We start from the raw sequence: 71206 nt of genomic DNA, 5'->3' as shown, positions 1-71206 counted from the left end.
AGCCTCCAACTAAAAAAAATAAATGAAAAAAAAAACAAAAAAAAAAAACGAAGAAGATCAGAAACTCTGGGTGGGAGCTCAAGTCATTTAGAGACTTAACTATAACCAGACCCTCCACATCTCAGTGGTCCAGGAAACAAGGGTTATTCATAGATGGCTGGAATAAGTCAGAAGTTATTTAGATAATGCATCGTGAGCAGCAGCCTCTACTAGACAGATTACCCAGCTAAGAGCCATGAAGCCTGAGTCATAATTTTGCCCCAAACACAAACTCACCAAGGGAGTTTGGGCCAATCATGAAATCTCTCTGGGCTTCACCTTTTCCTATGCAACACTGAGATGCTACCTGATCCTGCCCTGTTTACCTAAAGGGGCACTGGTAGGTTAGAACCAGGGTCAACCTGTAAGTAAACGATGAATGCAGGGAAGAAGACAACGTGGTCACCATGAAAAGGGGTGCATGGAGCTCTGAAGAAGTAGCAGTTCAGCTAGATCCAGAGGGAGAAGAAGAGGATGACAGTGTGGGCATCAACCATGATGGGGAAGGAACCTTGACTATGGCACATGCTTTGGAGCCAGCTGTAAGCAAGAACCCTCTAGAGGTAAGATAAGGAAAACCCCAAGAACTAGGGCAGGTGAGAGGAGGGAGGTAGATGTGAAGAATTTCCAGGATAACATTGCTGTGTCTGCAGTGTCCTGATTAAAGGCATTGAGAGGAAGGGAAGGCCAGGGGTGAGAAAAGCTGGAGACCTCTGCAGGGGGAGTATTGGTCCACAGGGAGGACAAGAGCTCGCTGTGCAGTCAGAAACAATCTGGTGGGGACTTTACTTATTAATCTGATTGCAGCTGACCCATGAGATGATTAACAGTAATTCACATCCTGGGGAGTGAGAGGTTTGATGGCAGCTTCAGCTGGGCTGAGAACTGTGATTTGTGGTGGAGACTGTATCAGGATAGAAGGGGCCGGAGTGGCAGTGGGGATGATTCTACTTGGCAGCCTATAGCCAGGGAAGCTGTTCACTCTGCAGAAATGAAACACTGACCCGATTAGCCAGCCACTGGAGATGTAGACAGTTGCAGGACGAGGAGCTGACAGTCTGGAGACCTGGCCTGAGCCTGCAAATGTGACCCAAAGAGCTGGAGGGACAAGTGGGAACTCTCCAGCTTGAGTCAGGCAAGAGTTGAATCTGGGGAAAGAACTCTGCTTCTTTGGAGTTTATTTCCCAGAACATACACAGGGAAGACATTGTAAGGACTCTTGCTTTAGGGGAGACTATAATAATAACGAAGCCTCAGTCATAAGAGTTTGAGCAAGCTCTGGGAGTTGGTGATGGACAGGAAGGCCTGGTGTGCTGCAGTCCATGGGGTCGCAAAGAGCTGGACATGACCAAGCGACTGAACTGAAGTCAGAAGAAGGCTGTCATGGTTCCAGTTTTGGTTTGGAAATTGTTTTGTGTGCAGATGTTGGGGAGACCTAAAGACAGGACATGGATGTTGTACCAGCAATCACTGGTGGAGCAAGAAGCCTTGGTGACTCTGCTGTGTCATTGGCAGGAGGACATTGGGCATGCACTTTGTCTAGAGAGAGAGGCATGCCCAGGCTTGAGTGGCAGAGGGAAAGGAGAAAAGGAAGAACAAAGTGGCTGAGGTGTTTTTGCGAAGGGGAAGACAGACAAGGAGGAAGAGGCTGCATTTCAAGTTACAACGGGAAACAGAATTCAACTGGAAAAGGAGCTGTGGCAGCCACATGGGTCCCAGGAAACAGTCCCTGCCCCGGAGCCAGGAACCTCATCCCCTCGGCTTCTCAAAAGAGGCTGCTGTGCAGGAATCCGCTGAGCAGGAAAGGCCAGGAGAGAGGGGGTGGTGGAGGTAGGGAGGAAGGCTTCCAAGGTCCATTGAAGGGAAGGAGCAAAGAGAATGAGCTCAGCAGACCCAGCATAGATGGAGTGAGAATACAGAGGTCGCCTCAAGCTTGCGATAGGGGAAAGCAAAGAGCTGAAGGGGGAGGGGGGTAGGGCGGAGAGTTCAAAGGCAGCCTCGAAGGACTCATTAAAATGACACAAACACAAATCACAACTTAGCGTAGGAACATGTACAACAAGTGGACTAAGAATGCATAAGGCCAGAGAGGTAGCCTCTGGGGCCCTGGGAGAAGAGAAAAGGGATGTCACTTCAGTATAAGGACAAGGCTGAAGACAAAGAGGATAGTGTATTGTTGGGGAGGCCAAGGGGGCTGGGGGCTCTTCACAAGGGGCAGCGGGGAGGAAAGCCAGAAGGGAAGGCTGAGTTTCTCACGCAGTTTGCATTTTCTAGGAACTGCAAGAGGAGGGTTTCAAGATATAGGATTCTGAAGGTGAATTTGGGAGAGAGCGGGCAGCATTGTGAAGATGAAAAGCAAAATAAATTTCAAAGGAAACATTATTTAAAGCAAACTCCACTTTCCCTCCTCAAAAGATGAAATATAGGAGTGAAAGGATATTTCCACTGTACCTACACTGCAAAGATGGGCTGAAAACAACAGGAGAGGTCCATCATAAGAAAGTTTTTTTGCAAGTGTCAGTCGCTCAGTTGTGTCTGACTCTTTCGTGACCCCATGGACTGTAATCTGCCAGGCTCCTCTGTCCTTCACTATCTCCCGCAGCTTGCTCAAACTCATGTCCATTGAGTCGATGATGCCATCCCGGGCCCCCTCCAGATGTACAGAAGCGGACTTCCTGAGGTGCTACCAGGTGACCCAGAAGATCATCTTTGCTTTAAAATATTTGCTTTAAATAAAAGGGAGAGGCAGATCAATAAAGTATGTTTGGTAAAATATTGGTAATTGTCAGAGCCAAGTGGGGAGTATATGGAAGCTCATTATACTATTCTACTTTTTCATATATGTGTAAGTTTTCATCATGAAAAATAAGCCAGGTTATCTTTGCAGAATTCTGATTTCCTAGATATGGAATTTATGTGACTGAAAGAAATTGGTGTGCTGGAGACAGCTCATCCCTTCTCATGAGAGTCAACTGTTACATTTACAACGTGTGTGAGTTGGTTGTTAAACACATTCATTATTCAAAATTCAACTATATAAAATTGTAGCTAAATATATTAAAAGGAAATGGATATTTTAAACTCCTCATTGCCTATTTGTTCACTAGGTTTTATTATTATGTGTGGTCCTAATATTATTTACCTCTATTGTATCTGCATGATGGAAATTGTATATGTATAGTTGTGTGCCACTGTACATCTCTTTCCAACATCATATTCAGTGACATCTTATTGTTAGTTTGAAATCTGCTGTAGTGAGAGTATGTATACCACGGGAATCAGAAAATACTATAATTCAAGGCTTGGTTGATTGTCAAGACTTAAGAAAGGGATGGTGAAAATATTAATAATGCAAATGAAATGTAAAAATGTGTTGTGTTTGTAACCATGACATTTGTGAACAGTGTAAAAAATGAGGAAATAGTCTTCCAGTATTTGAAAACTATCCTCTTATTCAGCAAAAAGTCACTCATATCACTGATAAACAAGTGAATTTCTACCATCAGTAATGCAGAAGCTGAAAGATGCTTTAGTTTAATGAATATAATTTCTATGAGGGTAAAATACAGCTTGTTTGTAATCATATATCAGAGTTCATGACAGTTACATTTGTCAAATCATGGTTAACTCTGATTGCAGCCATAGATAGTCTATGAATGCAATAGCTTGGCAAAAATGAACAAAAGTATTCTGGGAAAATCAACTGGACATATGGAATTTACAAAAAAAGAGTATTGTATCAGGTTGGCCAAAAAATTCATTTGAGCCTTTCCATAACATCTATGTTATGGAATATATCCAATATATTTTATTATTGTTTGTAAATTGTGTGCTACACATCATTTGTGTCATATGTACAGACATGCACTAGCACACTATTGTTTTAAGGAAAAAAAAGTATTTCCTCTAGCAAACAAACTCAGAGTAAATTTTTAAAGACAGATTTATTTTTAAGGCACACTTCTCTGCATATCTCAATATGAAACTCAATTTCTAGATAATAAAGTCAAACTCTTTATCCTCATTCTGCTTAATGGATGGAGATTCCATGGAAACAGGTAAAGAATAGGGCACCAGTGTCTCAGAGTTAAGGCAAATTTCCCCCTGAGACTCTCCAAATATCTTTAGAGATGACCAATGAAATATTGTGGTCCCTTGGTTGAAAGCAACCAAAGTAGAACCATTATGAAAATTAGAAACATCCAAAAGATGCAGGCATAGAACAGCATGAAAACTAGAGTCTAAAGTCAAGACTTGGATGCCACTACTCCCATGCTTTTCACTAGTCTCCTCAAATTCCCTGTGGACTTAGGGCTTTATCAATTTCAACTTAAGGAGCTGGTAAGTGTACTATAACTTCTCTGAGGACACATTCACTGCTGACCTATAAGAAGAAACTGCTTTCCTTTTAACACTCAAAGTGAAAAATATTTTGTTTTTAACACCCAAATAGTTTTTGGTCCAAAAGCTATTCTGCTACATTAGAGAGTGTTAAGAAAATTTTGATTGCTATGAAATACATACATACTTATATACATATTAATTTCCACATGAAAACATTCAAACATGCATAATGCAATGAATCCCCATATGTTCATCCTTCAGCTTCAGCATTTAACAAGATTTTGCATTTGTACCTCAAGTTATATTATTAATAAAATAAAGGAACAATTAATAGCTATTTAAAGGAATTTCTTACTTAAGTTTTTGTAAATGAAAGGATTCCTCTCCTTCCACATTCCCTCTCTACCTGTCCAAATTCTGTTCCTCTTCAAAATGTAGCTCCAATGACACGTTCTCCAGAAAGTCTTCCCTTAGAGCCTTTCACCGTCCCTCAACACCTATAAACATCCCCAGTCCTCTGAATTCCCATAACCCTTCTTATACCTCTTATACAGCTCTTTGCATTCTCCTGGACTTTGTGTTCTTGTCTCAACCCTTCTCTTAAACTCTCTTGTTCACTTCTGTACCTACTACTACTACCCAGGCTAAGACGTCATTTCTTTCTAGGTATCTTGTTGCCCATAATGATGAGTGTATTAGTTTCCTCAGGCTGCTGTAACAAAGTACCACAAACAGTACCAACTACAGGAATGCATTGTCTCCTAATTCTGGAGGCTGTGTGCTGGGCTGTGCTGTGCTAAGTCACTTCAGTCATGTCTGACTGTTCGTGACCCCATGGACTTTAGCCCACCAGGCTCCTCTGTCCATGGGATTCTCCAGGCAAGAATACTGGAGTGGGTTGCCATGCTCTCCTCCAGGGGATCTTCCTGACCCAGGGATCGAACCTGCGTCTTCTGCATTGGCAGGCAGATTCTTTACCACTAACGCCCCCTGGGAAGCTCCAGTTCTGGAAGCTGGAAGTCTGAAATCAAGATGTCAACAGGGTTGGTTTCTTCTGAGGGCTGTGAGGGAGAATCTGTTCTAGGCCTTGTCTCTTAGCTTCTGTAGCCTCAGACATTTCTTGGCTTATAAGTAACTCCTCTTCCTTTGTCTTCATGCTGTGTTTCCTCTGCGGGTATCTGTGTCTAAATTTCACCTTTTCATAAGTACACCAATCATATTGGTTGGGGTTCATCAGAATCACCTCATCTTAACTTGATTACCTCTGTAAAGACCATATTTGCAGCTAAGCTTGCTGTCTGAGATATTAAGGGTTAGGATTGCAGCATGTCTTTCTGGAGGGGACAGAGCTCAACTCACAACAGTTGGCACCCATAGTTGTTAGTCAGATGCCTTCATAGATATAAGAACTTCTTTTTTTTTGAGTGGATTATCATTCCTAAAGTAGTTGCCAGTGAAAATCCCAAATCAGCCTCCTTAGAACAGCATACCCCTGTGTGCTCCCTTTCTAGAAAAGTGGACAAAGCACAGTGACAAATGGACACATTTATTTTTTCTCTCTTACTTTCTAATTTTGTAATCTCTTAATCCAAGTCTTTCTAGAGAAACTGTATAAGGCATAGCTCTCTTGTTTGTATTACACGGTCTAGAAGAAAACATTTTATCAGTGATCCAAAGATTTTATTTTATCCAATAGAAAAAAGATACATTTCTCATTTCATTTTTGGGGAACCACTCAGTCATTCACTCACCTGTGTAACCAATATTTACTGAGAACTTTTTATGCCAGGTTCTAGGTTGGCGCTGCGAGCACAGTGGTGACCAGCTGCCCCCACAAATGCTGCCCCCACAGGAATGAGTTACCATTGAGGGATATGCAATTTCTTAAGCCCAGTATACCCATCAGAAGTTAGTTCCTTTTCTAGGGCTTCTGTCTCCTCATCTGGGTCTGGCCAGATTTCACAGCCCAATCATCTATTAGCATTTGGTAATTCCAATGGCTTCCAATTTCTAATATCTCTTCTCCCCTCTCTGAAAAACAGCTTTATGAATACTCCTTTCTTTGTGGTACTAGCCATTTTCTCAGCTCCTTTTCCAAGGCTTTTAAGAGTCATCATGCCTATTGTTTCCTTTCAATCAGACTGAAAATTTCCCTTGAGAGTTTTATTTAGGTTGTTTCCAAACTGTCCACCTGTTCTCTAGACCAGTGGTTTTCCAACTTAGTGGGCAGTGAAGCTTAGTGGTGGTCCATGAATCCAAGCAAGGAATTGAAGTAGCACTGACTTAAATGTTGGTAGTAGAGGATTAGAGAAGTAGGTGGTTGAGAGGAGTGGTTCATCAACTTTAACACGTATAAGAATCCCCCAGGATGCTGGTTTAAAGCACATATTTCGAAATTTCACCCTGAGTAGTTATGATTCAGTAGAAAGCCAGTAGCCATTGGACTGCACTTTGAGAAACACTGAACTAGAGTACATGGTGCTTGTGGGAAGGGAAGGCATATTGGGACTCGAGAGGGCAGGGCCAAGTTACCGAGAGCCTTCAATGTCAGGTTGAATTATCTGGACCTTAGACTTTCTACTCTAGGTGATTGATGGAAAGCTGGGGGAGGCTGTGTGGACCGAGAGAGAACCACCATTAGAGAGAACTTGGGTCTGGTGGGAACACTCACCTTGACAAAGAGGGGAGGCGGAACCAGCATAGAGTCTGGGAGCCCAGCAAGGGCACTGGTGGGAGAGTCCCAGGGAGGGAGTGGTGATGAATGAGGGCCTGGACTAGGGACACTCTCCATCCAAATGCATTCCTTCTGGAAGCACTTGGAAAGGAGAGAGTCGCTTCTAAAAACCTGGGCTAGGAAGGAAGAAAAGAAGTTGCTCTTTCCCCGATGGCATGTGGAATTTTGCTGGTGATTTATTGGAATTCTTCCCAAAGCTGGAATTACCCAAGTAACTCACTGAGGCCATTCGAAAGGGATCTGATGTCATAGTTTGCTTTAATAAGTCAACTCTGCAAAGATGTACGTGGAGGTAATTTGTCATAGTCGGGAAAAAACAAAGAAAATTTCCAAAATTTTATTCTTGGAAGCTGAACGCATTAGTGCTGATCCAGACTTTAAAACTCACTTAGATCAGTTCTCTGGCTGACAACTTGGGAAAATGAATTGCTGTTCCACTGAACATTCAACTAAATAGAACATTTAACCCAGTGGTCTTCAGACTATAGGATGCATTCAAACCATTTTAACTGTTAAAAATGTACATTACTGCTTCTCTTCTAAGATCCTGATTCATTCAGATAAGGAGGAGGTCTTGAATGTACACCTGCAAATCAGTTTCTCTAGGTGACTCTACCGCAAGTGGTCAACATCCACACTTCAAGAATCATTGCCATAGAGAACTTTTATCTGTTATCATGCAGTTATCCTGGCTTTGTCTTTTTAAGGCTCTGCATTAAGCACTTTGAGGGGTTCACAAGGAAAGGAGCTGAGTCCCTAATCCCCAAGGGGCTCGCAGTCTCCAAGGCAAGCCACCTAACCACAAAACTGGATTTCGGGGGACAGATTGACAAATAATCCTGAAAGGGGCAGAAAAATAATGCCGGGATGTTTCCAGCAAGGGAGCGGGCTTATTTACTAATCCAGTTGCATTTATGAGACCAGCTGCAGAGGTAGTCTGGAAGTAAAGAAGTAACAAGACTGAATTGTTGAAAGCCATGAAGACTATGCTTTAGGAGTGCCTTTCATAGGCATCCTTTGAAAATCATCAAGCTATATAAGAAAACTCAGTAAATAAGAAAGAACAACAACCCCAGACAACTTGGAGAGTAAATCTGTGTAGTGTTTCCTTCCAGAACATTTTAACACTGGGGAGTGATAATTCTTCTTGGCCTAGCTGTCAGCAATCACCAAGGTCACCCAGCTTCCTCCCGTCACAGCTAAGGCAATCAGAGCCTGAGAGGTGAAAGCCCTTGAGCAGGTCACCTGGTGTTTGGAGTCAGTGCTAGAGCCCTTTACAAATTCCTCTAGGTCATGGAGGAAGGCCCTTTAATGGACCCTGTTCCTACTAGCCCCTGGCTCTCCATCGCCTTCTGGTGGCTCCAGTCAGGATGCTGAATGCCTACTCTGGGCACTCAAAATGGACTTCTTAGCACATTTCCCTGTGTGGTTTCCTAGTGATGATACTGTACTGGCTAGCACTTACTATGTGGCAGGCTTTGCTTTCAACTTTTGCTTTTTATCTATAAAACCCTATTTATATATCTATTTTAGAGATGAGGAGACCAAGATCCAGAGAAGTTAAAGAAATTGCCCCAGTTCACACAGCTATTGAATGTCAGAAGTATGATCAGAACGCGGAGCAGAGCAGTAAAGCTTGTGCCTCTACATACCATGCTGCACACCCTCCTGGAGCTGTTCTGGGACTCAAGTCTGTCTCCTCTACCAGACTGTGAGCTCCATGGGGTCAGGAACCATGTCTGTCTTGGTAACTGCTGTATCCTCAGTACTGAATACAAAGTAGACATTCAGCAAATATTTTTTGGATGAATGAATAAATAGAACTGGGCTGAGCTGACACTGATAACATCATTCAGTGCTGTCTTTAGAACCAGTCCTGTTTCCACCATTAATTCCCATGATCTTTGTTAAGACCTGCCCTTTTCTGGACTTTGGTCTTGCCTTCTACAGAGTGAAGGTGGTATACTCTAAGAGACCTGACATATGTGACAGTTTAGAAGCTTCCACCACCACTAAATCCAAGGCTCCTGGGAGGGTCAGGCCAAATCTATGGCATGACCTTGCCCCTGGCCCTAAGCCCTGTCATTTATGCTCCAAATCTTGGTGGTATGTTCAAAAATATGAGATAATAAGTCGGGGGTGGTGAAAAGGGGAAGAGTTAAACATTTGGAAAGTTGGGGAGGAAATATTCTTGGGCAGTTTGGAGCTGAAATGGAGAGAACCGAGACAAAGTTGGTGTCTGCATGTAATTTGCAAAAGTGAGCCATCCTCAGAGGTGGTTCTAGTCAGAGAATAAATGTATCAAGTAGGCCATCCAGGTGGGCTTCCCAGGTGGCACTAGTGGTAAAGAACCCTCCTGCCAATGCAGGAGACATAAGAGATGCAGGTTCAGTTCCTGGGTCAGGAAGATCCCTTGGAGGAGGAAATGGCAACCCACTCCTGTATTCTTGCCTGGAAAATCCCATGGGCAGAGGAGCCTGGTGAGCTTCAGTCCATGGGGTTGCAAAGAGTCAGACACAACTGAAATGACTTAACATACACTCAGGCCATCTAGGTGGTAGTCAAACACTCTGTTTATTGATGTTTTTTCCAGGGCAGGTTTAACAAGACAGCAGACACACTTGAAAACACAACATTCAGAACTCCAAGACCAAGAATCAATAATTTCAGATCCCAGCAGACAAGCCAAGCTTGCCTTCACAGCTTGTTCTGGAGATAATCCAGTCATCAGATGAATGTAACACTTTCTACAGTCCAGGTGGCCCAGACCAGAGAGTCCTGGGATGCTCTCAGAAGGATGGAGGCCAGCCTTCCTAGGTCTTTAAAGAAGAGGAAGAAGTGATGGTGGAGCACAAATTTAGGAGATAATGGTCTTCTGATATAAACATTCTAGCTTCCCTCCCCACCTGGGCTTCCCTGGTGGCTCAGATAGTAAAGTGTCTTCCTGCAATGTGGGAGACCTGGGTTCGACCTCTGGATTGGGAAGATCCCCTGGAGAAGGAAATGGCAACCCACTCCAGTATTCTTGCCTGAAAAATTCCATGGACAGAGGAGCCTGGTGGGCTACAATTCATGGGGTCGCAAAGAGTCGGACGTGACAGAGCAACTTCCCTTTCACTTTCTTTCTTTCCCCACCTTACAGATAAGGAAACTGAAATTCTGAACAGTGAAGCAACTTGCACAGAATCCTACAGCTCCCAAGTAGTGGAGCCCAGAATCAAAGCTGAGTCTGTGTGACTGGAAACTCCCCCTCCCCCAGCTCCAGCCTGCCCCTCTGCTTAAGCTCTCTTTGGCTAATCCTTAATGACTAATTAGTTGTCCCATCATTAAAAGGAATCAGAGAAAGGCAAAGGAATGGGGATCCCATGACCTGCTGACCTTGTTGTGTCATTAAAAGGAGATAGCTTTGAGTCAAAACATGGTGGCTTTCTTCTATAAGAGTCTCATATTATCCAGCATCCTCTGGCTTCTGAGAGGCTCCCCCTCCACTCTACCTCTTACATGAAAATATATTCTTACTTTTTTCTTACTTACATTTTTCTGTTCTGGGAAAAATGAGGTAATATTTATAAAGATCTTAGAACAATGCCTGACATATATAAGCCATAAAAATGCTTGCTATATAAATCCAATAAACATTATTATCATTAAAAATTTTTTTCAGACAATTCAAAAAATGTAAAGAGGACTGAAAATCACATTTAGTCCCACACTAGAGAAGCCATAATTAACATTTTGATGTCGGTGCAAGCTTTTATCATGTGCAAAGAAAACTTTTTTCATGAAAATAAAAATTATTTGATGCACGTTGCCTTGTAACCTGAGCTTCTCACTTAATGATGTGCTGAGGACCCCATTTAATGTCAGGAAATACAGATTTGCGTCATCCTTTTTAGCACATTCATAATATTCCTTTGCATTGGTACACAAAGAACTTAATTGACTAAATCCCACTAGTAGACATTTTTCTAATATGCTCCATTCTTGTCTGATTCATGCACTTCTCCAGATCGCCCTGCTGAAAGCTTGCACTAATCTGCATTCACATCAACAATACATTTCTACTATTAATAGTTTGATCAAACAATCTTAATTATCTTTTGGTGTCGTTTTCATTTATGTTGTTTGCTCATTTTTCTGTCAAGTTATTTATGTTCTTATAGATTTTTAAGAGTTTTAAAATACTATGACTGTTAGCTTCTTTGTTACATATATTGCAAATTTTTTCACAACTTGCTTTTTCTGTGTGTTGTGCAAAAGAATTCAATTTAAAAGTAATAAAATCTATCAATCTTTTACTTTATGCTTCCTGCCTTTAAACTCATGCTAGAAAAGGTTGCCTTCTGTACTTTAAGAGTATAAAAATATTCCACCTGTATGTTATTTTACATATTTATAGTTTCATTTTTCATCTTTAAACCGCTGACCAACCTATAATTTGCTCTGGTATATTTCCAGAGGATTTAAGTCAGCTCTTCAAATCTTTGGCATTCAATTTCTAACATACTCAATTCTTGAAGGAGTATGAATCAGGATTTCTCTATCTCTGAAGGAAAAATGTAATATAAAACTTGACTAGCATCTTAGCCTGCCTTCTAGAGACCTGCACTACTTTTTCCAGTCTGGCACACAAAGTGTTACTAGTGATTGACCAGCCTGCTCACCACCTTTGTATAGAGTTTCATTAACTTGAAGATTTTATTTTTCTGACTTTGCTCATCATTCCTACTGAGGATACTAAACCTTTTTATTACAAGGAAAATATTCCATGGGGGAAAGACAGGAATAGGACAGGCACAAAGAATATGGCTAAGGAGAATCCATTACAAATTTGATATGGGTAGCTAGCAAGGAGGAAATGAATGACAAGTGACAGAACTTTAAAAAATCTACCTTCAGGGACGAGAAGCCAGAATAAATGGAGAAGACTAACAATTGCCAAAAGCAATGACTTAGAGATGAAAGAAAGTACGAACCCAGGAGCTGGGACCCTGGGACACTGGTGTCAGGTTTTTCATGTGGAATTTAGACAAGTGCCGTCTCTTCTCTAGGTCTTGATTTCTCTACCTGTAAAGTGTGAGTGTGAGAGGGTGGTTGGGGTGGAGTGGGTGAATTAGACTCGATTTGGTCAACATTTATTGAATGGCAGTTAGGAGCTAGACACAACTCTGGAGACTTAGCTCACTCTACTTTTTTCCTGTTCAGCCAAAGTATGGTAAGGAGCATTAAAATTTCCAGCTGGGCCTTCTGGAACTTTCTAGTTTTGGAGAGGATCGTCAGGTCCAAGAAGGTAGCTAGATGTGAGGAGGAATTTGGTGGGATGGAAAGAAGCAGTCAGTTGGGTCAAGTGTTGCCGAGTCATGTGAAACATGCAGCCTATAGGGCTTGAGGATCTGCCAGTCACTCATCACTGGTAGACTTTGTCTCTAGGTCTGTTTTGAAATTCACATAATGACCATCATCTCTCAACCAGGCTAAATGCTTGGTGGTCTGTCCATGCAGGAGGATTTATTCACTTATTCACTCATTCATTCATGAAGTAAACACTGACTGGGGCAGTATGTGCAAGGCACTGGCTTTTGTCCCTGCCCATTGGCTTTTCAAACCCAGGGTGGCTCAGATGGTAAAGAATCTACCTGCAATGTGGGAGACCTGGGTTCGATCCCTGGGTTGGGAAGATCTCCTGGAGAAAGGAATGGCAGGCAACCTGCTCCAGTATTCTTGCCTGGAGAAATCCATGGACAGAGGAGCCTGATGGGCTACAGTCCATGGGGTTGTCAAGAGTTGGACACAACTGAGCGACTTTCACTTCACTTCCATTGGCCTTTCATGGAACTACAACATTAGGGCTCTGGATATTTTCTTGCTTTAAAGGCTATCTTGCCTCTGCCTACCAGAGCTGCTCCTTTTGGACAAAGTATGCATTTTCAGAGTGGCTTCCAGCTATGAATTACATCCTTGCAAATCATGGTGACACTTTTGAGTTTGTATTTCCCTCCTTGTGTCCAAGTAGTGATGCCACTCTTTTCATGTCCCATATTCCGTCAGTATATTGATATTAGAGGCTATATGTTTTGTTCTCTACCCTCTGTCCAATAATTTTCTCCTAAGAATTACTGGGCATCTTTGTAGATGACTCTTTTGAAATGTTTGTGAATGGGAAGGGGACAGCTTGTGTAGCTGCTTAAAAGGAGTATGAGGTTTAGGGGAGGATTTTTTTTAAGATAGGAGAGACTTGAGGATATTTAAATGCTGTTTGGGAGAACCATGTAGATAGAAAGGATAGACAATCCAAGAGTACAAAAATAACTCAGTGAGTGATTCCTTGAGGACTGGGATCTGGGGGACTGGTCCCAGGATGGGATTCGGAAGAAGGGAAACTTCTGCTGGAAGTGGAAGGAAGGAGATGGGTGCACATGGTTACAGGCTTGCTGGCTGGAAATTGACATTCTCATCTGGTGGAGTCAATTTTCTCTGTGAAGCAGTTCATTCTAACATGTAGGTGAAGTAATGGTGGGTGGTTGAAGGCTCGCAAAAGATGGATGTTCAAAGAAATAATTATGAAGAATTGAAAAACAAAGCACTTTAGGAAAATAGCAGACCCAGTTGAGGTGAGTGAATATATAGTAGTAGAAGCACACCTTGGAGATATTGCAGGTTTGACTGAAGACCAGTGCAATAAAGCGAATATCACAATAAAACGATTCACATAACTTTTTTGATTTCCCAGTTCCTATAAAGGTTATGTTTTCACTATAGTGTAGTCTATTAAGTGGACAATAGCATAATGTCTAAAAAATAATGAACATACTTTAATTAAAAATACAGTATTGCTAAAAATGCTAATCATCATCTGAGGTTTCAGAAAGTTGCAATCTTTTTGCTGGTAGGCTAAAGGCTCTTGCCTCAATGTTAATCGCGACTTACTGATCAGGGTGGTGGTTCCTGAAGGCTGGAGTGGATGTGGCCATTTCTTTTTTTTTAATTTATTAATTTATTTTAATTGGAGGCTAATTACTTTATAATACTGTGGCTTTTGCCATACACTGACATGAATTTGCCATGGGTGTACATGTGTCCCCCATCCTGAACCCCCCTCCCACCTCCCTCCCCATCCCATCCCTCTGGGTTGTCCCAGAGCACCAGCTTTGCGTGCCCTGCTTCAGGCATTGAACTTGCACTGTCATCTATTTCACATGTGGTAATATACATGTTTCAATGCTATTCTCTCAAATCATCCCACTCTCGCCTTCTCCCACAGAGTCCAAAAGTCTAATCTTTACATCTGTCTCTTTTGCTGTCTTGCATATAGGGTCTCCATTACCATCTTTCTAAATTCCATATATATGCATTAATTCACTGCATTGGTGTTTCTCTTTCTGGCTTACTTCAGTCTGTATAATAGGCTCCAGGTTCATTCACCTCATTAGAACTGACTCAAATGCAATCTTTTTATAGCTTAGTAATATTCCATTGTGTATGTTTTTATTTATTCATTTATTTTACCAGAGAAATGTTTATTGCAAGGTCCTGCAAGGAGACAAGGTGGCTCAAGCCCTGAAAAGCTTCGAGCTCCCCAAAGAGTTTCAGCAAAGCATTTTTAAAAGCTAGGTGGTGGTGGTGGTGGGGGGGGGTGTTTCATATACAGTTCAGTTCAGTTCAGTCGCTCAGTCATGTCCAACTCCTTGCAACCCCATGGACTGCAGCACGCCAGGCCCCCCTGTCCATCACCAACTCCTGAAGCTTCCTCAAACTCATATCCATCCAGTCGGTGATGCTATCCAACCATCTCATCCTCTGTCATCCCCTTCTCCTGCATTCAATCTTTCCCAGCATCAGGTTCTTTCCCAATGAGTCAGTTCTTCGCATCAGGTGGCCAAAGTACTGGAGTCACAGCTTCAGCATCACTCCTTCCAATGAATATTCAGGACTGATTTCCTTTAGAATGGACTGGTTTGATCTCCTTGCAGTCCAAGGGACTCTCAAGAGTCTTCTCCAATACCACAGTTCAAAAGCTTCAATCTTCAGTGCTCAGCTTTCTTTTTTAAAAAATTTTTTAAAATTGATTTATTTTAATTGGAGGCTAATTACTTTACAATATTGTGGTGGTTTTTGACATACATTCACACGAATCAGCCATGGGTGTACATGTGTTCCCCATCCTGAACCTCCCTCCCACCTCCCTTCCCATCCCATCCCTCAGGATCATCCAAGTACACCAGCCCTGAGCACCCTGTCTCATGCATTGAACCTGGCCTGGTGATCTATTTCATATATGATAATATACATGTTTCAATGCAAAAGCTTCAATTCTTCAGTGCTAAGCTTTCTTTGTCTTCTCTCCAGATCACTAAAACTTTCTCCATATCAACAATAAGGCTGTTTCATTTTCTTATCATTCATGTGTTAAATTTCCTTCAAGAACTTTTCCTTTGCATTCACAACTTGGTTAACTGGTGCAAGAGGCCTAGCTTTCAGCCTGTTGCAGCTTTCAGACATGCTTTCCTCACTAAGCTTCATCATTTCTAGCTTTTGATTGAAATTGAGAGACATGACTCTTCCTTTCTCCTGAACACTTAGAGGCTGCCGTAGGGTTATTAACTGGCTTATTTTCAATATTGTTGTGTCTCAGGGACTAAGGAAGCTGAGGAGAGGGAGAGAGATGAGGGAATGGCTGTTGGGTGGAGCTGTCAGAACACACACATGTATCGATTAACTTCTCTGTCTTATATGGGTACCATTCATAGCACTCCAAAATAATTACAATAGTAACATCAAAGATCACCATAACAAATATAATAGCAATGAAATATTTTAGAAATATTATGAGAGTTACCAAAATGTGATACAGATTCAAGAAATGAGCAAATGCTGTTGGAAAAATGGCACTTAAAGACTTGCTTAGACTCGTGCCGCGGCCGCGGAGACGTGAAGGCCTCCTCGCCGCGTCCCCCCTCCCCCCGCCAGCCCCCCGGGTCCGCGCTCCACCTCGCTGTCCGCTCCCCCGGCCCCCATGGAGAAGACGGAGCTGATCCAGAAGGCCAAGCTGGCCGAGCAGGCCGAGCGCTACGACGACATGGCCACCTGCATGAAGGCCGTGACGGAGCAGGGCGCCGAGCTGTCCAACGAGGAGCGCAACCTGCTCTCGGTGGCCTACAAGAACGTGGTCGGGGGCCGCCGGTCCGCCTGGAGGGTTATCTCCAGCATCGAGCAGAAGACCGACACCTCGGACAAGAAGTTGCAGCTGATCAAGGACTACCGGGAGAAAGTGGAGTCCGAGCTGAGGTCCATCTGCACCACGGTCCTGGAATTGTTGGATAAGTATTTCATAGCCAATGCAACTAATCCAGAGAGTAAGGTCTTCTATCTGAAAATGAAGGGAGATTACTTCCGGTACCTTGCTGAAGTTGCTTGTGGTGATGATCGGAAGCAAACAATAGATAATTCCCAAGGAGCTTACCAAGAGGCTTTCCATATAAGCAAGAAAGAGATGCAACCCACACACCCCATCCGGCTGGGGCTGGCCCTTAACTTTTCTGTGTTCTACTATGAGATCCTCAATAACCCGGAACTGGCCTGCACACTGGCTAAAACGGCTTTTGATGAGGCTATTGCAGAACTTCACACACTGAATGAAGACTCGTACAAAGACAGCACCCTCATCATGCAGCTGCTGAGAGACAACCTCACATTGTGGACATCAGACAGTGCAGGAGAAGAATGTGATGCGGCAGAAGGGGCAGAAAACTAAGTGCATGCAGGGTGTCACCTTTCTCCCCTTTGAAACCTTTTTACTCATCTCCATTCCTTATTCCATTTGGATTTCCTATAGCAAAGAAACCCATTCATGTGTATGGAATCAGCTGTTTATAGTCTTTTCACACTGCAGCTTTGGGAAAACTCCATTCCTTAATTTGTGTTTGTCTTAGCCTTCCTGGTGTGCAGTTACTGCTGTAGAAAAGTATTAATAGCTTCATTTCATACAAACATAAGTAACTTCCAAACACTTATGTAGAAGACTAAAAATGTATCTGGTATTTAAGTAATCTGAACCAGTTCTGCAAGTGACTGTGTTTTGTATTACTGTGAAGATAAGAAAATGTAGCTAATTACAATTTAAAGGGTGTTCTACATAACTTCTTAATTTCTACATTCCCTCCCCTTACTCTTCTTCAGAGATTTCCTTTCAGTAAGCAACTTTTCCATCCTCTTAATGTATTCCTTTTTAGTAGGAATCCAGAAGTATTAGATTGAATGGAAAAGCATTTGACATTGGGGGATGGGGAGGAGTATAAAATGCCTCCTTGGTTCTTTGTGTGGAGGACGTGTGTTCTTGTGACAGGGAGTTTCCTTATTCACTCTTTGCATTTGCCTGCTGGTTGTGAGTTGAGCAGACTTCCCTTCCCATAAAAACGTCGACTTACACCTGAGCACAAAAAAAAAAAAAAAAAAAAAAGACTTGCTTAACACAGGGTTGCCACAAACTTTTAATTAGCAAAAATGCAATATCTGTGAAGTGAAAAAAGTGAAGCACAATAAAATGCAGTATGCCTGTACCCATCTTTATATGATGTGGGTTTTTTCTTTAGTATCATTCAGCAATATTTTTGTGGGCCCTTATAAACATATGTAACAAAATTCTCAGGTTCATGTGATGCATAGGGTTTTGAAAATTTAGGACAACAGGGAGAGAGGAGGGAGTTCCCTGTGTGTCCCGTCAGTACATGTGGGATCCATATAGGGTTCAGGCTTCATGTCTTTCTTTTCATGTCCAGGAACCACCTCTTCATGTTCCTTATTGTCCAGGGCATGGTGCATGGATGGTTCAACATCTCCCACTGAGAAGAAAAGGAAGTATTGCTGTTGTTACTCACATGCCATGGCTCTTCAGGTCCCTGATGTCATCAGTTCAGTGCTGTACACCACTCATGGTGATGCTGCCATGATCCATCGGGCCACCTGTGGACACTGGCTCTGAATTGACTCTCAGACATGGTGACTATGATTCATGGACAATGACCACAAACACAAGCCTTCCCCAGACTATGCAGGAAAGTGTGAACGATAAGTTGTTTACTTTGAATTTCTTTGAATTTTGTCGTGTAAATGGAGAATAGCACATCTTTCAACTATGTCCCCTCTTGAGCTCCCTAGAATGTAATCACTGCATTCCTAGAATGGGAGCTTTCTCTGTGTTGACTACACCCTGCATTCCACATACTGCCACCAGAGGCAAGGGGCCCAGTGCAAAGCATGAAAATGAAGAATGGTCCCATACATGTAGGAAATGTCTGTCCATCTTCTTGCAGAGTTTAATATTAACCTGGGAGAGCAGATATAGCCATATTGATTAGGAATAAGAGAGGATAATTGATTTGAAAGGTCTGCCCAGTGGCACAGAGCACTTGTCTCAAAAGCATTCAGAAAAGAGAGGTAGAGGTGTCCCTAGAAGACAGCTTGACAAATGGCATGAAGCCTGCAGAAGGGATGCAGTGATGCTCTGAGTGCCAGCAGTGGTTGGTGGAGGTGCACAGAATAAATGACACCTGCCGCCACCTTCCGCCACCATTGAGTGCTATAGACAGAATGTGACACCGTGGTCTGAATGTACATACACTGCAGAGGCCGCATCAGTGGTGGCTCATCAGGAGCCCGGAAGCCTGAACTTATCCTATGTCCATCGTGAATGATTATCAGACAAATCAGCATGTCAGCACCATTATGGCTACTCTGTCTTGCTCAATGCTCATTTAGGGGGAGGCATCTTCTCACCAGGCCTCCCTCCTATAACCAAGGCCCAGCCTGAGGACCCTAGGAAAACCCTGTAAGCCTGATACTCTGAACTTCTTGCGGCATTTGGTCTGCCTCATGAGTGGGATATAGGGTCGAAGAATGCTCTTAGAAGAATTAACGAGGATTGAGGCCCATGACAGTTTAGGTTTAGGCTCAGGTTTAGGTTCAGGGTGCTCTGTCTAGATAGGCTTGCTGGCCTTGGCTGATCCCAGACACTGAAGGGAGAATTAGAAAACATCATGAAAGTATTCCAAAGCATGTAGCTTCTTGGGGCATGAAGCCAGAACAAGACTCTGTTTGCCCTGGACTGAGAACAGTATTGAATGATGTGATGGAGTGTGTGTGGGCTAAATTGGGGAAGGGGGAAGTGAAGATGATAAGAGAGAGCCAGTAGATAAGAAAACTGAAGCATCATTGCTTGGAAGTACTAAGATAGTTGAATAACCAACATTCTGGAAATAAATAAATTAGCAAGCTGAAAGCAAGGGAGGTCAGGTAGTAAGCCATATGAATTTGCTTCCAAAGATGGAATAGATATGTGATGATAACTTCCAGAGTCATCACGGCTGTGATGGAGTGAATGCAGGACTGCAGATAAGGAGGTCAGGAAGCTGGGGCCTGGGTGCTGGGTGGATCATCATCATAGATGACAAGGTCAGTCAAGATGACAGTGACATTTAGAAAGGAGAGGAAGACTATGAGAGAGAGGCCAGACTTGCTAGGATATAAGAGGCAGCACCAAGAAGGGCAGCAGGGATTCCACATTCTATAGCTCCAGGTTAATCGTTCTACAGAAAAAATAAACTCTTTCATCCTCTTATTTAACAAGCAGTTATGAAGTGCCTGAGATATAATATATAAACAAAGCACTACCATTTCTTTCCCATCTGATTTAGTACTTGTTAGGTGCTGGTGGCTAATTAAATGTTTGTTGAATGACTAAACAAACATCAGACTAATTATTGGTGCTGGCAATCTAAAAAAATATGAATAAGATGCAAGCCACTCAGAGTTTTGTAGGGGAGAAAGAAAATGACAGTTCATATTTATCAAAACCTTAGCATAAGCAAAGTGTGTTCCCCTACATTATATCAAGGGAGCCTGTTAATCATCCTGTTCTGTAGACAAGGAATATTATCAAAATTCAGAATTATGAAATGTCCAATGCCACAAGAGTTTGTAAGAATCACAGGCAGGATTCCAAGTGTTCTCTCTTTCTTCCACTTGCCTAATTGACATCACTTTGTCACCCGATGAAATATCTATTTTAAATGACACGAACATCACACTTTTGGGAGGGCTGTCTGGATTTGGCTCCTTCTCTTTTCCTCTATAAAGCAATTCCCTTGAATACTTCCCATAGTACCTTCATCCAGCAGGTTTTAAACAAATGAGCGCGTTCCATTTTAGAGTAACCTCAGCATCCTTTGGAAAGTCTAGAAAATACATAGCAAAACTGCTCTGAACTCTCCTGCTTTGAGTTTCATTTTTCTCTTAGAATTTTTTTTCCGTTAAATCACCCCAGTTAACCACACTTGGTGCATTTAGCCAAGTGCTGCCCACCAAACAGGCATTGAAAGCACAGGCTTTAGAGGTTGCGCAGCAACGTATGGTATTAAAAAAAAAAACTGCATGTCCATAGGAAAGTTTGCCTTTCACTGAACCAAGTGTTTCCTCTTGCATTCTCCTGGACCTGCTTTCAAACTCTGTTCTTTGTTGCTTTACAAAAAGATTGTTTCTTCATTAGCCTTTAAATCGTGCTGATAATAGACTCTGGAATTCCTTAAGAGCTATGCGGTGGAAAGGGAAATGAGGCGGGTGGGCCATTGCACTGTTCGCATCTCAGTAAGGCAACCTCTGCCTTGTTCTGTTTCCTAGTAATGAATATCCTATGAAAGCAAATGGTTCATCCATATCTTGTTCCAATATTTCTGTTTGGTTTAGGTACAGAATTCTTCACACTTGTTGCTGTCCTTCCAAATAGATGAATTCTTTTCTTAACCTTCAAAGTTACACTCCAGTGGCACTTCCCAAGTGGATTTACAAAGAATTTTCCGGGGGCGATGGGGGTTTATTTGAATAATGAGTCTTGACACTCTTTAGTGATGTGTTTGTGGCCCATCTGCTGCAGTGGCCTCAGAACTGGGCTACCCTTCTCCATTCTTGGCCCCTCCCCCATCCACCTGGCGCAGGCCACTTGATCTACTTCCCAAGGATAACTTTTAATGGTTCTTCATTGCCGAGAGAATGATATATGTCTCTTAACTTGGCACAGAGGGCTTCCTGAAACTGACTCCAGTGGACTTTCCCACCTGGCCTCACGCCCTATGCTGTCCTGTACAAGACTCCTCTTCTACCATCTGGGGCTAGTCCCTGACCTTCTGAGAGAGTCAAGCCTGAGTTTCCTGGTGTCTGACTCTAAGGCGCCTGGACTTTGACTGAGAAATGATCCAATCCATTGCCAGTGTCTCAGCAATGGACTGATCTCTCTCACCATCCTGACTGATGGTTATTTGAGGGAATCTAGGTGTTTTGCAGAGAAGGAGGCTGAAATAGAGAAAATAATGCAGACACCAATTGAAGAACTGAGAAACAGTGGAATTCATGGAAGGCAGGTGTCTGATCCTAACTCTAGCACTTTGTCCCTGATTCTCTTTCCGGAAGAGTTTATGAAGGTGCCCAACCTCTTTGACCCTTTCCTTAGGGTTGTCTGCTGGGGGACAGATGATGGACCAAAATACTTGGCTTTGCCACCTAGGGCAGATTCAGGTTAGGCAGCCATCAGGTATAGTGGGCTCATCAGTCGGTTCTTCTCTGAAATTTCACTGTGATCTGCTCTTCAGATATGTATCTCTGGCTCCAGATAAGCCTTCACTTCCATTCTACAAACGCTCGGATCCTCAGAGCTTCCTCTCACGTCCAGACCCATGGAAAGGAAGATTCTTCTTGAGCTGATTAACCGAACCTTCCCTAGTGATGGGTAAATGAGCCCTTCACAGTAGTTCTGCTAACTACAGGAGCCAGTAGTGCAGAACAGTAACCCAGCTAAAGTCAAGGGATCAAATGTGTGTGTGTGATTAATTTGCCTTCTGTCAGCCCTTCAGCTGGTGTTTGGGGCCTTGCCATGTAGCCTCTCGAGTAGGCTTCTGAGTGGTCCCCAAGTAGATTATTCCTGGGTTTTGAGTTAATTCCACAGCCTGGGATACTGGGTCCACTTTTGGGGTCTGTGGACAAAATGGAGAAAGCCAAGCCATTACCCACAGCCTCTGCAGCACTCCTGGAAGGAAAATACATCTCCATGTGTGAATTGTGCAGCATGCATTTTCATGACTGATAGATATTTGATTTTGAAAGATGGAGGAGGTTGGAAAATATTTTCCTTTCTACTTATTTGTTTTTTCTTGACCTTGTTCTGAAAAGTTGAGGTTATTGGATCAAAGATTAAGTGAAGTGTTACCTACATAAAACGGGCTCACTTCAGCTAGTTTTTTAGCTTGTTTCATTCCATCTAAAGAATGATTCTTGAAGTCAAATCATTTAAATAACGGATTTTTTTCTTTAAAGTTTTAACTTAAAATATTTGACCCTTTACCATAGGAATTATTTCTCACTCGATTTTAGAAAGGCAGAGTATACAGCATTGACCTATTACTATTCTCTATGACTTAAAGTGTTCAAATCTATTTCTCTACAAGAAGTTTCAAAACAGAAAAGACTCATCTGTAACTTTAGGCATATGTCATGGTACATGCATGTATGAAGTCTCCCTTTTCAAATATAGAAAGATATTCTTCCAATATATTTATATTTAATCTCTTTTATATTTAATAATGAAAACTATATTACAAACTTTAAAATAAGAAAAATAATAACTTTGAACTCTGGACTCCTGGGGTGGGGGGAAACTTGTGGAAATTTCAGACTCATCTAGTTCCAAGTGTTCATTTTATAGAAAAGTGCAACTGAGGCTTTAAGGGGGTGCCTCTTGTCTAAAACAGTACAAGTGGTTGATGGTAAAGTCAGGCCTCACAAAATGTAGGGCAGAGACTCATCTGTTAAAAATGCAAACTGAAATATTTCCAGATGAAATGATATGATGCTTTGGGGTTGGCTTCAAAATAATTCAAGGGAAAAAGAGAGAGGGTCAAGAAGTGAGTTGAGTAGGGAAATAGTTAAGCAAATTGTGATGTATCTATTTCATAAAATATTATGCATTTATTAAAATCATGTTTACAAAAATACTTTAAAGATGTGGAAAATGTAATAAAATTTTTAATAAAAAAAAAAAGAAGTGAGTTGAGGATAGAGGTTAAGCAAGTTTGGCACAGACATTGATCATTGTTGTGGCTGGGTGATCAGTACCTGCATAATCGTTACATTGTTCTCTCTACTTCTGTACTTGTTGGGAATTTCCCACAATAACTAGCTTTTTTTCTTTTGATGACCTGTACTTCCACTCTACCAAGGAGCTCCACACTGGACTCTCTCTCCACAGTACATTCTGTCAGTACTCAAACATGGTGTTAGTTGACTGAGCTGGTGAAGGATCAGTTCAGTTGCTCAGTAGTGTCTGACACTTTGCAACCACATGGACTGCAGCAAGGTGAAGGATATGAAAGAAAAATCTATCTTGGAGGTGACAAACTACTAGCCTCTCAGAGGCTCCTAGGAAGCAGAGATTGTGCTGTTGCACAACCACCCGGGACTATTAATTCCGACATGGCACTTCAGCTTAGAAGTAAAATAAGACCCCCTTTCATCTTTCTCCCACTAGTGGCTGTGGTGAAGAAGTGAAAGTGAAAGCCACTCAGTCGTGTCCGACTCTTTGCAACCCTATGGACTATAAAGTCCATGGAATTCTCCAGGCCAGAATACTGGAGTGGGTAGCCTTTCCCTTCTCCAGGGGATCTTCCCAACCCAGGGATTGAATTGGGGTCTCCTGCATTGCAGGGGGATTCTTTACCAGCTGAGCTACTATAAAAGCCACTAGGGAAGTGACTATGGTAGGCAACATAATGGCACTCCGCAAAGGTGTTCACTTTTAATTTTAGAAACTGGGATACTACCATGTCAGATCCCTTTCGAGTGGCCTCAGTGAGTTACTTGGGTAATTCCAGCTTTGGGAAGAATTCCAATAAATCACCAGCAAAATTCCACATGCCATCAGGGAAAGAGCAACTTCTTTTCTTCCTTCTTGGCCCAGGTTTTCGGAAGTGACTCTCTCCTTTCCGAGTGTGTCCAGAAGGAATGCATTTGGATAGAGATTGTCCCTAGTCCAGGCCCTCATTCATCACCACTCCCTCCCTGGGACTCTCCCACCAGTGCCCTCGCTGGGCTCCCAGACTCCATGCTGGTTCCGCCTCCCCTCTTTGACAAGGTGAGTGTTCCCACCAGACCCAAGTTCTCTCTAATGGTGGTTCTCTCTCGGTCCACACAGCCTCCCCCAGCTTTCCATCAATCACCTAGAGTAGAAAGTCTAAGGTTCAGATAATTCAACCTGACATTGAAGGCTCTCAGTGACTTGGCCCTGCACTCTTGGGTCCTAAAGTGCCTTCCCTTCCCACAAGCACCCTGTTCAGTGTTTCTCAAAGTGCGGTCTGAGGGCTACTGGCTCCAGAGTCACATGGAAATAGTTTTGAATTTGTGACCCTGTAGTATGGCATTTTCACTTTGAGAGTTCTAAAATTCTGCAAGTCCTTGCTGCTCTGTTGCTAAACAGTACTACATATTTGTCAAAACCTCCATCATCTTTACACAGACTCTGGGAAGTTGTCCTGTCTTTGAATCTATTTTTCCTGGTGCCTTCAAGTGGAGCCAGTAGATGTTCAGTGGACCAGGGTTAGCATAGCCAGAGTCCAACATACCATCCCAAACAGTGCAAGATTCTAATGCCAAACCAGAGAGTTAGGTCTGAGATGCAGATTTTATGGGAGAGCTGAGCAACGATCTGAGAAGATCAGATCAATATATAGAAGGATTGTATCAATATATAGAAGATGAACCCTAGGTGGATTGGAAGAGGAACGTGTTGTGAACCAGTGAAGCTGACAGCATTTGAAGTCAACAGTGTTGGGTTACACTTGAGTCTTTGTTGTAGACTATGAGGTGTGTGCCTCTGAACAAATCATTCCTCTAACTTAACACCTTTCAATGGCTTCCCACTGCCTGCGGAATAAAAGCGATACTGTTATGCTTGCTTATAATGCACTTCACTGTATGCTCCCTCCCTACATATCTGTCCTCATCACTTTTCTCTCTGTCTGCTTCTCTCTGTCTCTGTTTCTCTATTTATCTCTCTGTTGTCTGTACTTACTACACTATTTGCAGTTTCCACACAGACCATTGCCTTTCCATTCTCCAAATCTTTTAAATGCTCTCTCCGCAGCCTTGATGCCATCGATTTCTCTTGTTGGGGACCTGTGACTATTTGTGAAAGAGTATCAACCAACTCTGTTCATGACCCCCTTTACATCATCAGAACTGGGATCTCATGTGAGCCTCAGGGTGGGGGTGGCAGGTCAAGAGAACCTTTGCAGAGGAGAAATATATCCACAAATGCCTCACTGATGGGCCCTCTGCTCTCTGTTGGGTCTCCCACAGGTCAGCTAAGGTCACCATCCCAGTGACTGACTTCTATCAAGTCTGTTTTGACTTGCTGTTTGGGCCATATCAGTCTAACCAGCAAATCTCTAACCTGCTATACCCCGAGAGCTGTGAAAACCCATCTGGTATTTCATAAAAATCCTTATTAAGTTTCAGGTTTGGAAGAAAATGGGAGGCACTCCAAGGGTATTTATAGGAAGAAGAACAACTACCACAGCACCAAAAATAATTCTAAAAAACTAGGCCTTGGGGACTTGCGCCACGGCCGCGGAGACGTGAAGCCCCCCGGGTCCGCGCTCCACCTTTCTGTCTGATCCCCCGGCCCCCATGGAGAAGACGGAGGTGATCCAGAAGGCCAAACTGGCCGAGCAGGCCAAGCGCTACGACGACATGGCCACCTGCATGAAGGCTGTGACGGAGCAGGGCGCCGAGCTGTCCAACGAGGAGCGCAACCTGCTCTCGGTGGCCTACAAGAACGTGGTCGGGGGCCGCCGGTCCGCCTGGAGGGTTATCTCCAGCATCGAGCAGAAGACCGACACCTCGGACAAGAAGTTGCAGCTGATCAAGGACTACCGGGAGAAAGTGGAGTCCGAGCCGAGGTCCATCTGCACCACGGTCCTGGAATTGTTGGATAAGTATTTCATAGCCAATGCAACTAATCCAGAGAGTAAGGTCTTCTATCTGAAAATGAAGGGAGATTACTTCCGGTACCTTGCTGAAGTTGCTTGTGGTGATGATCGGAAGCAAACAATAGATAATTCCCAAGGAGCTTACCAAGAGGCTTTCCATATAAGCAAGAAAGAGATGCAACCCACACACCCCATCCGGCTGGGGCTGGCCCTTAACTTTTCTGTGTTCTACTATGAGATCCTCAATAACCCGGAACTGGCCTGCACACTGGCTAAAACGCCTTTTGATGAGGCTATTGCAGAACTTCACACACTGAATGAAGACTCGTACAAAGACAGCACCCTCATCATGCAGCTGCTGAGAGACAACCTCACATTGTGGACATCAGACAGTGCAGGAGAAGAATGTGATGCGGCAGAAGGGGCAGAAAACTAAGTGCATGCAGGGTGTCACCTTTCTCCCCCTTGAAACCTTTTTACTCATCTCCATTCCTTATTCCATTTGGATTTCCTATAGCAAAGAAACCCATTCATGTGTATGGACTCAGATGTTTATAGTCTTTTCACACTGCGGCTTTGGGAAAACTCCATTCCTTGATTTGTGTTTGTCTTAGCCTTCCTGGTGTGCAGTTACTGCTGTAGAAAAGTATTAATAGCTTCATTTCATACAAACATAAGTAACTTCCAAACACTTATGTAGAAGACTAAAAATGTATCTGGTATTTAAGTAATCTGAACCAGTTCTGCAAGTGACTGTGTCTTGTATTACTGTGAAGATAGGAAAATGTAGCTAATTACAATTTAAAGAGTGTTCTACATAACTTCTTAATTTCTACATTCCCTCCCCTTACTCTTCTTCAGAGATTTCCTTTCAGTAAGCAACTTTTCCATCCTCTTAATGTATTCCTTTTTAGTAGGAATCCAGAAGTATTAGATTGAATGGAAAAGCATTTGACATTTTGGGGTTGGGGGGGATCACAGATTAAAATGCCTCCTGTATCATATATATGTGATGGAGGACTTGTGTATCTGTGACAACAGGGAGTTTCCTTATTCACTCTTCATTTGCTGCTGTTTGAGTTGACAACTTCCCTTCCCAATAAAAACTCACTCACACCTCCTGCCTTTGTAGTTCTGGTATTCACTTTACTATGTAATAGAAGTAGCATGTTGCTGCCAGAATACAAGCATTGCTTTTGGCAAATTAAAGTGCATGTCATTTCTTAATACATTAGAAAGGGGGAAAAAGCACACATTCCAGTCTAAAACATTAGTACTTTTCCATGCAGATTTGTGTACATGTGAGAGGGTGTCCAGTTTGTCTAGTGATTGTTATTTAGAGAGTTGGACCACTATTGTATGTTGCTAATCATTGACTGTAGTCCCAAAAAAGCCTTGTGAAAATGTTATGCCCTACGTAACAGCAGAGTAACATAAAATAAAATTACATTTTATAAACCAAAAAAAAAAAAACCTAGGCCTTGTGAATGGTGACATTTTCCCCTTAGAATTCTCTTAATTAATTTATTTTTGACTTCCTTGAGTCTTCATTGCTGCACTGGCTTTCTCTAGTTGTGGCAAGCAGGGGCTACTCTATAGTTGTGGCTTCTCATTGTGGTGACTTCTCTTGTTGTGGAACATGGGCTCTAGAGCTTGGGCTCAGTAGTTGTGGTTCCCGAGTTCTAGAGCATAGACTTCAATAGTTGTGGCACATGGGCTTAGTTGCCCTGTGGCATGTGGAATCTTCCCAGACCAGAGATCAAAACCTTGTCCCCTGCATTGGCAAGCGGATTCTTAATCACTAGACTGCCAGGGAAGCCGTGACTTTTTTCTTATCTTGACCAGCCCAAAGTTTAGTAGTTGCTTCAGTTTTGCAATTGCTTAAGAACAATGAATAGATTCTGGGCTCCAGTGGATTCTCAATATGCACATAAATAGCATATGACACAATCAACTGAAAAATGAGACTATAACAGATGGGTGGCATATTCAAATTCATTTCATTGCTGCAATTCAATATGTTTTATATTAAATATGATGTTCCCAAGGCCACATAAAACATATGAGTTATAAAGAGCAAAATCAAATATTATGCTACGTAACTGTCTCCAAATTCACTTAATTAATAGATAGCACTGTAAAGGCAAAAGGCAAAACTAAATCTCAATTGCTGCTTATTCCTGGAGCCAGCAGTTGACCCATTTTCCTGGCAGCACTTCCCACTCTCCTCAGAGAAATGGTAGTAGTTCCTAGCCTGTCTTCTGATCTTGTAGGGAAACAGAGACTAGGTTGATTCAGCTTTTCATGCCCTTCAAGAAGAATCTGGCCTTATATGGGTTAGAGTTCAGTTCAGTCACTCAGTTGTGTCCAACTCTTTGTGACCCCATGGACTGTAGCATGCCAGGCTTCCTTGTCCATCACCAACTCTTGGAGCTTGCTCAAACTCAAGTCCACTGAGTCGGTGATGACATGCAACCATCTCATCCTCTGTTGTCCCCTTCTCCCCTGCCTTCAATCTTTCTCTGCTTAAGGGTCTTTTCCAATGAGTCAGTTCTTTGCATCAGGTGGCCAAAGTATTGGAGTTTCAGTTTTAGCATCAGTCCTTCCAATGAATATTCAGTACTGAATTCCTTTAGGATTGATTGATTGGATCTCCTTGCAGTCCAAGGGTCTCTCAGGAGGCTTCTCCAACACCACAGTTCAAAAGGAGGAAAAGGGGATGACAGAGGATGAGATGGTTGGATGGCGTCACTGGCTCAATGGACATGAATTTGAGCAAACTCCGGGAGATGGTGAAGGACAGGGAAGCCTGGTGTGCTGCTGTCCACAGGGTCACAAAGAATTGGACATGACTGAGCGACTGAACAACAACAATAAGCAATGGAAAATTGAAAATGAATCAGATAGGATCTCTATTCTCAAGGAACACCCTACCTAGTGGGGGGCCAGGGTCAAACAGAAGTCATGCTGGTGCCTTCCTCCTGTCAACTTAACCATCACATGACAGAGACTTCTCAGGGACTAATCTTGAGAATCTTCATAGACATGTGATCCTTTGGTCCTTCATGTACTTCTTTTGGGTCAAGTGCTTCCAAAAGAATGTTGAACCTTAAGCAGATCACTCTCTAACCCCAGTTTAGGTTCTCTTCACTCTTTCCTATTCTTCCGATTCCCGATGATCTTCTTGGCTGTTTCCTTATCTGGCCTGTTGCCATCTGAAAACAAAGTCTTTGTGCTGTGTTTAGTTGTTCAGTTGTGCCGACTCTTTGAGACCTCGTGGACTGTAGCCCGTCAGGCTCCTCTGTCCATGGGGATTCTCCAGACAAGAATACTGGAGTGGGTTGCCATGTTCTCCTTCAGCAAAGTCTTAGAACAACTTAGTTAAAAACAAAACTTGAATTACATCATGCTTACATCATTCTCTGCTTAAAACTTTTCAAACTGATCCCTATAACTTAAAATAGACACTATATGAATTCCCCTGGTCCAAAAGGTCCTTCATCATCAGGCCTTTGCAACCTCATATCCTGCCATTCTCATCACACCTCAACCTCACTGGCCTTGCTGTTCCTCAAATATGCCAAGCTTACTTTTTCCTCTGAATTTGCTATACCCTCCTACTGGAGTGCTTTTCCCACTCATCTTGTGCCTAACTTGTGCTATTGTGTCATTCAGATCTCATGTCAAATGTCCCCTCTGCTGAGAAAACTTCTCTGACCACCCAGTAACTTTCAGTGATGTCATTTTTGTACCCTGCATGGCACTTACAACTATTTGAAATTATCTCCCTTGATTACGTTTATGTCTTGGAGCTGTCTACCTTGACTTAAATGGCAGCTTTGTTTGTTTTCTTCATTTCTCCACCCCGTCAGTGGAATAGTGACACATAGCAGCTTCTCAATGTAAGCTTGTTGCATTAATGTGTACATGCATGAATAACTGAGCATTGTGCTGTTACTGAGTTCTTGTCACTAATGTCACTGCCTTCACCAACTCCATTGCCATCACTGACATCGTCAGTGTCTCCACAACTCGCTTGTCTTTGCTTGCCTTGGGGAAACAGACAAGGGAAACTCAAAGCAACCCTTTCTTCCTTCCCCAAAGAGGAAGTGCCTGGTGGTTATCCTGATAATGCGAATGTGGAAATATGCATGAGGTCCAGGAAGAAATTTAATTTAAGCTTTTAAATTCATTTTCATTGGAGCATAGTTGCTTTGTGCTTCCCTGGTGGCTCAGACGGTAAAGAGTCTGCCTGAGATGTAAGAGACCTGGATTCAATCCCTAGGTTGAGAAGATCCCCTGGAGAAGGGAGTGGCTACCCACTCCAGTATTCTTGCCTGGAGAATCATATGGACAGAGGAGCCTGGCAGGCTACAGTCCTTGAAGTCACAAAGAGTTGAACCCAACTGAGCAACTAACACTTTGACTTTTCATAGTTGCTTTACAATGTTGTGTTACTTTCTGCTATATAGCAAAGTGAATCAGCTCTCTACATACATATATATCCTCTTTTTTAAGATTTCCTTCCCATTTAGCTTACCAAAGAGCACTGAGTAGAGATCCCTGAGCTATGCAGTAGGCACCCCAATGTTTATGGCAGGAATAAATTTTAAAAAGATTTTGTCATGGCTGAAGGAGTAGTCACAATGTTCATATAATTGAGTGCCCATATTTTACTCATAGATTAAGAGTCTCTGGACACAATTCTAAAAAGTTAGCAATACTCTCTCTGAAGTCATTGTTGGCTCCTCCTCCCCATCCCCTAAATACAGATTTTTTCCCCCCAACTTTCTCTCCTTGGCACTCTTCTCTTTTTATACTCTATCTCTTGACAGTCACACAGGACTTCAATGATCATCTCTACGGTACTCAAGTGCTCAGGGCTGGTGCACTAGGATGACCCAGAGGGATGGGATGGGAAGGGAGGTGGGAGGGGGGATCGGGATGGGGAACACATGTAAATCCATGGCTGATTCATGTCAATGTATGGCAAAAACCACTACAATGTTGTAAAGTAATTAGCCTCCAACTAATAAAAATAAATGAAAAAAATAAATATAAATAAATAAATAAAAATCTTAGCTAAAAAAAAATCTTTTAGGCAGCCACAATACCTCTAAGGAGCTCCTACTGCCTACTGGGCAGAAAATGCCACCCACATGTCCACCTTAAAATCTCAAATTCAATATATTCAAATTGAAGCTCATTCATCTACTTTTTTTCACACCTCCTCCTGCCAACCTGCTACCTAATAACGTCTCTATTTTTTGTTATAGCTAAATGAATTTTGAAAATTCAGTATTTGCTTATTAAATTGAGAACTTGCACCTTTTCACTTAAAGAAAGCATTTTGGGGCCATTATTAAGTACAATAAGGGTTACTTGAATACAAGTATTGTGATACCATGACAGTAGATCTGATAACTGAGATGGCTACTATATGACTAATGGACAGAAATAAATGGACAAAGGGATGATTCATGTCTCAAGCGGGAAGGAGCAGGACAGGGTGTGATTTTATCATGCTACTCAGAATGGCACGCAACAAACTTTTAAGTTGCATATTTCTAGAATTTTGCATTTAATGTTTTTGAACTATGGTTGATCATGGGAAGTTGAATCCATGGACAGTAAAACCATGGATGGGGGGACCTCTGTATTGTCTCATAAGAACTGTAAGAGATGGAGACAGAACCGAAAATAAAGAAGTCACACCTTGAAATTTGCAAACAAGAGAAGAAAACTCAGTATCAAATGCTGTCTTTGGTTACTCTCTCTGCCTTGTTCTCTCTGTACAATTCATGGACATCTGTCGATTCCACTTCCTTAGTATCTCTACTCTCAATTTTGATGGCAAGGCCATTGTTCATATCATAGTGCCAATCAGTCGAAATAATCATTTTGATTGCCATCTCTTGGTCAAAATCTTCAGTGTCTCTCTATCTGCTACAAAAATAGTCTTAATTCTTCAGTCTGCTATTCAAGGACTTCCACAGTTCAGTCCAACATTCCTTTTTTATTTGATCCCCCCATTACCTACATGCCTACATTTGTTTTGGTGGCAAATATTTTTCGAGACCTAGCTCAAAAGCCTCCACTCCCAAGTAGTGTTCTCTGATTTCCCAGCCGTTAGGTGATTTATCTCTTCTCAGAATGCCCTTGACACATTACCTGTACTGCTCTTACAAAAGGTATTACTTTGCATTGTATATGTGCACACAGCAGTTTTTCACCACTGTATCGGAAGCACCTCAAGAATGGGATCAGTGTCTGATTCCCTTCTGTGGTGCCCAGTTTGTGCATACTGGGCTTTCAAAGTACTTAATGAATAAGTAAATGAATGAATGAATGAGGCTTGTTTCTCTGTTTTCCCATCTATGCCACTTTAGAAGCAGAGGACAGTGCTTGAGGAGGCAAACAGGATGAGAGGTGGTGTGACTGATGTTCTAGTTAGGAGGAAAGTTACAGAAAACTTACACAAAACTGATGCAAAAGCTTAGAAACTAGTTTAGGACCATCAAGAATATGGGATAAATAGGTCCTGACTACTGCCTTGTGTATTGCTCAATGCAATAATTTTATTTCAGAATGATGAACCTAGATCACTGCAGAAAGTGGGACTTTTAATACCATTCTCTTTAAATAACAGGCAAGTTTGTAAACCTTTTTGCAGGATTTCATAAAAAATGATTAAAATTATTTTTAAAGTGTTCTTGGTTTTAAAATGGGTTATATTAAATGCAAAATTCACATCTGAGTACTTGCTCATTTCCAGCAATGCTGGGGGATAAATGAAGCATTACTCTAATAGACTAAACCGCATAGTTTGTGTATCTAATTTCTCTTTCCATTCCCTTCCCTCCCCAGTATGTTCCTCATAGTGAAGGAAAAAGAGAAAGATGTGTTTTAATCCTCTAATTAAATGTCAAATTGCCCAGGTAGCTACAGGCCAGTGTCCTCAGCCCATCTGTCAAGGCTGTTATCCACCAACTTTCCTCTTCAAGGCAAAACTGTGATTACATCTTGGAACAATGTCAACAATTTCTAACTGTAGAAAGTTGATCTAGTTTGATATTTCTTATGATGGGATGTATTCCTGGAAATGTGATGGATTAAAAAACTATACTCTGATTGCACATTCCTTATAAATCAGAAATCAGTACTCAAAATGTTGACCTTTCTTCTTTCTGGGCCTCAGGTATACAAATTGTATTAATTGTGTAAATCATATCTTTTTTCATGACACTTCATCATCCTCAGACTATGCAGGAGTTTTTTTTTACTTTGTTATTATTCTTCTTCCAGTTATATTGAGTTATATATTCTTGACATACAGCAGTATGTAAGTTTCAGGTGTAGAACACAATGCTTTGACTTAGATACATCATGAAATGATCTCTGTAATAAGTTTAGTGAACATCTATCATCTCATAGATAAAAAAATTACAGAAATTGAAAAAACTTTCCATATGATGAGGACTCTTAGGATTTATTCTCTTAACACTTTCATATATAACATACAGCAGTGTTAGTAATATTTATCACATTGTACATTACATCCTTGGTACTTATTTGTTTATAGCTGGAAGTTTATACTTTTTGACTGCCTTCATCCACCACCCCCTCCCCCAAGCCCTGCCTCTGGTAGCCACAAAACTGCTCTTTTTCTATGAGTTTGTTTATTTTTGAAGTATAATTCTATGTTAGTTCTTGGTACACAATGTACTGATTTGATATTTCTATACATTTCAAAATGATTATCACAGTTAGTCTAGTTACCATCTGTCACCATACAAAGATATTACACAGTTGTTGACTGTATTTCCCACATTGTACATTTCATACCTGTGACTCATTTGTTTTGCAACTGGAAGTTTATGCTTCTTAATCTCCCTCACCTATTTCTTTCCTACTCCCACCACCCTCCCTTCTGACAACCATCTGTTTATTCTCTGTGTCTATAACTGTTCTGTTTTGTTAAGCTTGTTCATTTGTTTTGTTTTTCAGATTCCACGTGTAAGTGAAATTAAACAGTATTTGTCTTTCTCTGTCTGACTTATTTCACTTAGCATAATATCCTCTAGGTTCATCTATGTTGTTGTAAATGTCAAGATTTTCATTCTTTCTTATGGCTGAGAAAAATTGCATTGTATATGTAATTTTTTACCTTATCTTCTTTATCCATTCATCTATTGATGGGCACTTATATTGCTTCCACATCTTGGCTATTGTAAATAATGCTGCAGTGAACATAATGGTGCATACCTTTTCTGATTAACATTTTCATTTTCTTCATATAAATACCCAAGAGTACAACTGATCTATCATATGTAGTTTTATTTTTGATTTTTTGAGGAATTTCCATACTGTTTTCCACAGTGGCTACACCAATTTACATCCCCCAAACAGTGCATGAGGGTTCCTTTCTCTCCACATCCTCACCAGCATTTATTATTTCTTGTCTTTTTGATAATACCAATTCTGACAGGTGTGAAGAGGTATCTCATTGTGTTTTTAATCTGCATTTCCTTGGTAATTAGTGATGTTGAGCATCTTTTCATGTGTCTGTTGGCCATCTGTATGTCTTTTTGGAGAAATGTCTATGCAGATGCTTTGCCCGTTTTTTAATCAGACTTTCTTTTTTTTTGATGTGGACTTGTATTAGCTCCTTATATATTTTAGATATCAACCCCTTGTCATATATACCATTTGCAAATATCTCCTCCATTAAATAGGTGGCTTTTTCATTTTACTGATAGTTTCCCTCAATGTGCAAAAGCCTTTTAGTTTGATGTTGTTGTTCAGTCACTCAATCGTGTCCAACTCTTTGCGACCCCATGGATGGCAGCACACCAGGCTTCCCTGTCCTTCACCATCATCTGGAGCTTGCTCAAAATCATGCCCATCGAATTGGTGATGCCATCCAACCATCTTGTCCTCTGTCATCCCCTTCTCCTCCCGCCTTCAATCTTTCCCAGCATCAGCGTCTTTTCAAATGAGTCAGCTCTTTGCATCAGGTGGCCAAAGGATTGGAGTTTCAGCTTCAGCATCAATCCTTCCAGTGAATATTCCGGACTGATTTCCTTTAAGATGGACTGGTTTGATCTCCTTGCAGTCCAAGGGACTTTCAAGAGTCTTCTCCAATAGCACAGTTCAAAAGCATAAATTCTTTGGCACTCAGCTTTCTTTATAGTCCAGCTCTCACAACCATACATGACTACTAGAAAAACCATAGCTTTGACAAGACCGACCTTTGTCGGCAAAGTAATGTCTCAGCTTTTTATTTTATTTTTTATGTCTTAGCTTTTTAATATGCTGTCTAGGTTGGTCATAGCTTTTCTCCCAAGGAGCAAGCGTCTTTTAATTTCATGGCTGCAGTCACCATCTGCAGTGATTTTGGAGCTCAATAAGATAAAGCCTGCCACTTAAGAGGAAGTAAAGGGAAACTAAAAAATCTCCTGATGAAGGTGAAAGAGGGGAAGGCAATGGCACCCCACTCCAGTACTCTTGCCTGGAAAATCCCATGGACAGATGAGCCTGGTGGGCTGCAGCCCATGGGGTCTCTAAGAGTTGGATACGACTGAGTGACTTCACTTTCACTTTTCACCTTCATGCGTTGGAGAAGGAAATGGCAACCCACTCCAGTGTTCTTGCCTGGAGAATCCCAGGGACGGGGGAGCCTGGTGGGCTGCCGTCTATGGGGTCGCACAGAGTCGGACATGATTGAAGCAACTTAGCACCAGCAGCAGCAGAGTTGATTAACAATATTGTGATAGCTTCAGGTGTACAGCAAAGTGATTCAGCTATACATATACATGTATCTGTTATTTTTCAAATTCATTTCCCATTTAGGTCATTAAATAATATTGAGCAGAGTTCCATGTGTTATACAGTAGGTCTTCATTGGTTATCCATTTTAAATATAGCAGCAGTGTGTATATGCCAATTCCCAAACTTCCTAACTATCCCTCCCCCACCCATAACAATAAGCTCATTCTCTAAGTCAGGGAGTCTGTTTCTATTTTGTATATCAGTTCATATGTACCATTTTTATTTTATTTTTTTTAGATTCTGCATATAAGGGATGCCATATGATATTTCTCTTTCTGACTTACTTCACTCAGTATGATGGATTAGCTAAAGATGGTGGAGTAGGACATGTGTTCATTCCTTCTTATGAGAAGACTGGAATCATAACTAATTGCTGAACAACCATTGAGCAAAAAATGCTGACACCTACCAAAAAAGATACCCTACATTCAAAAACAAATGAGAAGCCACAACAAAATGGTAGAAGGGGCACAATTATGATAAGATAAAACCCCGTACCCACCAAGTGGGCAACCTACAAACTGGAAAACAATTATGCCGTAGCAGTTCTCCCACTGGATTGAAGGGTCTTAGCCACATGTCAAGATTCCCAGCCTGGGGGGTCTGGTAATGGAACTAGGAATCCCCAAGGAATCTGACCTTGAAGGCCAGCAGGATTTGACTGCTGGACTTCCACAGAACTGGGGCAAACAGAGGCACACACAAAATCATACCAGGGCCCAAGGGAAAGGAGCAGTGACCCCACAGGAAGCTGAACCAGACCTGCCTGCAAATGTTGGAGGGTTTCCTGCAGAGGTGAGGGGTGGCAATGAATCACTGTGAGGACAGACACTGGCAACAGCAATTCTGAGAACTGCTCATTGGTGTGAGCTCTCCTGAAGGCCATCATTAGCCCTATCAAACAACCTATAAGCTCCAGTGCTGGGTTGCCTTGGCCCAAACAAACAAGAGAGAGGGAACACGGCCCCACTCATTAGCAGACAGTGAGCTCCCCCTAAGCATGGCCCTGCCCACCAGAGGGACAAGGCCCATCCACCCACCACTGGTCCCTCTTATCAGGAAGCTTGCACAAGCCTCATAGAGAGCCTCATTCACCAGAGAGCAGACAGTAGAAGCTAGAAGAACTACAATCCTGCAGCCAGCTGAACGAAAACCACAATCACAGAAAGCTAGATGAAATTAAAAAGCAGATGATTGTGTCCCAGATGAAGTAACAAGACAACCACCCCTCTCCCAAGGGGGAAAAAAAAACCAATAATCAAATGAAGTGGAGATAGGCAACATTCCAGAAAAAGAATTCATAATAATGATAGTGAAGATGATCCAGGATCTAGGAAAAAGAATGGAAGCAAGGATCGAGAAGATGTGAGAAATGTTTAACAAAGATTTAGAAGAACTAAAGAACAAACAGAGATGAACAATACAATAACAGAAGTGAAAAATATACTAGAAGGAATCAATAAAGTAATATCTGAGGTAGAAGAATGAATAAGTGACTTGGAAGCCAGAATGGTGGAAATCACTACTGTGGAACAGAATAAAGAAAAAAGAATTAGAAAAAATGAAGACAGCCTAAGAGACCTCTGGGACAATATTAAATGCACCAACATTCACATTATAGGGGTCCTAGAAGGAGAAAAAAAGAAGCTGAGAAAAAATTGAAGATGTAATAGCTGAAAATTTCCCTAACATAGGAAAGGAAACAGTCACCCAAGTCCAGGAAGTGCAGAGAGTTCCAGGCAGGATAAACCTAAAAAGGAACATGCTGACATTCATAGTAATCAAACTGAGAAAAAAATTAAAGACAAAGGAAAAATATTAAAAGCAACAAGGTAAAGGCAACAAATACACAAGGGAATCCCTATGAGGTTAGCAGATGATTTTTCAGCAGAAACTCTGCAAGCCAAAAGGGACTGACATGATATATTTAAAGTGATGAAAGGGAAAAACCTACAACAAAGAGTACTCTACCCAACAAGGTTCTCATTCAGATTTGACAGCGAAATCAAGTCAAACAATCCTAGTTTCAAATCTCAGCTCTTCCACATAGAAGACCTAGAATCTAGGGCAAGTTTCTCAACCACCTTGAACCTCCATTTCCTTGTCTGAAAAATAAGAGTAAGGATATACTCACCCCATGAGGTCAATGTGAGAATTAAATGAGAAGACAGATGTAAAGGGCTCAGCTGGAGGCCCAGCATACATATTTGGCTTGAGTAAGGGAGAGCTAGGATTATCGTTAAGGCCTTAGGCCCAGCTTGACTGTCGCCATGACTTTCAATCCTGTTTGTAAGTGTAGTCATGGTGGTGAAAAAGCACCTCTGTATCCTTGATATGTAGACCTATATATCTTGATATATACATTTTAACTGTGGTCCTGGAGAAGACTCCTGAGAGTCCCTCAGACAGAAAGGAGATGAAACCAGTCAATCTTAAAAGATATCAACCCTGAATACTCATTGGAAAAACTGACTCTGAAACGCCAGTATTTTGGTCACCTGATGCAAACAGCCGACTCATTGGAAAAGTCCCTGATGCTGGGAAATATTGAGGGCAGAAGGAGAAGAGGGTGTTAGAGGATGAGATGGCTGGATGACATTACTGATGCAATGGACATGAACTTCGCCAAACTCTGGGAGATGCTGAGGGACAAGAAGGCCTGGCGTGCTGTGGTCCATGGGATCACAAAGAGTCAGACATGATTGGTAGACTGGACAACAACAACAATAGTTTTTAACACATATATGCCTATATATGGGCTTCCCTGTTGGCTCAGACGGTAAAGAATCTGTCTGCAATGTGAGAGACCTGGTTGGGAAGATCCCCTGGAGGAGGGAACAGCTACCCACTCCAGTATTCTGGCCTGGAGAATTCCATGGACAGAGGAGCCTGGCAGGCTACAGTCCATGGGGTCGCAAAGAGTTGGACATGGCATCACCGACTCAATGGACATGAGTTTGAGTAAACTCCGGGAGTTGGTGATGAACGGGGAAGCCTGGCGTGCTGCAGTCCATGGGATCGCAAAGAGTTGGACACAACTGAGCGACTGAGCTGAACTGAACTGAGCAACTTTCACTTTCTTTACTTTTTATACCTATATAAGGGCTTCCCTGGTGGCTCAGATGGTAAAGAATCTGCCTGCAGTGCAGGAGACCTGGGTTTGATCCCTGGATTGGGAAGATTCCCTGGAGAAGGGAGTGGCTACCCACTCCAGTATTCTTGCCTGTATATATATATCTGCATCTTCACTATCTAGTGCTTGAATGGAAAAAAAATGTTGATGACTGAAAGATTGACAGAAAAATTATAAGAGGATGGTCCAGCTACTGTAGGGAGTGACTGATATGGATGCCTTTCAGATTTTGCTAAGGCCCATTGTTTATCTTTTATTCTTTATGAAAGCTTCTAAACTACATACACTTCTTTAGCAAAAATGGCTTTTTGACTGTGGCCCATAGCCTGATTATTACATACTTTCTCAGCACGATTCCAATGCTCTTCTCCTGTCTCCTTTTATATTAACCCTTATTTTTCTTTCTGGTTCAAGGTACTTGATTACTCTGTTTTCTCATTTTCCTGTTGCAATATTTTCTGATTTATTTTTTGCATCTTGAGAAATGGAATTCTTATGACTTTTATTTACTTTATGTCTTATGCCTTTGAGAGCTGAATTATGCACTTTTCTTTTCTCTGGGTGCTCATTTTCCTTTCCATTGTACATGGGATTCTGTATATTGGTGTAGTTTCATACACATAATCTGTGATTGAAGTATATTTTTCCATGGTCATTAGAAACAGACTGTATTAAGCCATGTAAAAATAGAGGTCCCCTCTTGTTTTCAAGGTGATACAGCAAAGCTTTCAGCTGCTGAAGTCATTCTTAATATTATTTGCTTATTTTTCTCTTTTGAACTTCCTTAAGAATCACCTTCTCAGGAACCAGCATAGGCGGAAAAGGGCAATGGGGATCTGTGAACTTCACAATGGCTGCCCATATACTCTTCCAGAAGGATCCTGCTGGTTTACATATCTTCCAGCTGAGAAATAAAGTCCTTCCTCACCTATAGGCTTTCCAGAATTTATTACCAGTACTTTTCCATATTGGTGCAAGAGTTTTAGTGGATAGTTGTATCTTTATACAAATTTAATTTGCATCTCTTGCAGGTTCATGAGATTTGTAAACGATATTCATTTTTGTTGCTATAATGATATCAGTGACCAATTTCATGTCCTCAGGGAAGAGCAGGAGCTGTTTCCTTGCACTGAAATCATTGTACTCTATTAGGGAGCAAAGGAGTGAGATCTTGACAAGAAAGTATATTTGCTTTGTTGATGAGATATGTGCAGGTACTCCGTCTCCCTGGGCAAAAACAAGCTATACTGGAAAAAGCCCTGGATTCAGAATCCAAAGGCCTGGGTACCAGAGTTCCTGCCACCCTCAATTAGCTGTGTGATTTGCATGACACCTTCACCTCTCTTTCCCTCAGTTTCCTCATCTATAAAGCAGAGATATGGATGCTTGCTTTAGCTACTGCATATGGTTAGTGTGTAAGCTCTGGAACCCAATGTAAATAGAAGCATCCGGATACTCAGCAGTGTCATCTCATCGTTGCCACTGCCAGCACCGTTATCATCAGCGGAGGCCCAGGTGTTCAACAGGAAGAAAGTCTCCCGAGGTTGGCAGTACACAAGCCCACAATCCAAAGTGTGACAGCAGTCATAACAATGCCTAATATTTGATGAACGTTTACTATGTTTGCCAGGTTCTATGCTAAGTGCCCTCCATGTTTCATCTCCTAAAAGCCCCAGAACAGTCCTATAAGGACTATAACAGTCCTATAAGGTAAGTGTTTGCATTTCCCATATTTTACAGACAAGGCAACTGAAACACAGAGAAGGGTAGAGCAACTTGACCTACATCAGAACTGGGCCTGAGTTCGGGCAACCTGCCTCCTAGCCTCTACACTTAATTCTCCGCTCTATCAGGGATTGCCTGGGCCATGGTAAACTGTGATAAGGGCCCTGCTCCTCTGAAGAACACTTCTACAACTTGCAGAATAGTTACTTAATATTATCTCACGTAAGCCTCACATCTGACTCATTTTTATAGATTGAATAAAATAGCATAAATATCTTAGTTAAGATTACCCAGCTATTCAGTGATAGGGATTACCCAACTCCAGCCATATATCTTTCCCCTGCACATTGCTGCCTTTTGGGGTGAACTTACTGGCCGTCTCCCCTCACCTCACCTCCTTGGCCGCCTTTGCTTTCATTTTGAGGACAGAGGAATGTCTAAATCATAAAGTTATGTCCATGATGAAAATCTTCTAGAAAAACTGGTGTTTTAGTCAATGTTTTCAGCAGTTGGTTTCTCACAGAATCCTAAATCAATACTGCTGAGAGGGGCCCTAACCCTCACCTATATCAGACTGTTGGATGTTTATTGAATGATTTTGCAGGTCCCCATGTAAGGAAAGGTTTTTTTTAAAAACAACAACAACAACAACATAGTCTGTGGCTAAAAGGACTCCAGCCAAGTATTTTAAGGATATTAAAGATGAAGTCATCTTGATCATTCATTTTAGACATGCCTGTAGCCATGCTGCACTGTTGCCCAAGGTGTGTTTATTTGCAAGATACTTGACATCTAGTAAGGGTTTCCCTGGTGACTCAGATGGTAAAGAATCTGTCTGCAAAGCAGGAAACCAGGGTTCGATCCCTGGGTTGGGAAGATCCTCTGGAGAAGGGAATGGCAACCTACCCCAGTATTCGTGCCTGCAGAATTCCATGGACATCTGGTAAGAGACGCTAATGAAGCTACTGATACTTTATCCATGTCAGGTCCTAGCAGTGAGGGACTCTGTTTGTCAAAGAACTGATTCAGTGCCATTTCTCGTTTCCCAGTTTCTCAAAGACAAACTGTAATATTTAGACTTCCAGAGTGCCCTTTCTTTTCCCCACTGCAGTTTTGTACTTGTTTTTTCATGTCTGCAAATTTGGAGTTTTCAAATACAACTTGAAATCTGTGTGGAGAAATCAAGACTCTGAGAGTTGTATGCCTAAGGCCAGTTAGTGGAGCTTCTCTAGTTAAAATTTCAGCACTGAAAATTAATCAGTCACTGCCTCTGAGATCCTTCAGTACATACCCTTAGGCCACTGCATCATTAAGACTTTGAAATCATTCACTGCGTTTTATTCAGGAAATATCTTAGCCTTCTGAAGTAAGCTGCTTGAGTTATTGGAATGTCCTTATTTCTCCTTGCACCTCCTCAAAACAGACCTTGGCACCATTTTGATTCTATGGCTTCTCCCTTTGTCCTGAGTTTTCCCCGAGAAAGCTGCAAACTCCCCTGGTGAGTTTTGGTGGAGATGGCTCAAAATGAGCTTTTGAAAATCCAAACCTAAAAACAGAAAGAGCTGTCAAAGGCCCGTGTATGGAGCCTTCTATGAGCTCGGCTACCCAGGTTGTAAACTTAGTAGGTGAACTCAGTTTTTTTTCTTCCTCAAAGCAAAACTATTGCAGTTATCAGAATGTCAAAGTTCCACTTACCCACAAATTATGGTTTTGGAAAGCCTTTTGCAATCAGCACAGGATAATAGAGTCCAGCTTTGTGCGAGGAAGAGCTCCATAGCAGTCAGAGCCTTTGGACCCCAATCAAGGGGACTGTTTCATGAAATAGTGAGGTCCTAAGGATCTCTGGGGACAGTCAAGTAGGGATTGGATGACCTCTTGGTTGGAATGTTGTCAGAAGTTCAGAGTGACAGAGGTTTGAGATTGATGGCTGTTTAAAATCTCAAGCAGCCTTAAAAGTTTAGAACTTAACATATTTCTCTAACAGCAGATCTACACAGGAACACAAACTCAGTAAATGGTTGGATAATGTGAACAGTTAACACAGCCTGTGATGTTTTTCAGGCAAAGTTCTCCTAATCTTATTTTTATTGAATTAAATCTGTTTAATTCTAGTAGTTAAGGACTGATCAAGATCTGAACCTAAGAGAATATCTTGGTAAAGTCAAGTTCATAGGAAAGTATTCAGTAGTTGAAATCGAGATATCTCACTCACTGGGCTCTTCTGTCCAGAGCCAAATGCCACTCTCTTTGTGTCCCTTGGATCCCTCTTCAAGGAAAAATGTGCCTTTAAGCTGCAAGGAGTGCAGTGAGCTGACAGCTTGTGAGCCATGGCCATATTCTTCCCAGGCAGCTCCCAACAGTGACTGTACCCGGTGAAGGCACCAGTGCCTGGCCAGTCCTGCCAGTGTGGTACTCCTCGAGAGGCAGTTTCAATGGAGTGTTTGTTAGCTCTGCAGTACAATTTGTGGTTTCCCCTTCTCCATTCTGCTTCTTTCCCCATTCTTTTCTTCAAGGTCAGTTCTGCAACACTCTGGGAAGGCTGCCCTTACCCACCCTGTTTCCGCCCACCTTTATCATTCTCAGGCCTCACACTCCTAACTCCATCTCTCGTCTGTTTCCCAGAGGACCAGATGCCCTCTCAGGCACTGTGTGCATTATCACAACCTTCATGCCCTATTCTTTTTCTTTTCAACCACCTTTTTTCAACAGCTTCTTAATCAACCGTATCTCCTTTTGTGTGATTCGGGTCAAGTCTTTGGAATCACTGGCTTCCCGAATGTTCAAGCAAAAAAAAAGGGGAAAAACTCTCCAATAGACGCCCCCGCACTTTACAAAGAAGATAACTGAGGCCCAGAGATGAGGGCAGACTTGCTAAAGGTCCTAGAATGAGGGAGCAACAAAGTTAAAATCAGTTTGGTGCTTTTCTAGTGTGACACTTTCAAAAATTGTGTCCAACGTGGTCCTACATTTGTGTCAAGGAATCTATCTTCTTAGTCTGAGTAGCTATTTTTCTTTGAGGTTCTGAAACCCATGTACAGAATCAGAATCTTTAATCTCTGCTTAATTTGACACATTCAATAGCTCACTAAAACTGAACTATGCTCACTGTCCAACTACATAGGAACTATGTTCAGCTCTTATTGCATTCAACTTCTGAGTCTAGTGACTTGGCTTCCAACATAGAAAACTTTGCATGAAATAGTGTCAGGAACCTCGCAGTATCTCTGTGTCCTTCTCTCTGTGTATTCTTCTTTCTGTTCTGAGTTTTCTATGGAGAGCCAACTCAGTGCATCTTTTTATTTCTGCCCAGGGCTTCTGCCCTGTCTTTCTGCCTCCTTTCCTATTCCAGGAAATAAGACCAGATGGTAACTAAGAAGGAAACCTGAGGACATCCTCATCTTACTCCTTAGATCCTTGGTCAGTGTTAGTAGAACATAGTAGTTTAAAGGGATAGGCTTCAGAGACTGGAAAACCTCTCTGTACCCAAGTCCCTACATTAAAGTCCCTACATGGAGATGATAAGAAACAATGCATGTAAAACACATTAGTTCAGTCGCTCAGTTGTGTCCCACTCTTTGTGACCCCATGGACTGCAGCACATCAGTCTTCTCTGTCCATCACGAATTCCTGGAGCTTGCTCAAAATCATGTCCGCCCAGTTGGTGATGATATCCAACCATCTCATCCTCTGTTGTCCCCTTCTCCCTCTGCCTTCAATCTTTCCAAGCATCAGGGTCTTTTCCAATGAGTTGGCTCTTCATATCAGGTGGCCAAAGGATTGGAGCTTCAGCTTCAGCATCAGTCTTTCCAATGAATATTAAGGACTGATTTCCTTTAGGACTGACTGGTTTGATCTCCTTGTAGTCCAAGGGACTCTCAAGAGTCTTCTCTAACACCACAGTTCAAAAGCATCAATTCTTTGGCACTCAGCTTTCTTTATGGTCCAACTCTCACATCCATACATGACTACTGGAAAAACCATAGTTTTGACTATATGGACCTTTGTCGGCAAAGTGATGTCTCTGCTTTTTAATACGCTGTCTAGGTTTGCCATAGCTTTCCTTCCAAGGAGCAAGCGTCTTTTAATTTCATGGCTGCAGTCACCATCTGCAGTGATTTTGGAGTCCAAGATAATAAAGTCTGTCACTGTTTCCATTGTTTTCCCATCTATTTGCCATGAAGTGATGGGACCGGATGCCATGATCTTAGTTTTCTGAATGTTTAGTTTTAAGCCAGCTTTTTCACTCTTGCTAGTCATTCTAGGGGCCAGCTTCCAATACACTTCACCCCTGAAGTGGGATTCCTATCTGTCTTAACTCTACAGAGCTAAAGAGGGTTCTTGAGCAAAAGGGAGCCATACATAAGAGAGCAAAATAAGGCCTTGAATGTTCCAACAGGTCTCATTTTTATAAATCCTTCTAAAAGCATTACATTCCATTTCTCCATGTTTTGGGGTGGGGTTTTTGTCGATCAGTCTCTCTGCCCTAGAGCAAAGGACTCCTTCATCTCTTCCCACTTTCTCTGTCTGTTGATACTTTGGGCCCATCTTCTGCCCAGTGTTGGTCCTGTCTGGCATCTCTCAGCAGCCCTCTCTGCCTTTTTTCCATGTCTCTCACCAGTTTGGGTCCCCCTGAGGAGGAGGCTGGATAGGAGGACTCTCCCTCTGCTCTTCAGAGATCCTGGTAGTAAAGCTATTTGGGTACATTCAGTGATTTCTCAAGAAAAACTTATAAGATTCTTCTCAAATTCTTTATTCCCATCTGCAAGGGTTGGCCAGAAATGCTTACTGAAAATGACATGGAAGCATGAAAGAGTCCTGTATCCTGACCTTTCTTCTTCCCCAGGCCTACCCTGTCCTCTCGTGATTCCTCTTTACCTTGCTTGATCTAAGTACTCTTGCTTGCCCATTATACAGAGTGAAGTAAGCCAGAAAGATAAAGACCAATACAGTATACTAACACATATATATGGAATTTAGAAAGATGGTAACGATAACCCTATATGCAAAACAGAAAAAGAGACACAGATGTACAGAACAGAATTTTGAACTCTGTGGGAGAAGGTGAGGGTGGGATGTTTCAAGAGAACAGCATTGAAACATGTATATTATCTAGGGTGAAACAGATCACCAGCCCAGGCTGGATGCATGATACAAGTGCTTGGGCCTGGTACACTGGGAAGACCCAGAGGAATCGGGTGGAGAGGGAGGTGGGAGGGGGGATCGGAATGGGGAATACATGTAAATCCATGGCTGATTCATGTCAATGTATGACAAAAACCACTACAATATTGTAAAGCAATTAGCCTCCAACTAACAAAAATAAATGGAAAAAAAATAAAGACCAAAAAATAAAAAAGTGTATTTAAGCATTCATATGATATTGCAAATGGGAATCCCTAGTGGAACAGTGGGTAAAGAATCTGTCTCAATGCAGGAGATGTGGGTTTGATTCCTGGGTCAGAAAGATCCCCTGGAGAAGGAAATGGCAACCCACTCCAATATTCTTGCCTGGGAAATTCCATGAACAGAGGAGCTTGGTGGGATACAGTCCATGGGGCTGCAAAGAGTCAGACACGATTTCTAAATCCCTGTGGAAAAGTATTTTGTTTAACACTCCAGAAACCCTGGGAGATTTCCTAGTTGAACCAGGAGGCATTCTGAATAGCTCACTTAGGGCTCAGTGTGAGGAGGAAAATTCATCCAAGTACCCATCACAGAATGAGTTCATCATATCTAGCACATTGTTTCCAATGTTATTTTAGAACTTATTGCTAATAAAATTAGCAAATGTATTAAATACATAATCTGTGAAAAATCTTGTTGTATTCTAAAATGTGCTTTTGAGAATAAATTGTTTCTTTCCCTTCAAGAATACTTATCTATTTTTTTGCACTGTTGCACAATGGGAAAATATGATATAATATAAATATAATATTTATTTTAATATCATATTAAAAAGCAGAGACATTACTTTGTCGAGAAAGGTCTGAAAGGTCTGTCTAATCAAAGCTATGGTTTTTCCAGTAGTCATGTATGGATGTGAGAGTTGGACTATAAGAAAACTGAGCACCAAAGAGTTGATGCTTTTGAACTGTGGTGTTGGAGAAGACTCTTGAGAGTCCCTTGGACTGCAAGGAGATCAAATCAGTCGATCCTAAAGGACATCAGTCCTGAATATTCATTGGAAGGACTGATGCTGAAGCTGAGGCTCCAATACTTCGGCCACCTGATGTGAAAAACTGCCTCATTGGAAAAGATCCTGATGCTGGGAAAGATTGAAGGCAGGAGGAGAAGGGGACGACAGAGGATGAGATGGTTGGATGGCATCACCGACTCAATGGACATGAGTTTGAGCAAGCTCCAGGAGTTGGTAATGGACAGGGTAGCCTGGTATGTTGCAGTTCATGGGATCCCAAAGAGTCGGACATGACTAAGTGACTGAACTGAACTGAAATATAATATAATGTGATAGAATCCTAGAAAGAGATTTTTCCCTTAACACAACTCTATGACAATATCAGATATATCAATCAAATAAATACTAATAGAATTGTTTGGCATGCAAAAATAAACATTTAATTTTGGGCTTTTTTGATGGGCTTAATGACTTATGGATATTCGTTGCCATTGTGTTAATTCAATCTTTATTCAAAGGCTTCCCATAGTTACAAAAAGTAACTAGTGATGATATTTCAGGAGAAGCAGCAGGATTTACATCCCAGTTGTTATTGAGCAACACACACGTTGAAGGAAGGAGGATGTGTATGTTCTGGAATTATCTTGAAGCCTCATTAAACTGAGAGAGTTTTGCCAATTATTGCATGAAATGTGCTTCAAATGGACTAATCCACCACAAGATAGAGAAGAAAGTATTTAAGGCAGAGAATGCGAGAATACAAGAAAATGTGACTTCGAAAGACTTCAGCAAATCCCTAGGCCTGGGGCAACATACTTTCACACAATAGTTTAAACAGAACAGATATTGTTTATCATCTTCCCTAGTGGCTCAGTGGCAAAGGATCTGCTTGCAATGCAGGAGATGCAGGTTCAATCTCTGGTTCGGGAAGGTCCCCTGGAGAAGGAAATGGCAACCTTCCCAAGTTTTCTTGCATGGGAAATCCCACGGACAGAAGAGTCTGGTGGGCTACAGTCTGTGGGGTTGCAAAGAGTCAGAAACGACGTAAGAATGAAACAACAACAACACATAATTAAAGCAAAAACTCATAGAAATACATGACTTTTTGCAGCACCCTTACCTGCCTCCATCCCTCTTAAGACAGAAGGAACTGCAGATGTCAGCGAGGTGAGAAGTTGGTGACTCTTGCCACATGCCAGTAGGTCAAGTCTAGTTTTAAGGATAAAGGTACTACTCAGGAAGACAGACATAAACAAATACTTAATGTTTAAATGACTGTGAAGAAAGAGGGTCTGCCGATGCCAGAGCCTCCCCACTCCACATTTCTTCAGGGTAACTTGGGGCATTTGGGAGCTGGGCGTCTTCTTGTTGCTTAGCATTAACTCATTGGCAGCCCCAGGAAGAAGCCTCTGTGTAATTTCAGACATTTCTCAGGGAAGCCAAATCAGAGTCTTCCCATATTTTGTGTCCCAGCATCCTCAGGCCACCCCTAAGGTAGACAGGGGGAGAGTCCTCTCCTGAATTTTCATGTGATGCAATTGAGCCTCAGAGAGGTTAAGTGATTTGCCCAAGACAAAACAGTAAGTGGTGACAGCTGAATTTGAAAGTGGTTCTGATTTCACTCTTTCCTTGACAGTAGTTCATGCAATTGATCCATTTTCCCAGGTTGATCTGCTTCATCCTTGGCCTCAGACACAAAATACTGCAGCAATAAAATAGAATCAATGGACTTAGAACCTCTCTCAAGATAACTCTTGTTTTATTTTATTTTTTTATTGAAGTATAGTTGATTCACAATATTGTGTTCATTTCTGCTGTCCAGCAAAGTGCTCCAGTTACACACATATATGCATTCTTTTTCATATTCTTTTCCATGATGGTTTATCACAGGATATTGAATATAGTTCCCTGGGCTCTACAGTAGGGCCTTGTTGTTTATCCATTTTGTATATACTAGTTTGCATCTGTTAATCCCAAACTCCCAATCCATCCCTCTCCTTTGGCAGCCAGAAGCCTGTTTTCTATGTCTGTAAGTCTGTTTCTGTTTTGTAGATAAGGTCATTTGCATCATATTTTAGATTCCACATATAAGTGATATCATATGGTATCTTGTCTTTCCCTTTCTGACTGACTTCACTTAGTATAATCGTCTCTCGGTCCATCCATGTTGCTGCGAATGACACTATTTCATTTTTTTTTTTTTATGGCTGAGTAGTATTCAATTGTTTATAGGTACCATGGACCACGTTCTCTTTATTCATTCCTCTGTCGATGAATGTGTAGGTGGCTTCCACATCTTGGCTATTGTGAATAGTGGCTGCTATGAACATAGGGGTATGTGTGTCTTTTTTAATTGTAGCTTTCTCTGGGATATATGCCCAAGAGTGGGATTGCTAGGTCATATGGCAACTTTGTTTTTAGTTTTTCAAGGAACCTCCATACTGTTTTCTATAAAGGCTGCACCAGCTTATGTTCTTATCAACAGTGTAGGCGGGTTCCCTTTTCCTTACACCAGCAATTGTTACTTGCAGACTTTTTTTTTTTCATTTATTTTTATTAGTTGGAGGCTAATTACTCTACAACATTGTAGTGGTTTTTGCCATACATTGACATGAATCAGCCACAGATTTACATGTGTTCCCCATCCTGAACCCCCGCCCACCTCCCTCCCCATCCCATCCCTCTGGGTCTTCCCAGTGCACCAGCCCTGAGCATTTGTCTCATGCATCCAACCTGGGCTGGAGATCTGTTTCACCCTTGATAGTATACTTGTTTCAATGCTATTCTCTCAGATCATCCCACCCTCGCCTTCTCCCACAGAGTCCCAAAGTCTGTTCTGTACATCTGTGTCTATTTTTCTGTTTTGCATATAGGGTTATCTAATGAGATGGATGAAACTGGAGCCCATTATACAGAGTGAAGTAAGCCAGAAAGATAAAGACCAATACAGTATACTAACACATATATATGGAATTTTAAAAGATGGTAACTTGCAGACTTTTTAATGAGGGCCATTCTGAGGTGAGGTGGTAAGGTGGTAAGATAACTCTTATGTTGAGTGCACTGATAAACTGTCCATCCTACAACTCTTGGTTTAAAATTTTAAATTGGGCATGTTCTTTCTAGGCCTTAATGTTAGCTTTATGGTTTTCCTGGCTTTGAGGGCTTTCTTTGTCAATAGCCAGAAAAATTATGACAGCTCTGTAAATTTGATGGGTCCACTGGAAGATAGCTGAGCCTTGGAGAACCTGGGACCCCAGGGCTGATGAGAAGGCCAGACCTGCATAGACTCTTCTATGTTCCATGGGAGTGGAGTGGGGAGACCTAGATGTGTGAGTTGCACAAGCCCCAGGGAGCAGGGTGGCTGTCTTGGTGGGAAATTCTGTTTGCCCAAGGCCTCCAGACAAGCTCTTTTTCCATATCCCTGAAGTGTGAGATTGGCCAAGTCATGTAAAACTCCAGAGGAAGATAGAGAAGAAGGAAAAATTTGTTCCCAGAACCCTGTATGATATGAAGGGGAGAAGGTAATGCTCACATCAAGACCCATAGTGTGGAAGAAACTGATGGTCCCAATTCTGCACTGTAACTGGTGTTATCCTGCCATTTAGGCATTTAACAAGCCATTACTCTCTTGTGGACAATATCAATATGTGGAAATAAGAATCAATCACTCCAGCTTCTTGGGACTGTTTGCTATGTAATCCATTGAATGACTGAAAGGGGAATCCGATTTGGTGGACATGATGATGAAGTAAAGTTGTCTGAATCTTTTACATCATGTATTGAAGAGCTGATGAGGACCAACCTGCCAAAATAATTGACTGAAGAAGACAGATTTGTTGTGGTGTGACTTTGGGGTGCAGAAGAGGGAACAAGGTTGCAGAGACATGAGGAAGACAGATTCTAGCTTGATCCCAGAAAGATTCTACCAATAGGGTTGCAGACAGGGATACGGACTGAGGTCATGAGAGAAGACGCATCTTCCATGTCTCAGGAAGTGCTTATAGATGCTGGCCCCTCTGGCAAGGACTCTAGGAGGAGATTGTAATTTCAGGTGGGAGGCTGAGCTGAGTTCTGCTTCCTCAAGTGTCCTACAGTTACTATGACTACTGAGCCACACCAGCTTATCCTCTACTCAAGGATTGTCCAAGAAAAGACCATTATGAGGGTTCCAAGATGTGGAACTGGTCTCACAAATGGTAAATGCTGTGTTCTGTGTAAATAGGGCCTGAATTTCTCCTTGAAGAGAAATGATGTATTTAGGTTGGTGGTTGTAAAGTTTTTGAGGTAAGGAACCATGTGCATGTGTGTGTGCTCAGCCGTGTCCTACTCTTTGTGACCCCATGGACTGCAGCCCGCCAGGCTCCTCTGTCCATGGGATTTTCCAGGCAAGAATACTGGAGCCAATTGCCATTTCCTTCTCCAGGGGATCTTCCTAACCCAGGAATCAAACCCATGCCTCTTGAGTCTCCTGCACTGGCAGGTGGGTTCTTTATCAGCTGAGCCACTGGGGAAGCAAGTGGCCAAGCCTTTTTATAAATCGGAGTGTAGTTGATTTACGATATTGTCTTAGTCTCGGGTATACAGCACAGTTATTCAGGGAGATATATATAGATTCATTTCCATTATAGATTATTACATAATACTGAGTAGAGTTCCCTGGGCTATACAGTAGGTCCTTGGTGGTTGCCTAGTTTGTATTAATATATAGTAGTATGTATATGTTAATCACAAACTCTTAACTTATCCCCCCATCCTGACCATGTCTGATTCATATACTTTGTGTAAGACACTCCACTGGGCTCTTAAAGGGGATATGAAGGTGAGAAAAGTCTGCCCCCAAAGTCACTAAGGCCTATGGGAGGAGGCGGTCAACATACTCTTTGAAAAGCTTGTAAACAGAAAGAATTAAAGGCAAAGTGAGAAAAGTGCCATGAAAGCAGTTTACGAAGCTCTGGGGGTGTAGCAAAGGGAGGGTGATTCCAACAGGAAGGATCTGGGAAGGCTTCATGTTGGAGGAGGCATTCCTTGAGCTCAAGAGATGAGAGGAATTTTGACAAATGGGGGGAAGCATTCGAGGAGTAGGGAGCGGTTTGAGCAAAGATTATGAGGCGGGAAACTGGGGACACTAGTGCCAACTGGAAGTCAGGCAGCCTGGATTTGCATCCCAGCTTGGCCACCTCGTAGCTATAAGTTTTAGCAAGTTGCTTAGCCTCTATGCGCCACGGTATTTCAACTGTAAAATTGGGATAATGATAGCATTTCCGTTATGAAGTCATTACAAAGATGACTGAATAAATTCATATACAGAAAACAAATAAGACAGCCTGTGCCAATGAAGAAGCACTCTATATGTCTGGCATTATTTTTATGTCACACATACAGTAGCCAAAACCCATATTTGTTTTGCTCGTATCACATTCTGAGGTAATAAACTCCTTACTTCTTAATTACTCACAGATTAATTAGGTAGATAATAAAAACTGGAGCATTTTTCCTAAGTAAAAATGTCAGAAGAACACAAGTCATCCCCAATTTGCTAATAAACAGGCTGTGCACCAAAAGCTTACTGATATATCCCATATTTGGAGCTCTGAAGATGGTCTTCCATAAACCTGCCAAATCTCCATGCTCTAAGAAAGCATCAAGTAATTTTCTCAAAAATTTTCACTGCAGCTGAAAGGCACTGCAGCCAGGGCTCAGGGGCAAATGTGGAGTGAGACAGCGTTCAGGTGATCATTTGTAAGTTAGGGACTAGATTTGGCCTGATCCATCCATTGTATCCTCGTGTTTTTTTTTTTGTTTTCTCTCTCTCTCTGTATCTTCCTCTCTCTATATATAGAAGATTCCCTGGAGGAGGGCATGGCAACCCAGTTCTCTGTTCTTGCCTGGAGAATCCCATGGACAGGGGAGCCTGGTGGGCTACAGTCCATAGAGTCACAAAGAGTAAGACATGACTGAAGGGACTTGGCACCCACAGCCTGCATATATATATATATATATATATCTCACACGAACATGTGCTTGCGTGCAAGAGAGAGTAACCATGACTGACCTTGATCTCACTGGCCCTACATAAGCTGATAGGCCTAGCAGTTGACCCAATATCATTCAAGATGGGGAAAAGTGGGATTGGTAGCAAGCATGTAATCCGAGTCCTGTGGTGTGTTGCCCCCATCCCCTTCCTTCAGTGGGCTCATAGGAAAAAAGAGTCTTCTCCCAGAGGTGATGAAAAGTTTGACATGGCCAAGAAAGTTTCTGTTGAAATGAATCTATCATAACAAGGGTGCTGAAATGAAAAGTTACTCTCTAGGGTTTCTGATTTCACAATAAGCAGTCTCTGGTTATTGTCATATATCAACACCATGTCACAGAGAGAGGGAGAAAGATTGTTCTGCAAAAGCTAATGCAGACAGGCAACAAGCTCCCTTTTAGCTAAACTTATTTAAAAAGTCTCAAGAGAACAAGGCTGAATTGATCATGGAACAGTTGATCAATGATGACTAAGTGTGACTCAATATTGATTTGTCTTGCATAGGAACAGAGCTAGTTGTCCAAATGACAAATTAACCCCAAAGCTACCCCTTTCAGCAATATTTGAGTTCAGCTCCAACCTAGATTCTTTTGACTTTCTTAACCTCTATATTGCATTCAGTTTTTTGTTTCTTTTTCTGGAGAGAAAACTTTTGTTTCTTAGAATAGGGCAAAGGTGCTATATACTAAATGGCCAATGTGCTTCCAAATTTGACTGTAATCTTTAAAAAGAAACTTATATTGGCTTTAAAAATGTAGAAAATTGTTGAAGGCAAATGATTCCTCAAATTCATTAGCTGAAATCACTTTTGTTTTCCAGTTTGTTAACACAGAATTTCAGAATTGTACAGAAATAATATTGGAAAGAACCAATAAGATCGTTTGAGTCAACAGAAGGAATGAAATTTTTAAATCAAATGTTTAGTCAAAGTTTTCATCAAGCCTTCCCTGGTGACCCACCAACAGAAACAATATTAGATGAATATAAAATATGCTTTGGTAACAATATTGACAGCATATGTCTGGGGATAGATGCGTGGGATGGGGGATTTTACTGGATATGCCGTTCCTAAACCTATTTTCCATGCAGCTATTTATCTGGGGTTTGTGGTAGCATTCAGTGGGTCCTTACTAAACAACAACAACAACAGTTAATCTCAGAACGTATGCTCTGCCCTTGCCATAGGGTGTGGAGGTAGGAATGGAAGGGTCCATAGTAAGAGCAGGCTGCTTCTCCTCTGCTTAACTCAAATGCCAATGTGATTTTTTATTTTATTTTTTTTCTGTTGTTTTAGAACTTTTTTATTTTGCATTGGGGTATAGCCGAAGAGCAGTGTTGTTAGTTTCAGGGGGACAGCAAAGGGATTCGGCCATACATATACATGTATCCATTCTCCCCCAAGCTCCCCTCCCATCCAGGTTGCTACATGACATGGAGCAGAGTTCCCTGTGCTGTACAGTAGGTCCTTGTTGGTTACCCTAAATGCCAATGTTTTTAGGATTCTTCTGCCCTAGACTATCTTCTTTCCCCAGTCCATACACTTTATAAGGTGAGCTCAGTCATTTTTATAACTTCAGTTATGAATTGTCTGTATGATCCTGTGTACCCAACTGCCGACTTACAATCTTTGGCCATATGTCCTACAAACTCAGCATGTTTTCCCCTAAATGTTTCTGTATTTCTTACCCTGATTAATGGCATCTTCTTTTGCTAATCACCTCAGCCAGAAACCTAGGAGTCCTCCTAGTCTCCTCTCTTTCTCCCACAAACACATGCAATTTATCATCAGCTCTTATTGATTCTATCTTCAGAGCAGGTTGTCTAATTTGTTAATTTCTCTATTTCTCTACTGCTACTACCTCTCATCCAAAGCACCCTGTCTCTTGCTTGGATCAGCATTTCTCCTCAGCCCCTTACGATCTATTCTCCACGCTGCACCCAGAATGGTGCTCATAAAAGAACAGAAACACAATCTGATCATATCACCCCTTCTTTATAAATATGCATTGCTTCCCTGCTGATTATAGAATCAAGCTCAGTTTTGCCCCCAACACTAGGAGACTTCTTATTTCTGGAACAAATCATCCTGCTTCTTTCGCACTTCTATGCTATAGGATCCTCTGACCAAATTCCTGATATATTCTAGTAGTAGCTAAGATAATAGGCTTTGGCATCAGATATATCTAGATTCAAAACCTGGTCCTGTTTGTACTTGAACTAGATGTGTGAAGTTACCTAACCTCTCTGAACCCCAATTTCATCATCTTTTAATTGGTAAGAACAGAGGAACCTGGCTTCACAGGTGGCACAGTGGTAAAGAATCCACCTGCCAATACAGGGGATGCAGTAGAAGTAAGTTCGATCCCTGGGTCGGGAAGATCCCCTGGAGGAGGAAAGAGCAGCCCACTCCAGTATTCTCCCTGGGAATCCCATGGATAGAGGGGTGTAATGCACAGGAATAAATGTGATAGTATCTGCAAAGTGCATATGACCAGTCTCTATTTTCTCTGCTGAGTGAGTGCGTAACTAAGACCCAGGTCAAGCACCACCTCCTCTGTGAAGCTTTTCTTGGCTACTGCTGTCATGGTCTGCTTGTTCTCACCTTTGTGTTCCCACAGGCCCTTTTGTTCAGATGCAGTTTTTGCTGTGTGCCCTCTTGCACGCTGAGTATTTATTTGTGCCTGTGTCCCAACACCCAACACAGTGACTGCACAGGGAGCATTTGCTGAATGCTGACTGGGTGAGGAAGACGTTAGGAATGTTTGATGGGTCCTCAGATTTGAAGGTGTAATATATCACAGGATCACCTCAGCTAAGAGGTGGAAGGGATCCTCTTAGTATGCTAGTGTCCCTTCAGTATTTTTATTTATGAAATTGAACTCTTTGCCAAGTTTTTTGTTTATCTATAGCTCTGACATTTTCTCCCTCTCTGTCCTGTGAGGGGAGAGTTTCCAGTGATAATTCCACTTAAACTCTCAGGGCTGTCAGTGTTTGCCTACACCCCTCAGTGCTGCCAGAGACTACATCTGGGGAAGGCAAGACCAAAGCCATATTGACCCCTAGACTGTGTCTCCTTCACTCAGTGATCATCATTGTTATTGAAGGCACTTTCTTGTGGTGATTATCCCACACATATCCCTTGCCCTTTTTGGGTCTCGGTTTCCTCATCTATTAAGTGAGGCCTCACCAGAGGATCTCAAAGGTCCTCCTCAGAGGCAAAGTTCACTGAGGATAACTAGCATTCTCCTGCTGATTTGTACAGATTATACAGTGTTTTTACATGGATTATCCCCATTTTTGAAAGAATACCTCTGAGGTAGATATTATCATCCTTATTTTTCAAGTTAAACTGGGGCTGTGGTGGGCAGATGGAATGACTTGGCCAGTTCTACAACTCCAATGAAGTCATATCCCTGATTCTATCTTTTTGCTACAAGGTCTTTCATGTCAACTGAGCTCTGCAGAATACCTCTCTGTGGTGTGCACTTGAAAAAGTGATGTGTCCATTACCATGCATATTGTCAGGATTGCCATGGTGGAGGGCAGGACACCCAGCAATGACGAATTAGAGGGACAATGCACCTAGTCAGTGAATGGTCTTTGGAGGAGATAGCATTGGATCTCATTCTCTTAGACAACTCCAGAGATTGAAGGTAAAGAAAAATGATGGGACAGAATTGAACACTGAGATCTTCAGTTCAGCTCATAGAGGCAGAAACTTTTTTTTTTCTTTTTTAACAGAATTGGGTTCTATCAATACAGTGTTTCTGAAGACATCTTTTTATTACTGCTCCATATTCTCAAAAGTGGATCACCCCAAACCTTAAGCAACAGCATCTTTGAGAAAGGAGCCAGGTTAGATATTCTATTGACACATGAATTTTTTTGATCTGGAAGAGCTCTTGATGATCGTTTAGTTTAACATTGTTTACTTTACATACATGGAAACCGAGGTATAGCAAGGTGAAGTGACTTGCCCAAGTTCTCACAGAAAGTTAATACAGGGGTAAAATGAAAATTTAGTTGTTCTGACTTCAAGTCCAGGTCCCTTTTTTTTGTACTTTGTATCATTTATTTATAATCACATGCTAAAAGTATGACGATACCTCAGTGGAAGAGAAAGGTAAAAAGTAAAAAGAAAGATGAATCTATGCTTCTGTTTAAAACAAAAAAAGGGGAGTTCTAAAACCAAAATGACTCAGATTATAGCTATTATTCAGTTAAAATAATACAAAAAGTATCAAAATACTATTACCATCAGGACCTCCTCTTCCCCACCCCCACACCCATTCCCACCCCCACCCCACCACACCCATACATACTCACAGCCTGCTTGCCGTGAGAAACTCAGATCTGTTAGTGATCGAAACCAGCCCTGGGTCTGGAATAGCCTTTTCTGGGAATAAATATACAAACTTTGGCAGGAGTTCAATCAGTGCAGCTCAAATACCCACACCCATACAAAATCCTGGGCAACATCACTCTCCTGTCAAGTGCAGACATTTTCTGGAAACTTGGGTGTGATGGTCATAGCAAGCTGTGGCCCTGAAGACACATAAGCTAATCTAGGTGCATTTGATTAAGCAAATGGGTGTAGTGAAATAAGATTTGATATTCTATTATTTTCATTCTTCATGAAAGTTGATTAAGTATCAAAAATGACCTCATTAGTAACACTGTTTTATTTTCCTTGTCTTTTCAAAAGCTGAAATTCAGACTTAGAGGAAGAGTTGCTTTGTTTCCTATATTTCATAATATTTACATCCTTGTGAGTATAGACCTCCCTGGCTTATGATTTCGAACACTTCAGAAGGACTCTTTCAAAAAGAAGGTAAAAGTACTGATGTGGGACCACTGTTGCATAGCATGGGGATTTTTACTATGGAAGTTGGACCTCAAACCGTAGTTGTGCTGCTGAGAGTCAAGTCAATGGAGTTCTTAAGCCAAGCATATGGGGCCTGAGGGGTACAATGAATGGGGCAACAAGACATCAGTTGACCCTTGAACAACAGGGGTTTGAACTGCGTGGTTCCACTTACAAATGAATTTTTTTTCCAATAAATATACAGTCAGCCCTCCATGTTCTTGGGTTTCACATCCATGGATACAGAGGGCTGACTTTACTCCACCATTTTATATTCATATAATGGACTTGAGTATCCCAGGATTTTGGTATTCACAGGGAGTCCTATAGTTCCAGAGCTTACTGGCTGCAGGGACAGGGGGAGGTGGAGGAAGTAGATGGTTAGAGCACCTATCCCCATGCCAAGCTTGGCTCTAGGGTTCACGGACTGAGTGGGATCAAACTGAAGTGCGGAATGTCTTCAGTTCTATGGCTGAGTGGAGCTTGACCAGTCAAGAACAGACATCAATGCTCAGTATAAGACGTGGAATGGAATTTGGCAGAGTGGAGAAGATAGATGAGGCCACAGAAATGCAAAACTGTGAGAGATCATGCAGTGAAATGGAAAAAGGAATCATGGGAAACAAGGAAGTTGGGAACTGAGAAGCCTGAAGGTAATTCCATAGAATTAGTGTTAGACCAAAGCAGAAATATGCTGGGAAATGTCTTGCAGAGCCAGTCACTGGGTAACAATCCTAAGTTTCCTGATAGAAGAAATAATTCTTCCCCTCAAAGAAAGGCACCAGAAATATGCCTCAACCTTTGCTCTCTTAGAGACTTGGCGGCTGGTGGATGAAGTTCATATCACAGAAAGAGAGGGTAAGTCCTCCGTGCAAAGAACATATTGAAAGGAATTAAAATGATAACGATAAAAGAGTGAGACTGTTAGAGAAAATGATTTCAAATGCTGATATTCAGAAATGTGTGAGTGTGTCAGTAGCCCAATTGGACAGTAAGGCCAAGGATATTGTAGAAAAGAAAAGGAGGAAGCAAAGCTGAACTGCAGTTCTGCCTGAACTGAAAGGGAAGGAGTCCTCTGTGAAGTTTCTTATAGAAACCACCAGGCAGTGCAAAGACAGGGCTATGGCAGCAGGAATGAGCTTCAGTTCCTCACCTGTCCCTCATGTCTTCATTCCTGCAATCTGACTTGACCTGCTTCCACCCTCTGATTGTTCTTCCAAAGTCAACATTATTCATTCATTCATCTATTCAACAGGTATTTAGTAAGGACCAACTCAGTGCTTGACACTGACCTGGGCACTTGACATCCAAACAGGATTAGACAGATCTGCCAAACCAGAGAACTAAGGCCAACTCTCTCATTCCCTATATCTAACTCTTCACCACGTTCTGCCAGTGCTGCACCTGAATATGTCTTGGCCTTGCTTCTGCTCTCTGCCATCCCTAGCACCAGGCCCAGCTGCATCATCTGTCTCTTGAATTGCTGCAATGTTCCTCACTGGGCTCCCATCACCAAACTCTCCTGCGTATAAACCACCTACCGCACTACCACCAATTACCGAACACCACGCTATTTTCCTAATTTGCATATTTTAAATTTCGGATGGCTCCCCCATTTTCCTCCAGAATAATTTCCAAAGTTCTTAGCCTTCTAGTCAAAGCTCTTCCTAATTTGACCCCTCTCACCCAAATGTTCTAGCTTTACATCGTATCACTTGCCCCAACGGGCTCCATGCTTTGGTCCTGCTGGCCACTTCTGTTTCCCTGAAAGGTATTGTCCCCAGGCACTTTCAGGCCTCTGTGTCTTTGCTCACTCTGGTGCCTCTGATTACACTCCTTTCCACCATGCCACCTCCTGTGCATCCCTTAAGGTCTTGCTCAAATACCTTCTCTGTATCAATAATTGCTTTCTCCATTTTGATAACTTTTCCTCCCAAATATTTCTAAAAATCTCTATGACATCATGTCAGTTTGCTTAAAGCCCACCCCACCCCCAATCAGAAGGAGCTAATCAATGGATTTAATTTATCTCTGCATCTCCAATGCTCAATATATTCACAAAACCCTAGTCCATCCCCAAACTGTGGAAGAGTCCTTACAAATCATGCCCTGCATCTCTGGCCCTAGGAAGCAGCTGCACTTTTTTCTAGACTAAAACTCATTTGGATTAGTATAGAAACCTAGTCATTATGAAATACTGAAAGCCAAAATGGTTTTGGTGTCTGAAAAGACAAAATACAACCAATGTTCTGCCCTGGGTAGGTAAGTAGCCAGAAGAAGAACCAGCTCTTTGGGCCAACAATTTTCTTATAGGCGCTCCTTCCCAAGTGCAAGTGATATCTGGGCGCGCTCAGCCTGGAACCCCACCCAGGGGAAGATAGACAGCTCTCCGTGTTCTTACACAGGCTGTTTGCAGACCCTCTTACCTGTGCAGCAAAGGAAGCATGTGTTTTTCTTCTTCCTACTTCTGTATAATAAATTCTCAGACTACAATTAAGCTGTACAATAAATATTTCTTTTTATTACTGCAACTACCAGAGACCCCTGGCTTGGTTCCATAATTTATGATGATGTTTGCTTTCTAACTCTCTGCTACAGTTTTCAAGATATAAAAACTTTTTGCAGGCTCTCTTAGGTCTGATTTGAAAGCCAAATCCCATTTCTTCTATCTGTAGGGTCTCCCAAATTCATTATCCTCTCTTCTCCAATTTCAGTGCCTCTACTCAAGCTCAGAGCTTTGCCATATCATATCTAGACCATTGCAGTAGCGTCCTAACTACTCTTCTTATGGAACTCCTTCAAAAGCAGAGTTCTGATCCTAGTGCTCTTCTGATCACTCCCCATGTGCTACAAAATTGTCTAAACTCTTCTAGTTTTCATTCCCAGTTATTTTCCTAAATTATCTGTCACTACTCAACTTTCTTAACTCATTTTTATAAATACAAAATATATCAAGTATATAGAAAAATATGGAGACATATGTGGAAAATAACCATGTGCCCTCCATCTGGCTTTTTCAGATCCTAAGATTTTAACATGTTTGCTTCATATCCTTTTTTGAGATACAAAATATTGGAGACCCAGTTGAAGCGTTGGGAATTCCCTCTTTTTCCAATTCATCTCTCTCCCAAGAGCTAACTACTATCTTATTTTTTAATTGAAATATATTAGACATATAACATTGTATAAATTTAAGGTGTACAGCATGCTGGCTTGAAACATTGCAATTTGGTTATCATTTCTTTGTGTGTGTGTGTGGTGGGAATAATTAGGGTCTATTTGGATTTCATAATTCCCATGTATGTGTTCATAATTTTACTACAAGATGACACACCTATAGACTACATACTTTGTTGTATGTTTAATTTATTTATTTTTCATTTATTTTTATTAGTTGGAGGCTAATTACTTTACAATATTGTAGTGGTTTTTGTCATACATTGACATGAATCAGCTGTTGTATGTTTTAAAACCTTATGGAAATGGCAACACACTTTAGCCTTTGGAATGCACTTTCTTTACTCAATGTTATATTCTGATTTTTCTTGTTGACATATGTAGCCTATATATAGTTCATCATTTTTGTATTGAATATTTCTGAATTTTAATTAATCTTTCAAATAATTTATATGTCAATACCATGTGTTTCTTTTAATATTTTTTTGTTTTTATATAGATTAAAATTTGCAAATGTTTACAGAGATAATACGGAGTTCCCTGTACCATTCACCTGACTTCTCCCAATGATAATATGTTCATAACCACAGCACACTGCTAAAATAAGTAAGCTGATATTGGTGGAATACTATTAACTTCAATGTAGAGATTATTTACAATTCATCATTTGTTGGGAAGAAGAGTGTATAGCTCTATGAAATTTTATATAACATAGATTCATGATCACCAAATTTGGGATACTGTTCTATTCGATCAACAGAAAAAAAATCATGTTACCACTTAATAGTTTATTCATTTTATTGCCCTAAAGTAATCTGTTTTCTAAATATGCCTCAATTTATTTATTTAATTCCCCTGTTTCTTATTTCCAAATTTTTGCTCGTGCAGAAATTTGCAATGAAAATGCATGCACAAGTCTCCTTGTGCATTACAGGTAAGAGTTTTTTCTAAAGTATTTATTTCTTAGATATGGAATTGCTATATGTTACTTTTCAGCTTTACCAGATATTACCATACTGCTCTCCTAGGTTGTGCCATTTTATATTCTTACCAGAGGTTTATGAAAACTCCTGTTCTTCTACTGCCTTGACTTTGGTATTGAAATATGTGTCAGTTATAGAACTGTGAAATGGCATTTTATTGTTATTTTACTCTGCATTTCTCTGATTACTAGTACGTTGAACATATTTTCATAAATTCAGTAGACATTAAGTTTCTGAAAGTGAGTGTTAGGCAGTCAGTCTGATTCTTTGTGACCTCGTAGACTATAGCCCACCAGGCTCTTCTGTCCATAGAATTCTCCAGACAAGAATACTAGAGTGGGTAGCCATTTCCTTCTCCAGGGGATCTTCCCAACCCAGGGATCGAACCCAGGTCCCCTGCATTACAGGCAAATTCTCTACCGTCTGAGCCACCAGTGGCTTCATTAAGTTTCTACTATTGGTAATTATCTGTTAATGTTTGTTGCCCATTTTTGAGTTCTTTGTCTTATTGATATTATGAGTTCTTTATTAATTCTGCATATTAATGTTTACAAACTATATGTATTGTACATACCTTCTGCTGATCTGTAGCTTTTCATTGTTTTTGTTGTCTTATGTTGAATAGATATTTTACATTTTATTGTGATAAAATTATCATTTTTTTATGGTTTGTGTTTTTGTGACTTGATTAAGAATCCCTTCCTTCATTTGAGGCCATAGTAATATTCCCTATTTTTTCTCATGAAGATTTAAAATTTAAAACTTTTTATATTTAGAACTATAACTCACTTGATATTTACTTTTGTACTTGGTTTGAGATAGAGATATATACATTTATATTTATTTTTGTTTTTATGTGGATAACCAATTTTGTCCATATCATTTACTGAGTGGCTCTTCCTTTCCTCACTGATCTGTAGTGCTATCTCTGCTGTATGTCAAGTTTCCGTACACACTTTGATCTGATCTGAACTCATTCTACTGTTCCATTGATCTATTTGTCTATCCCTGTGAAATATTACATTGCCTTACAGCTTAATAATAAGACTTGATATCTAGTAGGGAAAGCCTCCCATAATTTTTTTTCAATATTTTGATGTTTATTTTCAGCCCTTTGCTCTTCCATATGAATTTAAAAAATAAGCTCCCTAAGTGTCATATAAAACAATTGCTATTTTGAATGAAAGCCCATTGAATATACAGAGTAATCTGGAGAATTGATATCTTTATTATATTGAGGTTTTGCCTTCATGGGCATAGTATAGCTTCCTATTACTTAGGTAATCTTTTATGGGTTTTTAAGTAATGTTGTAGACTCTTATCTATAAATATCTTGCATGTTTTGCAATTGTAAATGGTATATTTTTAAATTATATTTCCTAATATTTCCTAATATATTGCCATCATTTGCTTTCTAACCTTGTCATCAGGCTCTTACATTTATTATTCTGCTAATATTACTCTCACTTACAGCTCCTAACTCAAAAACTCAAATGGACACATTTCAGGCCTTAATATTTGTGCTATCAACTATTCTTGACCACTTCCTTGTTCTTGAAACAACTCTTTCCTCCTTTGCCTCATAAAACCGTGTTCTTGGTTTTTTCTTCCAATTTTTGGTCAGTCTCCTATATAAGTCTTTACATTTCATGCTGAATTTTTGTCTTCTAGGGTTCTGTTAGAGTTAGCCCCGAAGAGGGCAGCTCAGAACAGCCCTGTTGCTTCTTCAAGAGATGCCTCCAGGGCTCCTTCAGTCCCTGGGGAATTGTGCTTTCTGTCTGAGGGAACCCACACTGCAACCTTAGTTCCACCCTGGGCCCAGGAGAACTCAAGTTTGGATCTGGGTCAGTTCTCCTTTTGTGTGTGTGTGTGTGTGTGTGTGTGTGTGTGTGTGTGTAGTTATGGTGGGGTAGGCTTGGGGTGAGGAGACTTGAATACATCCCCTCGCTAGGCTATGCTTTGAAGAGTGGTTAATTATGTGAGTGCATGCGTGGCTCCTCTCAGGGTCAATTCATTTTGAGATAAGTGTGTGTGCAGGGGAAGGGCTGACACACTCAGATTTCCGAGGGAAAGCCGTGTTACCATTCTCAGTTTGTCCACCTGTAAAATGGGGTCAGACAGTTTGCTCACCACGTCATGGAGAGTTAGGGGGACCTAGAAAGCTACTGATTTAGGGAGTGGAGTGTGAACCCTCTTTGCAACTTCCAGACCTTCTCCCAGTGTGCAGCCTCCCCGCAGTGCCTGGCACAGTGGCTCACCCTTCCTATCTCTGGACTTAAGGACAAGTGATTCCCACCCCCTAGGCCCACCATTATCCCCAGTGCCATGCATAGGGCTCAATGCCTTTTCACTGCTATGACCCCATGCTTCAACAGACTGCCTTTGGGCACCCTCTCTTTTGCTGTAGATTCTTCATCTTTCTTGATTTCTCCCCAAGCTCTAAAGCTAGATGATTTGACATTTATTCACTCACTTTCACATTCAACACACACTGTGACACCTTCCTCCATCTTGCAGAGTCCTCACGCATCTGTTTGAGAGTCTTTCTCGTGTCTACTTCTCAACGGTAACAACTCTTTAGCCCATCTCTCCCTTCCCCCTCCCTGTTCTTACCCCCTTTATTTCTTTTCCTTTTCTTTAGCGCTTCTCTGCCTCTCCTTTGCAATGATTTCTTTACATCTTTGCTTTTATATTCTTTCTCATCCCAATCTATAATAATTACAATGATTACTTTTATTCTAATTCTTTTCTTCTTAGGAAAAAAGAGACAAAATATTGTTCTTGTGTAGTTGATAGCTTGATGTTTTTCATATCATTTTCTTGAACTCTTATTTCTCAAGAGTTGCACACAAGAGTCCATATTTCCATAAAGTCTTCAAGGTATATTTCGAATTGCCTTGTACTTTTCCATGGTAACTAAAAACCACAGGCTGGAAACGGGATTTATGAATGGCACTGGCACAAGCTACAACAACAAATTGAGCTTCTAAGATCAGTTTGAAAAATGACCTGTTTGGGGAGATATCTGTAAAACATATGGGTTGCTTTTTTCATATTTTATTTTCTAAATTTTAATAAAGTTTGTTTTATCCATAGTTACAGTAACAAATGCTCATTATAGAATATTTGAAAAATACAGAAACATAGGACCAAAAGCATCTCTAGTAAAAAGAATCCATAATTAATCCACAAGGTTGTGAACCCTATGGAGGTAGAAATGATGTCTTATTCATCTAGAATACTGCACGGTACAAACAAGGAACACCATAAATGTCTATTGAATGGTAAATCTTGGTTTTATACATTTGAATTAATACGTTTGTAAATTGTGAGAACTATTCCTGGTGTCTTGTGTGTGTTTATGTTACGTTTATGTGGAATGCCAGGAGGGGCAAACCAAATCTCTCTGGCAGGGATGGTCTCAGAGGGGCCATCCTACATTCTGTTGAGCTGGGCTGGGAGATCATCAGGGCAGTTTTCATCAGCAGTCATCTCCAGCCCCTTCATCGTTCTCCCATAGCATCCTGTGCACCTCTCTACACAATTCTCATTAGTTTCACACTTACTTCTTTACTTTCTTTTCAAATGGTAAGGCCCAAGAAGGTATGGATTTTTGTCTGACTTGGTCACTGTGGTATCCCCAACACTGATCTTAGTGGAATGTGGTGGGCACTTGATAAAGATTTGGTGACTAATGGAAAGAATAAATGAAAATAAGAAGCCATGTTAACATAAGCAAAAGTGGGACATGGAAGTCAAGTTACAGGGAACATGGAAGAGTTTCAATCAGGAAAGTATCATCATAGTGCATTTTGGAATGTTCACTTTGACTAATGTATTAAAGTGCAATGTGCTGAAATGAAGGGGATGGAGGAGACAAGGATGACTTCTGAGTTTCTGGTTTGAGCATCTGAGTGACTGGTAAAATTATTCACTGATATTGGGAACTCAAGAAGAAAGGCAGATTGAGAAGACTGGTGTGGAGTTCAGTTTCAGACATGTTGAATGAGTCCAATAGGTGATTGAATCTATGGGTCTGGATCTCAGGATAGAAGTTTGAGATGAAGTTTATATAGACTTACTTCATAGATAGAGTCATTGACACCATGGGAGATGATCAGCTCTCCCATGATCAGAGAAAAGAGTGTAGCTGCAGGGCTCCTCTGTCTATGGGATTCTCCAGGCAAGAATACTGGAACGGGTTGCCATTTCCTTCTCCAGGGAATCTTCCCAGCCTAGGGATCGAACCTGCATCTCCAGCATCTCCTGCATTGGCAGGCTGATTCTTTACCACTAGTGCAAAGATGTAAAGAAATCATTGCAAAGGAGAGGCAGAGAAGCGCTAAAGAAAAGGAAAAGAAATAAAGGGGGTAAGAACAGGGAGGGGGAAGGGAGAGATGGGCTAAAGAGTTGTTACCGTTGAGAAGTAGACACGAGAAAGACTCTCAAACAGATGCGTGAGGACTCTGCAAGATGGAGGAAGGTGTCACAGTGTGTGTTGAATGTGAAAGTGAGTGAATAAATGTCAAATCATCTAGCTTTAGAGCTTGGGGAGAAATCAAGAAAGATGAAGAATCTACAGCAAAAGAGAGGGTGCCCAAAGGCAGTCTGTTGAAGCATGGGGTCATAGCAGTGAAAAGGCATTGAGCCCTATGCATGGCACTGGGGATAATGGTGGGCCTAGGGGGTGGGAATCACTTGTCCTTAAGTCCAGAGATAGGAAGGGTGAGCCACTGTGCCAGGCACTGCGGGGAGGCTGCACACTGGGAGAAGGTCTGGAAGTTGCAAAGAGGGTTCACACTCCACTCCCTAAATCAGTAGCTTTCTAGGTCCCCCTAACTCTCCATGACGTGGTGAGCAAACTGTCTGACCCCATTTTACAGGTGGACAAACTGAGAATGGTAACACGGCTTTCCCTCGGAAATCTGAGTGTGTCAGCCCTTCCCCTGCACACACACTTATCTCAAAATGAATTGACCCTGAGAGGAGCCACGCATGCACTCACATAATTAACCACTCTTCAAAGCATAGCCTAGCGAGGGGATGTATTCAAGTCTCCTCACCCCAAGCCTACCCCACCATAACTACACACACACACACACACACACACACACACAAAAGGAGAACTGACCCAGATCCAAACTTGAGTTCTCCTGGGCCCAGGGTGGAACTAAGGTTGCAGTGTGGGTTCCCTCAGACAGAAAGCACAATTCCCCAGGGACTGAAGGAGCCCTGGAGGCATCTCTTGAAGAAGCAACAGGGCTGTTCTGAGCTGCCCCCTTCGGGGCTAACTGTGGGCTCAGGACATCGCACCTCTGGGGACCTGAGAAGAGAATCTGAGCAGAGAGGCCTGGTGCAGGGCTTCTAAGTGTCTCCTCTGTGTTTATTTGGGGTAGGGGGAAGCACAGATTGCAAGCTTGGAACATTTTACCTATTTGTTGAGAAAGGAAAAGCCTTGCTCAGAGCTGTAGGATGTCACATTCAAGGTAAGTGCAAGGAGAAGGGCAGGACCACAGGGCCAGGGTCCATCCAGTGGGCATCCATGATCTGAGACTATGGAGAATCTGAACGTATGGACAAAAGACTTTGGAAAGAAGAAAGCAAAATCTTTTCATATTTTTGCGTGGAAACCATTTGCCCAATAGCCTTGCCTCAACAGCTCTGGACAGAGCTGTCACCTTTTCCCCCAAGAGTAGGGTGAGAGGGACCCCAGCCAGGAGAGGAGGGCCAGAGCCCCGCAGTCCAATCCTAGTTCAGTCGCTGAGCCTTTGGTTGACATTGTGACCTAACACCTCCAAGCGTCCCTTTTCTCCTTGTCAAATGAGGCAGTCTTGCCCACCCCTTAGGGTTGTTATAAGGACAGGAGAAAACGTGTTGAAGTCCCTTTGGGCTTAAAGACTATTGGGACAGGGCTTTTAGAGCTCCTGGCTCCAGGGAAGTAGGGAAATTGAAGTCCAGCCTGGGAGGCACTTGCCCAGGCTCCCGAAGGAAATCAGAGGCTGGATGTGGGCACATGAGCCTGGGCTGGGTGTCCAATGCCTGGGGACATTGGGCAGGGCCCTGGGCTCTGGAGGCCTTTGAGTAGCCCTGAGAGTGCAGAGCCAGTGGGGCGGGGAGGCTGGGCAGCTAGGGTGTTGCCAGGGCAGATGCTCACAAGAAATAAACAGCTGCTGCCAACAACCTTCCTTTCCCTGCCAGGGATGGAAATGAGAGAACTGGGCTTCGATTACCTATTTCAGGCTCCAAAACATTCAACGGTCTTCAGGCAGTAAAGGAGCGGCTAATTTCTTTTTAATTGAAGGAAAGAAAAAAGACTTTGCGACATGGTCAAGTGTGCAGTCTTACTCCCACTGGAGACATAGACTTGACCCCGCCTTCTTAGCTGAGAGGAAAGGACATGTCCAAGATGACAGCATCCTGTGACAGACAACGGGGACAGGCAGCTCAGCTGCAAAGGGCTCTGAGTCTCGGCCCTCAGAAAGGAACGTCACCGTGTCATGCAAACCCCGCTATGTGAGGCCCAGAATCCCAATTGTCCTTTGTCTGGATAGTGTTGGATTTTGGTCTCAGTGACCATAAATGCATATTTATTGGGTTCTTTTGTTTAAGAAATAAAGAAACAAACTAGGTATGGAGCAATTAAGATGATCAATTCCAATCTGCACAATTTCCTCCATTTGTGTCCCTAACCTCAAAGGTCCATGTGCCCCAGGGACCTGCTTTCAGAAAGATTTCCACAGATCCTTCTTAGGCCGGTGTCCCCTGCCCAGAGCTGCTCCCAGCTCCACAACCTGCTACTTGGGCTGTCTTGCTACCTTCCTTGGGCAGCAGCAGCAGCAGTGTCTCCATGATTGCCACACTAAATTTACAAGGTTTTGTACATACTAGGTCGTGTGATCTCTCCACAGCCTGGGGTGGGTGACAGAGTGGGACTCATCAGTCTCAGTTTACAGAGGAGGAAATTAAGACTTAGGAAGATGAAAGAGCACCAAAGCACACACTGTGTAGGGGGAGGAGATAGAAGTCCACCTTCCAGCAGCATCCTGCATCCTTGGGGATGCTAAAACCACATGGAGATTTCAAAGGACTCATCTTTTGTTGTTGTTGCTGTGATCAAGGTGAACTTGGAATCCCAATGTGTAAATACTACATGCTAAAAGAATGCCTTGATATCTTCACACTGAAATTTTCACACCTGTGTTCATAGCAGCATGATGCACAATAGCCAGAAGGTGGAAGCAACTCAGGTGCCCACTGACAGATGAATGGGTAAACAGAATGTGGTCTAGCCATATGATGGAATATTATTTGACCTTGAAAAGGAAAGAAATGATGACTATGCTACAACATGGGTGATTCTTGCAAGCGTTATGCTAAATGAAATGTCAGGCACAAAAAGACAAATATTGTATGATTCCACTAACATGAGGTCCCTGCTGCTGCTGCTGCTGCGGCTGCTAAGTCACTTTAGTCGTGTCCGACTCTGTGCGATCTCATAGAGGTCCCTAGTGTCATCAGATTCATAGAAGACAGAAAGTAGAATGGTGTAGGTGCCAGGAGCTGATGGAGTTGGTGTTTAATAAGTACAGATTTCAGTTTAGGAAGATGAAAAGAGATCTGGAGGTTGGTTGCATGGTGATGTGAACATACTTAATGAACTTAAAATACACATTGAGTGTCCACATCTCTTTCTTCCTACCCTACATCACTCCCTGTTGAAAACATTCAGTGGCAATTCACTTCACAGAAAATAAAGGCCACACCTCTCAGCTCAGTCTACAGACCTCTCCACCTTTTTTCTGTTTTGTGCATCCAGACCATTTGCCTTTTCCAGGCCCCTGCCTGGGAAGGTGAGGATTTGGGGGCCAGTGTTGTGGAGCTGAAGCCCCTGCTCTCAGCACTGATGTTGCGTACACTCACAGAAGCCCCTGTTTTGGGTAGTGACTACTTTCCTCAATTGTCCCTGGTACCCCCTGGCCCAGAAATCCTCTCTTTAATCCTCTCCAGAGCACATTTTCTCCATGTCTCACTTGCAGAGGTACCGGGGAAAGCCTGTTTTTGAGCTGACTGAGGATTTTGTGACATAGGTTAAACTGGGTCTTGGTCTCCCCATGGCAGCCTGGATTCAGCCTCCTCTGCTCTGCTACGTCAGCTACCCCAGTACAACTCTCAGTTGCTATGCTGGTCTCCCTTTCTGTTCTTCCTGCCATTTTGAGTTTATTGTTGAAAGTGTTATCGAGTCCAAGCTCTCTCTGCTTGCCACATGACAGGCCAATAAATCCGGGACATGAGGTGTTGAGGCAAGGAATATTGGCTGATGGATAAGATGGCAGAGTCATGTCTCAAAATAAGCATTTTATGGGAGTCTGGATGGCAGGTTCTTTTATAGAACAGAGGTGGGGGAGAGGTGAGGAAGCAAAGTAAAAAGGCCATTAATCTTGTAAATATCTCTTAGAATGACAAGCCTCAGTCAGGGGTTGGGTTAATTTCTTCCTTCCTGGCATCCACAGGTAGACAAGGCCCTGAAAAAAGGCACTTTAGTTTAACATTCAGGCAGAGAGGTAGGCTTCTCTGAGGCAGGCCATTATGTAGGATTATAATAACAAAAGAAATGGAAAGCAAGTCAAAGAAACAGTTCCAACACAAGTCAGAATTGACTTCTCCCTGCAACCAAAGGTGAGAGTGAGAGGGATGTTCCTGACTATTCCACCATCTTTACCTGAAGCTGACTAGGACATGGCTAACAGAAGCCAGACAACAGAAGCCAAAAGGAAAGCATTTCAGACAGAAGGAGCCACATTAGTCAGATCTGGAAGCTATGTAACAGGACGGTGTTTGCTGAAAACCTAGATTGTGGAGGGCTGGTGCTCTACTAGTTCCCTATGATGACCTGCCTTTGACAACCTCAAAGTTGGTCATGAGGGGCTTGGGAAGATGGGATGATGGCCAGGAGGACCAATTCTGTACTTTGCTCTGCAACACATGTACTCAGGGACCAGGAGCCCCCAGAGGCTGGTGTGGCTGGAGCTCCAGTTACAATACTAGCTGGACCATCAGTTATTGAACAGGAGCTTCTGTATGCTTTGATGGGCCTGGTTGAATTAATCAAGCCATAATCTGCTTCCTTTGCTTACTTGAAATTTGATATTGAAAAGCTTTTTTTTTCCTCTATCAATATCCC

At 42.0% G+C, this 71206-nt stretch overlaps 2 protein-coding genes across 2 annotated transcripts; both read left to right on the top strand.

Annotated features, from left to right (window-relative positions):
* Nucleotides 1–16017: 16017 nt before the first annotated feature.
* LOC122435407 (14-3-3 protein theta-like) lies at nucleotides 16018–17345 on the top strand. The gene is made up of 2 exons (XM_043459553.1): nucleotides 16018–16051; nucleotides 16085–17345. The coding sequence occupies exon 2, from the start codon at nucleotides 16131–16133 to the stop codon at nucleotides 16866–16868; it is 738 nt and encodes a 245-aa protein (XP_043315488.1). The 5' UTR covers nucleotides 16018–16051; nucleotides 16085–16130; the 3' UTR covers nucleotides 16869–17345.
* An 8480-nt stretch (nucleotides 17346–25825) lies between these two features.
* On the top strand, nucleotides 25826–27615 carry LOC122435408 (14-3-3 protein theta-like). Its single transcript, XM_043459554.1, has one exon. The coding sequence runs from the start codon at nucleotides 25841–25843 to the stop codon at nucleotides 26576–26578; it is 738 nt and encodes a 245-aa protein (XP_043315489.1). The 5' UTR covers nucleotides 25826–25840; the 3' UTR covers nucleotides 26579–27615.
* The last annotated feature ends 43591 nt before the right edge of the window (nucleotides 27616–71206 follow it).

Source organism: Cervus canadensis, chromosome X, assembly GCF_019320065.1.
Source record: "Cervus canadensis isolate Bull #8, Minnesota chromosome X, ASM1932006v1, whole genome shotgun sequence".
Taxonomy (NCBI): domain Eukaryota; kingdom Metazoa; phylum Chordata; class Mammalia; order Artiodactyla; family Cervidae; genus Cervus; species Cervus canadensis.
This window is presented reverse-complemented; position numbering and strand designations above follow the sequence as displayed.

Bases quoted from the DNA above. Each gene is read 5' to 3' on its own strand.
- LOC122435407 (XM_043459553.1), top strand. From the start codon at position 16,131: ATGGAGAAGACGGAGCTGATCCAGAAGGCCAAGCTGGCCGAGCAGGCC.
- LOC122435408 (XM_043459554.1), top strand. From the start codon at position 25,841: ATGGAGAAGACGGAGGTGATCCAGAAGGCCAAACTGGCCGAGCAGGCC.